This window comes from Esox lucius, chromosome 14, assembly GCF_011004845.1.
Source record: "Esox lucius isolate fEsoLuc1 chromosome 14, fEsoLuc1.pri, whole genome shotgun sequence".
Taxonomy (NCBI): Eukaryota; Metazoa; Chordata; class Actinopteri; order Esociformes; family Esocidae; genus Esox; species Esox lucius.
The window spans coordinates 18,514,879-18,586,967 of NC_047582.1; the positions used below are offsets into that span (position 1 = coordinate 18,514,879).

The 72,089-nt window shown below is 39.9% G+C and overlaps 2 protein-coding genes across 10 annotated transcripts; both read right to left on the reverse strand.

The window, feature by feature from the left end:
• Positions 1-15,134: 15,134 nt before the first annotated feature.
• Positions 15,135-34,520, reverse strand: tbx5a (T-box transcription factor 5a). Of its 4 annotated transcripts, none has more exons than XM_010877815.3 (9): positions 34,065-34,520; positions 33,099-33,271; positions 32,425-32,519; positions 30,863-30,982; positions 27,483-27,630; positions 24,659-24,811; positions 21,447-21,538; positions 18,345-18,577; positions 15,135-18,206 (listed from the first exon to the last, which is right to left on the reverse strand). In XM_010877815.3, exons 2-9 carry the CDS (start codon positions 33,240-33,242, stop codon positions 17,617-17,619), a joined length of 1,575 nt encoding a protein of 524 aa, XP_010876117.1. In that variant the 5' UTR covers positions 33,243-33,271; positions 34,065-34,520; the 3' UTR covers positions 15,135-17,616. The 4 variants fall into 4 exon arrangements, with proteins under 4 accessions (XP_010876117.1, XP_010876116.1, XP_019908651.1 ...); XM_010877814.3 differs by having other exon boundaries at positions 15,135-18,209; XM_020053092.2 differs by having other exon boundaries at positions 18,345-18,580.
• Positions 34,521-57,534: 23,014 nt separating this feature from the next.
• On the reverse strand, positions 57,535-66,868 carry tbx3a (T-box transcription factor 3a). 6 transcript variants are annotated; one of them, XM_020053065.3, is made up of 7 exons: positions 65,481-66,868; positions 64,326-64,608; positions 63,593-63,739; positions 62,597-62,673; positions 61,819-62,003; positions 60,407-61,053; positions 57,535-59,414 (listed from the first exon to the last, which is right to left on the reverse strand). In XM_020053065.3, the coding sequence occupies exons 1-7, from the start codon at positions 65,870-65,872 to the stop codon at positions 58,974-58,976; spliced, it is 2,172 nt and encodes a 723-aa protein (XP_019908624.2). In that variant the 5' UTR covers positions 65,873-66,868; the 3' UTR covers positions 57,535-58,973. The 6 variants fall into 6 exon arrangements, with proteins under 6 accessions (XP_019908624.2, XP_019908623.2, XP_019908625.2 ...); XM_020053064.3 differs by having other exon boundaries at positions 63,593-63,757; XM_020053066.3 differs by having other exon boundaries at positions 64,341-64,608; positions 65,481-66,867.
• Positions 66,869-72,089: the final 5,221 nt, after the last annotated feature.

Sequence of the window (72,089 nt, forward strand, 5' to 3'; positions counted from 1 at the left end):
GTGGCACTGATGGTTGCTGACTCCTCATTGTTGGTTATAGGCCTACCAGGAGTTGGTGTTCTGCACAGCCACGCAGTCGTGGGTGAATAGGGAGTAAATTCTGGGAACCCCTGTGTTAAGAGTCCGTGAGGAGGAGGTATTATTGCCAATCTTCAGATCTCCGCTCACCAGAATGTCCGGTATACAACTGCACAGGGTGGTGTTATAACCCCATACATTGAACTTGGTGATGAGTTGTGGGGTGAAGATAATGTTGAATGCTGACATATAGTCAACAAACAGCCTTCTCACACACAGGTGTTCCTCATCTCTAGCTGTGTTGGGTCCGTGATGGAAATGCCATCCTCTCTGGGTCTGTTCTTGTGGTAGGTATGAGTCCAATGATCCAGTGATATGTAATGAATTTTGCATGATTTGTGTTGACCTGACTAAGAGTAGCTGCTGAGGGTCCCAATGAAACAGGAGATACTGAATATTTTAATGTCAGAGTGCTACCTCTGGGGTCAAGCAGACATTTGATTTCCATTACATACCGGTTAGTGCAAAGTTAACATGCAGAATTCTCTTGAAAATCTTTTTTCATGAATCATTTAGAAATGAAATACAAAGTTGCAGGACCTACATAGGTTTCCCCTAAAAAAACTGTCTAATGATTTGAGATTACAGCATAATTGCTTTTAGTATTGGTGTACATAAAAGTGGATTCTAAGAAGTTTCCCCTAAATATCTGGCCCAAAAAAAATTTGTAAGCGTATTTTGCATTACATGTCTTGTATTCCAAATATTAAATAAAAAAACAAAACATATTTTTGGTCATTAATTTATCCTAATATTACATTTTCCACTGTTGGTCAGCTGACATTTGAGTTTGGGGCTCCAACCTTTTGGTTATGGTAATGGTTTATTGGAATTGTTGTGCAAACACGTCTGCACCCCATGGATCAGCAAATCACAAATGCCCCCAACAGAGAATGCAGGTTGTTTCTGGAATATTTTGGGCCCAGCCCCGCCCCTACTCACCTGCCTCCAGACTTGGGAGTAACGGATTATAAAAAAACATTAACTTTGATCTGTTACGTTACCAACTAAAATATTGTAATCGGATTACAGATACTTTAGAAAAAAAGTATGATTACTTATTGGATTACTTCAACTGAAAAGGTTTAATGTTTTTTGTATTTAATGTTTTAAAAACATTGTTATTTGAACACAAATAATTGCGCTCCTCAGTTTTGTCATCATCATGTTCGCAAATGTGGGTGCACATAACCAGATTAGTGACCGATGAAGCGCTTGTAAAATTTTCTCCATTTTTTGTGCGGGTGTTAACGAATGCGAATTCGCGTGCCTGGGGTTTCTGCAAAGTTTTGACAATGTTGGTGGTTTAGGAGCAATAGATCAGACTACCGCAGATTTAGTGTATTTGTGAAAAGCTATAATGTCAATGCCCTTTTCGAGAAATTGCCATTTATTTTTTAAAGATGTTTTGAAGCAATAAAAGGCAAATAACGGAAGAGGCTTACCCATCCTTAGATTTGGGGTTATGTTCAGATTGAACACCTTTCAGATGTTCAGAAAGGTGTTTGATTGTTCATAGGCTATTTCTATTTGTCTTCTAATGCCTCTTAATATGAAAGTAATCACATCACGTTACTGAGTTTGAGTAATCAAAACGGTATGTTACTACTTACAAATGTGGACAGGTAACTTGTAACTGTTACGGATTACATTTAAAAAGTAACCTACCCAACCCTGCCTGCCTCCTATTGGGGCCTTGTCTGGGGATATATGTGAGGACTTCCAGGCAGAGGCCAACACAAGCCATGTGGAACCAGGAATGGCTGCAACACGGAGGAGGAAGATGGTCAGGAGATGGAGGGCGCTCGGGCCAGCCGGAATGACCAGCACCAGCACCCATTCCTCCTAAACCCCCACCGGTGGTCCACCCCAGACACAAACCCACTTCTGCATAATAGGGGTTTGTCTTTTGAGTTTGATTTCTCCCTCGCCTCCTGTCCTCACCAATCTGGTTTACTTAATAAAACACCCACCAGGGCACTGAACACATCCTCTGTGTCCGTTCCCTGTGTCTCTTGCCTGTTACACATGTTTCAGAAAACATCCATTGACCAATCAGGACAAATTAGTCTGTTTCTCAGATCACAGTGAAATATTGATAAAAACAGTGTTCCTCTGGCTGTTTCCTTTCAAATTAAGTATGCCAGTCATTTGTAGCTCAAATGCAAAACTGCAAATGCAATAGATCAGGCTTTCTCAAAAGTTTTTGTGCAGGGACTGGAAGACTCTGGGCTTCTTCCTCTGGGGACATTGTTTTAGGCAACTCCCATAAAATTAATAAATACACCTAAATAATAAAGTAGGAAACACAAAGGGATGTTTGTAGGTTCATGGTTTACTAGTTACTGCCATATTTCAGAATGGTTTTATATTTTCAGAATCTTCAGGGAATTATGAATAATCGTCAGGGAATAATCATAATTTACTGTAGAAAGGCAGACAGTGATTTTGCCACAGTCCCATTTTGACATGTCCTACATGCTTGCCCTGGGTTTGAGAAACATCCTTGGTTTTTGAAGCACTGCGAAATGTATGATTTACAGATTAACAAGTCTGAAGGAAACAATAAGAAACAGTGGTGCTGCTAGCACAAACAGAGAACTATGGGTAAATATTATGGTAATGTAATGCATGACTTTTAAGGCCAACCCCCATAGGTCATGACACTCCCAATATTTGAGAAAATTACATGTCAAATTGACCTCCCGGAAAAGACTGAAAATCCATTGACCTTGTTGCACACAGGCCGTCTAATTTAAAACGGTAAATAAAAGTAATTGCTATTTTCTAGTTTGCAGAACCTAGCTTTGGATTACCCTAAACATTTTATTTTATAGAATATATAGGGCTCAGCTGTAAAAGAGACTGTAGACTCAGTCGATTCTCAGCGTCACTAAAGGTAAATAAAATATATACATTTCAATGTTTTAATTACATTTTATTATGTTTTATGTTTTGAATGGACCCCAGGAAGTGTAGCTGCTGCATGTGCAACAGCTAATGGAAATCAGAATAAACAAACAAACGAGGGAAACAAGCTTGCTGATGTTCCCGTAGCCAGCAACAAAACTTGCCACAACAAATTAAGACTTCTTTCTGTTACAGAGATATTTCTGTGAATGTTGAGAGTTTAGAATTTGAGAAGGTCAAATGAAAACAGGCTACAGCAGGATAACACGTCAGCCTATGGTTCAGTTGGCTGGTGATGGGTGGAGAATCACACCGTGCATTGTTAAGTAAAGATGTCTGGCTATTGATTTCTGATATGTTGGTGGCTGTGGTCTTTCTGCTTGAATGCTCCAGTCCCTCTTTCCCTTGCATTGCATGTCACTAACACAGAATGGCCTAGAGTGTGTGTGTTTCTGGGTGTGTGTGTGTGTATTTGTCTAAGACATATTTCCTTGGTACGCAAAATAGTCTTATTTTAAAAAGCTTCTGAAGCTCTTTAAAATACTCCCTTTCCAGATTTTACACAGTTTTACCCCTGCCCTATTTGTGATGTCCAATCATACCTATGACCCAGTCTCATTGCAGCAACTCGAAACAAGCTTGGGAGAGTTGAAGATAACAACGTTTCTTCTTCTAGGCTTTTTGTCCACACTGCACATCCAATCAGGTTGTCAGTCAGAACAGCAAATATGATCACCTTGCTTTTGCATGTGCCTTGCTGAAGATCCCGCCCACATCTGTGTGATGCTTGACTAATGTTCATCAACCCATGGAGCTTCCAGCCGAAACGTCAATGTTTCACAGTCAAGGCCCCAACCAAGACTATGGTGAACTACTATGGTGAACAACCAAGAGTAATTGAAGAACCATGTGTCTTTTGGTTGCTTATTACGAAACAACATTTCTGTGTTGCTCATGTGCTTTCAATTGGCTACTGTGGATATTTGTACCCTATGAGACACCACGAAGGAATTCAGTATTGCATCCTCAAGGTAAACAGAATAGCCTCATCACATTCAAGTAACTCCTTGTGTAAGTTGTGAATACATTCTTCTTCCACGCATGTAGGTGCTAGAACGTTCTGCCTGGTTGAGCAAGCAGTGTGATAACAAGCAGAATGGCTTGGCAAGATATGCTTAGGAGGACACATATCTATCTTTGACTCTCTTTGACTTATAACCATATACACATAGTACAAGTTAAAAGTGTGAGTACCCCAGAGATTTTTTTTAAAGCTGTTTATCTGGACAATAAGCATTTATTTGCTTGTAAGACCATATCATAGAATCAATTCAAATAAACATTAATACAATAAAATCTAACAAGAATTTCTTAATTTCTCTTAAAGGGAAATGATATCTTGTGAGATGACTTGAAGAAAGAAAATGCAGTGGAACACCTGAAAATCTGTCCTAATCTGTGCTAAAAATACTTTAAGGTCACTATCTTGAAGGACAGAAGGAAATACAGTGAGGTGCTTGTCTGTTGTGATGCAGATTCCAACACAACACACAAAAAGACTCACAAAACTCTATTTTGGACAAGACTGGCCTATTTACAATCTAGCACATGTTGACATTATAGATGTCTCAGACTCATTGATGCTAGGTAGGCCATTTTCAAATATTTGTCTTGGTTTTTCGAGTCTGTTACCCTTTCCTAACAGCAACCGCATCTCAATAGGTGTTATTTGACTGGCCTGCGACACATTTGAAGTCCTTGTAAAGAAGACAACATCATTTTTTTTCTTAATCCCAGAGGAATCCAGAGAGTGCCACCAAGGCCGCTGAGTGTCCTGTGCCTTCCAGAAGCCAGGGACACAATCAATAGCTTACTAAAGTGGAACGGTGGTGCACTGTGAGCTTCCATTTGTCACCTTGTCACGGTGAAACAAAGCTAATGTTCCCTCATGTCTCAGTATGCTGGATTGATATCTGTTGTGCTTCAAGTATTAAGGCTGGTATCATAGTTAACCTCTCAGTTTTGTCAATAGAGTGAATATTCCAGTAGCCCTATAGACCTAACTATGGTTGCCTAATAGGCAAAAACAATTGTTTAGATCAACTTATTAGTCAATTAGTCAATTATTTTGACTATTGAGTAAATTTTCTAGTTGCCTGAATAGAAATGTTGCTTAAATTGTTGGGAGAAAAGGCTTGTGAAGGTCAGTTATTTAACATATTTGTTATCTTAGAAGTCACAAAATAGAGTGCATTGAAATAGATATGATTTACAAAAACTGTGGGTGCGTTCCTTACATGTACAGTGTGCTTTTATTTTGTAATACAAAAACACACTATCAAACAGAAAGATGCTGAAAATCAGTGGCAGTATGGAAGCCCTCCATTATTGTCTTGCTCCTCAGCTGTATTCCAAATGCTGAGATAAGCCCTTCAATGTGACGAGAAGCAGCCCCCGGTATTTTTAACCAAGGATCCACTTCTGTCCACAGGCTCAGATAATAAAGATCGTCCCAGAGCAAAGATTACCAACGATCCATGCCAGCCCCCCCTCATTTTTCACAGCACTTTCTCCAGGCAGAAGCTACTTTGTTAAGTACTTGTTAAGTGTGTTATTCTTTGTACACACAAACATTGCCCTGGTGATGGTACACCCTGAGCGTGCCTGTCGTGTCCCAAGGAGGAGGACTAAAGGAGAGTGTGTGGGAGGAGACCAGACCAGACAACATAATTCACCACTTCGGCACTTTGATCACAAGGGAAAATTAACCCTCCCTCAAGAGGCTTTGTGTATATTGCAATGAGGGCTAGTGTTCTCATTATGGACATAACTGTGAATATGACTCATTTAACCCTCAACGTGCCAACACACTTCATGTAGGACAAGTGCGAACAGCTAGAGACACTTCTGAGTTGGATGTGTTATTAAGATGACAGGCTCAGTACAGTCATGTTCTGTAGCTGTAACAGTATGTGTACATATATTCACGCGTACATCTATTCAAGTTGTTGGCATATGACAACAAACCCATTGAACAACCGAGCCTACTGTAATGTTTTCATTCAAGATTCGTCTTTTGCAATGACTCCACACAACTGGATGGGAACATTTTCGGTTCTAATAACATATTTAACTTGTTTACTTTTGTCATTCTAAACATGTCATGGAAGTCAATCTTCAAAGGCTGAATCAGACTGATGGTGGAAGATCTTTGTACAAGCCGTGCTGAGAACCTTCTTCTGTACACAAGAATTGGGTCAGAGGGCAATCTATCTTCTCGGATATCGACTCGTCCAGAAGATAATAAAAACTTGCCACCAAAGTAAAGCTGCTGCTGCTGATGACCCGTTACCAGCATAATATGATTTCTAACAACAAGCCCTTTCGGAATGTTTCCCCCGTTCGCAAATGTCCCATAGTCATAAATGACAAACCAAGATTCCACTTTTCTTTCCATGATCTCAGAACCTCTCATGTCATCACAATAACTCTCCAGCAGATACATGTATTGCGGAGAGTAGGGTTAAGAGGGAAAGCTGAGAACGAGTCCTGCTTAACCTTGAACCGGCCGGGTGGGGGGGTGGGGCTGTTCAAAGTGTCTGTGTGTGACTACAGCTGCCCTCCTTGCCACGTCACACACTGTTTACATTCTGGGAGAAGTCTTTATCTCCCCTGGGCCTGGGGTCCCTCTGGGTGAGTTTACACAGTGAACACACACTGCTGGCCTGGCCCAGTCACAGACATAGCCTCCCTGAGAGAGCAAGGGGAGTGCTGTCACACACTCATCTATCTCCACTGCATTCTGGCCCAACTGCACCAGGCGGAGCACAGTTGAGTGGCCTACTGTCAGACCCAAACACTGCAGAAGTAGGTTACCTGGAGTGTGAGAGCTGGAAAAGCTGGGAGCCATGCTAAAAATGCCAGTATAAACTCTAGCAAGTAGATGAGTTGTCTACGTGCAACTTGAGATGTTGAAAAGCTGTCTTTTTGTTACATTACAAATCTAACAACCGTATGTAAAATAAGGTAAACTATATATGAATTATATATGAGTATGAATTAAATAGTAACATTACAAATGCTGTGGAATTATTTTTGGGAATCATGGACACCGCGTCCTCCAGGCTAAAGAGGAGAGGGACCATCTGGCTTGTTATCAGCGCACAGTTAAAAAACCAGCATCCATGAGTGTATGGGGCTGCATTAGTGCACATGGCATGAAATCCTATATCAAGAAAAAATTGGAATGCAACTCACTTTCAAACTAAAGCCATTGGTCTCCTCAGAGTATTGTTAAAAGAAAGCTTACAGAGTATTGTTAAAAGATGCGATGCCACACATTGGAAAACATGCCTCTGTCCCAATTTTTTTGAAACATTTTGCTGGCATCACATTCAAAATAGGCATGTATTAACCCAAAAACAATTACATTTCTCTGGTTCAACATTTGGTATGAAATCTTAGTACTATGTTCAATTAAATGTAGGGATAAATGTTTTGCACATCATTGAATTCTGTTTTTAACTTCTTTGGAAACAGGGTTGTAATTAATAAATAGAATATATGTTGATTTTAGATGTGGACATGTGCTTTTCAAGCTTAATTCATTATTATATTTGCCCTTCAATGATACAGTAGATTGAAGAGAATAAAATGATCCTGTTTCTCTGTGACATTGAGGAACTGAAACGCCCCTCTGTGTAATGTTAATGTACACATTAAAACATGATTGGCGAAACACATCTCGGTGCCTAGGTGGCATCCAGAGTCTTGCCTGCCATTGTTGTTGTCTGTCTGTTTGTTTGCTTTCCTATCAATCACAGCCTAGTCAGCCAAGCCAATGTATCTTGATAGGTCTCTCAGTTAAGATATGGGGCTTTGGGTTCCCTTCCACATTGTTATTGTCACCTGTCAAGTTTTACTTTAACAACGCTAACAATCAGTCAATGCTGCTCATGTGATGGGATTAGAAGTAGGATCAATCTAGTCTTTTGTATAGTAATAGATTAAGATAAAAGTTAACTGACATTGAGGCAAATGGGACCTATTGAAGAACTCATTCATAAGTAATATAAATAGCTGCCAAAGCATAGTTACACCTTAGGTTACAAAAGCTACAACTACAATGATGGTCTTTTGATAGTCCTTGAATATTTGTTTTACACAGATCAATTGTTTATCTTCACTAAGGGCCCATTTGTTTTGGATGTGCGTGGGAGAATCAGACCACCAACAAGATAAAATAAAACCTTCAAACCATCTCCAGAGAATGTTATATACACACATGAGCGTGCACACGCTCACACACACACACACGCACACACGCACACTTATGTACATACACTCACGTACACACACACGCAGTCAGCCACACATACACGTACAATTGCACATGATGTAACCTATGCACACATTAGGGCTGAGAAGAAGAAAGAGTCTTTCTGTTTAGAAGATAACCAAGCTGTTAGAAAAGCCAAACAACATGTCACATGGTGCAGCTGATTCACTCTCCTGCTTCTGAGAATCTCTAAGGATCTCTGCAATACTATGTACCATACCATAGCAATGACTTTCATCTGTGGATTTAGAGCCAATATTTCTAAATATAGCTATATATTTGAACGTTTCATCAGACCTTTGTCTGGCTGTTCATCCGCATTCTTTGCCTTTCTTGACCTATCACTCCTGCCTCCCACAACTCACCTAGGATCCAGACAGTGGATATATGTACCACTAACCCAAACCGTTAAGACCTAGAACCCAGGGAGGGAAAAAACAAACATATGCACTTGTATGGATCCAAGAAGACAAACCTACCGGTGAGATATCGAGTGTTTGTTTCCTAGTGGGTCGGCCTTCACCGTGGCGAGTCGTTACGGTCTCACCGTGCAGGGACGGGACCGAGGTCCATCACAGGCGGTAGTTTTATCGATAGCATCAAGTCACACGTTGGCCTCTGAGGAGTTTGATCATTCTTTGACTGGCCCTGGTGGTGTACTGGGGCAGGGGAAGAGAGAGGGAAGGATGAAGAGAGAAGGCGAAGGTAGTCAGAGCAGGCCATTGTTCCCCTCAGAGATGTGCATGGAAGCCCTTGCATTTAGGGAGATCAATACCCCTCAACTAACAGCTCAGTGCCTCTCAGGAGACAGGTATGTATCGACTGAGCACTGGTGTTAATAGAATGAACATGACCTGATACAGCCCATGAGTAAGTTGGTTCTTAAACATTAAACAACATTTGATAACAACATACTGCAACGATAAAGAACTAACTTCTAAGATGAAGGGATTAAGAGTGCAGAGTTTTTTTGGGGGGTTTACCACATTTGATTTGTGTGTTCAATATTACATATGCAGATTTTCACACAAACACATACAAAGAAAATGTGTCATTCGTTTTTAGCCACCACAATATGCTCTTTGAAGAACTGATAGCGGGTCAGCACACAGCCCAAACTGAACAGGATCTAAGCTGCTGCCCCTGTACTAACTGACCGGCAGTGTTGTCTGTGTGTTCTCACAGGGTTGGGAGAGGATGTGCCATTCCCTCTCTGCCTTGCCCACTATCCAGGTACCCTATTGATCACCAGATGGGGGTTATAAGGCCCCCTGTTGAGCTCCCCTGTCCCCAGCTGGGTTTTTCCAATATCCTAGTGGCCCCTGCCCGGGGTATCCCATAGCCAGGGCTTCATGTCTGACAAGGCCTTTGCAACAGGGCACAGGCCATGCCTGTCACCATCCTGCCCTATTGACGGCTTTCGTTGACCACATTACTTCCACCTAGAATGTCCTGCTGTCATCGGATTAAATGTGATGGGCATTCTAATCATTCTGCCCCACCTATGTTCTGTGTATTGAGAGCCTTTCCAATACAGGCCAGTACAATCAATACTGTCACTTCAAATGAGTTGAAATCACTCTCTGTTAAAGAAAATACAATGGAAGTGCACACACTAAATGTTATACATTTGTCAATAGTGATTAATGTGCTGCTGTTTTCACAAGTGTGCATTTAATCCAAGCTGGCAATAATGTTTGTATTACATTTGGAAATGATAAGCCTTCTTGTAAAGCAATAATTTACAGTGATTTGTTTTAATTAAATGAAGAAAAGACGTTTACGTAAGCGTTCGGACCCTTTGCTATGACCCACAAAATGTAACTCAGGTTAACCCTGTTTCCAATGATCGCTCTTGATCCTCGATCAACTTGATTAGTGTCCACCTGTTGTAAATTCCCAGCATCGGTCATGACTTGGCACATGCCTGTCTATGTAAGGTCCCACAGTTGACAATGGATGTTAGAGCAAAAGCCAAGACGTGACGTATTGTCCGTAGAGCTCTGAGACCAGATCCTGCTGAGGTACAGAGCTGCGAAATGTACCAAAACATTTCTGCAGCATCAAATGCCCCCAAGAACACAGTGGCCTCCATCCTCAATGGAAGAAATTTGGAACCACCAACACTCTTCCTAGAGCTGGCCGCCTGCCCAAACTGAGCAATCAAATGGAAAAGGACCTAGGCCAGAGAGGTGACCAAGAAACCGATGGTCACTCTATCTGTAGTCCAGTGTTCCTGTGTGGAGAAACTTCCAGAAGGACAACCATCTATGAAGCACTCCAAAAATCAGCCCTTTACAGTAAAGTGGCTAGACAGAAGCTTCTCCTCATTAAAATGCACCTGACAGCCAGCTTGGAGTTTGCTAAGAGGCACCAAAAGGCCAATACCATCCATACGGCGAAGCATGGTGGTGGCAACATAATGCTTTGGGGATGTTTTTCAGTGGCAGGGACTGGGAGACCAGTCACAAAAATGAAGGGAGAAAAGTACATACAGATACTTGATGAAAACCTGCTCCAGAGTGCTCAGGGCCTCAGACTGGGTTTTACCTTCCAACAGGACCCTAAGCCCACAGCCAAGAACGCAGGGGTGGCTTCAGGACAAGGTTGGTCCAGCCCATCTCTAGATAGCCCTATAAATGTGTTTACAGTGATGTTCCCCATCCAATCTGACAGAGGTAGAGGGGATCAAAAATAATAGGAGTACCAAGCTTATAGCGTAATACCCAAGAAGACTCAAGCAAATCTGACCATCACACCTATATGAGCTTGTTGGACGTCCCATTCCAAAACCATGGGCATTAATATGGAATTGTCCCCCAAACTCTATGCAGCTTTAACAGCAGCCACTCTTCTGGGAAGGCTTTCCACAGTATTTTGGAGTCTCTGTGAAACTGTGTGCCCATTCAGCTGTAAACCTTTGGCTGTCAACCCCTCCATATGTAATGAATTGTTTGGGATTTGGGCAATGAGAGGATGAAAGAAGCAAAGAACACAATGCACCTGGATGTTTGCAGTTTCCTAAAGCTACTAGGAGTACAGGAAACAAACCATTATCCTCTTAGAGTCAATGAGGCAGTCCCAATGTGTTCTATATGGGCTCGCAAGCAGAGAAAGTGCTGTAACCTGCTGTACTGTATGTCGGGCGTTACCTCAGGACCTTGCAATCCCGCAGACGTACAGTGATGTACTGTTCTGGGCTTAATGGTGGCCCTTACGTAAAGGCTCTACTGTTAATGTTAGCACTTAATCTCTGGCCCCCATAGGAGGCCCCTTGCCAGGCCCTCATTGTAAATAAGAATGAGTTATTAAAGGACCTGCCTGGTCAAGAAAAGGTAAAGAATTTATTGCAAACTCTGAGGGGACTTTACTTGGCTGCTACCCAGTGCCCTACCTCTACTTGTCAACAGACTCAGCAGTGGTCTATGCTGTGCTGTGTTGTCCCTTACCTCAGGATCCCAGACCTATCTTCAATTCCCACAGACTGACAAAGAGAGTCGAGGGAGCCTGGGCGTCTTATCAGCTCAAATGATGAGACAGCTGGAAGCCATTTTCCAGCCTGTCCCAGATTAGGCTTTGAAACCCCTGCGGCCTGTCCTGCCCTCTCTCCCTGTTACAAGGACGGATGGGACCACTTCGACATTAGCCATGCATTAAAATCTAATATTTTTGCCTTTCACCGTGAATGACATTATTTCACTCTTTCTTGGTTATCTCTTTTTCAAACCTGTTTGTAAAAAATGGCCTGTCATCATGGAAAATCCTTTGTGTATGATGAAAGCATCATGTTAAAATTACCTATATGGTTCAGCGGGGCAAAAAAGATTATATAGTGTTTCCCTTTTTTCTTCCAAACTGTTTACAGTTCACATTTGATATAATCTACTAAAACCGCATGGCATTCCACATGTACCACATTAGGATATATGTTTTTTTAAAGTTGTGTGAATAGCAGTGTACAAAATGAAAATATTCCCTTTAAAATAGTTTACATCCAAATGCCCATGGTATGGCCTCTATCAATCCCTTTTTTGTGATACCAACCCATTCCTCCCACCATACCATATTCTGCCACTACTTAATTGTAATAGTTACTGTTCAGATTATGCCCAGTATGGATGAAACACCCTGACAGGATTTGAGTTGAAAGCTCTTTGCCACTGTACAGGCAGGCTTAACAGCTTTATCCCACTTTCTTAGCACTGTGACACTCTCTGGTTCTCACCCTATCAACACCATACTTCCCTCCCCTGCCTCCCCCAGAAAGGAGCCCCACTTCCCGGGCTGTGGCCAGGGCTGGTGCTGAAAGACTGAATGTTTTGAGCCAGAGGGCCTCTGCTCCCATCTCAGCACTAGCTGGCCACAGAGCCAGACCCAAAGGCCTTATACAGATGCTGAAGCCCCATCAAGCTGATGCATGTCTCTGTTGATACTGCCGACATCTTTACATGAACCAGAAAATGTGTTATCTGATGGAGGACTTCTAATTCCAGAGCCCTCTTCCATTTTCAGGCCTGGCCTCCAACATGTGCCCTGGGATACTGCCAAGGAGAGCTCGCAGCACGGCTCCCTCTTCTACCTGCCAGCGTAGAGCAGCATAGAGCAATCCAAGCTCTCCACTTCTTGTTTGAACGGAAACCCAGGCCTTCACGTTTGAACTGTAGCCCAGGCCTCCATGGATGGACGTCCAGATTCAAGCCTCCAGATTTGGGTGTGAAGACAAGCACAGTCCCTGAGTGTGATGGAGCTTTGCTCTCTGTTTATAGGCAGGGAGAACCCTTTGACACTGTGGTCTCAGACAGCACAGGGGCTGTCAGACTAGGAATTGCTTCCAGCTTCTAATGATGCCTCCGAAGCTGCTACAGTTTGGCTCAGGCTGCCTTTTCAAAGCAGATGTGTGTCCATGGAACGAGATGGATTTATTTCTCCCCAAACCCCTTCTTTTTAACTGCTCCATTAATCTTTGGCGATCAGTGTTTCAGTACATCTTAATGAAGTAATCTCCTCCCTCATTTTTCTCCCGGTAGGAATGCTCTTGTTCTTGTGCTCTTCTTCTTTGCCATGCGGGGCACCCCGGCTGTGATTTGTTTTGGTTTCACATACAACGTTGGCTCAGGTCGTGACTCTTCATTACTCTGTGTTGACTGTTGAATTTTAAATCTTCTCTGTGCTGGACAAATAGAATTGTGGGAAGTTTGTACGTCCTTCATACAAAACTTTTATTTTACAACTCTTAAAACCAAACTACCTGATTGTATTAAAAGGGCAAAGCCACAGCCAATGGTACGAACCAGTGAGGAATGCCTTGTTTATTTTATTTAATAATTTTGCTCCCTTATCTCCAAACCAATGCAGTCATCATCTAAATAAGTTTGCCTATCAGCATTCATCAATCATGCAGTCTTTTGGTTCATTAGACATTCATTCCTCTCCCAACTAACATATCTCCACGCTTTCAACCACTGACCATGATAACTGAACCAGTGGCCAAAGGTTCTTGCTCCCCTCTTTGAAAGCTGACCTCTTTCTTTAAATGTTTAAAGAACCTCTTACATCACCATCCCTGGCTGGGCATGCCGACTTCTTCGTGTTTGGGTGAAGGAGGGGATGATGCGTGGGGTTGGCGAGTGGGCACCCTGATACATCACTTGGTAAGCAGCGGAGAGGAGGCCAAGGGTTGTGGGGTTAATGACTGCGTTGCAGTGGGACGCGATGCGCCTCTCGGGGAGGATAAGGTTGGTTGTGTAGGGGCAGGTAGTGACCAGGGGTCACATCACTCACATCAAAGAAGGCCTCAGCCAGGGTCAGGGTGGTTGGTCATCGGGCTGCCCTCTGAGAGACAGGCAGTTGGAAATAAGGGGGGGGGGGGGGGGTGGGGGGAGAAAGTGTATCTTCTATACCTTCCACTTCCTTTGAACCTGCGAATTAATCTCCCACAGTAGTGGAATTGACTGTATGCAAGATGCTCCGAGCTCTGTCAAGGGAGAATACTTTGGTTATCCAATTAAAATAAATGGAAAATTTAAAAATAAGTTCTGTGTTCACATACCCGTCAGGTGAACCACCAATGAAAGGAACAGGTTTACTGATTTGACCACAGAAATGTTAGTTCCAATACAGTCTGACTACATAAGCATGAGTTCACCAGAGCAAATATGATCTTGATGTCATATAACACTGGCACATCGTTGTGCAAGGATGTGAAATGACCTAAACTAACCCTCTGAGACGATCATTTCCCATTGACAGATGGAGCATTGCCACCCCCTGCGCTGCATCTTATTCCTCACATGTTGCACAATCAAACTTGTCCACATGCCCATCCGCATTTGTACGAACATTTCTGGTAGCGGTAAACTTAAGGTACATACTCGAACGTTTGTAAAACTCTTGTTTCGGGGAGGACATAGTTTTGAACATGAAGTGAGTTCATGGGATTCCAATTAATATGTGATTTCTTCTTATTGAGCTGTAGCCTGTACTTTGAAACTCTGGTCTATGGGTCTTCTAAGGTAACCAGGTCAATGGCACTAAGGGAGCTGACTAGACGGGCTGAAGCACCGCACGCACGCATGCACGCACGCATGCACGCACGCACACAGACAGACGCACACACAAACACACACGATGAGCGGCTTCAGAGGGATTGGCCAAATGGCAGACCTTCAAACCTCAGGATTATCAGTTCAAAGACGCTTGGGACAATAGTTAGAATTAGTTACTACTGCTCTCTACAACAACAAATGGGCAAAAGACATATAAAAAGGTCAAATCAGAAGACAGAATGCTCTTTTAAATTTATTGCAGGTTTTCTGTATTCTATATACACGTGTGCTTATTTACAACAAAGTAATCAATTTCTATCTCTTTCTTAGACTTTTGGAAACTGTAAATTAATGTCATTATTTCTAAAGCAGTATAATTAAAAAAGAAAAGACATTGAGCCTAAATAGCAAAGTAACAAAAAGTACAGGTCTGTCTAACATTTAATTTGACAGAATAAAATCAAGTTGATGTACAATACAGGGAAAAAATAAATACAATCGACAAGTAACATTCTATCGACTACAAGCATTTTAAAAATAAGCATTTGTCTGTACATAACACTGACCTTTAACATATACCATGATTTCCATATATTGGCAGACATTTTGTATTTGACAGATGTGTATGTTTTGAGCTTGTATAATCTCTGCAATGACCAAGTTTTCATATACCTGCTGTTATAGAGGGAGACAGGTTTGCCTCATTCTTTACATTCTACATTTTTAAAGGCATCATATACCAAACATGTATTTGTTGTTTGCTGTAGTTCAGGACTAGTCATGGGAGAAGTGCCAATTGTTATAAATGAAAATACTGAGAAACAACATATTTACTGGGTAAAACACATAAAAGAAATCTGCACTAGTAAATAATTTTCTCCAAAATAAAGATGCAATCACCTCGTAATCAAATCTGGCTTCTGCCTTTTATTGGAGCTATATCTGAATGAGAACTATGGTTCAATGTCAGGAGGTTTCTGGTTTCTTAGCTTCTGTTTCACACAAATACCGGACACACATGTAACACACGCTCCCTGGACAAACTGAAAACCGCACGAAAACGTTTCCATGTTTCATGCCAGGGTAAGGGAGGATATCACAGTACACACTTTCACCTACATTCACCATTTAAAACACTTGTAACCATATAAGATTATTTCTGCTATTACCTGGTTAGTGTGGATTCTGGATGCTGACTGGCTGAAAGCCTTAATATACAAGCCATTTTAAACTGGGTGGTTGAGCCATGAATGTCAATATACCACAGGTATGACAAAAATCAAATTTTTATTTTTACTATTCTCATTTAGTTGGTAAACAGTTTTTTATTAGCAATAAGGTGCCTTAGGGGTACGACATAGATGGACAACACACCAGGGCTGAGGATTGGTGCCCCCCCCCCCCCCCCTAATTTTACCTCTATTCCTCTCAACTGTATGGTATACAATCTGCAGTTACGTCTTTGGTTCATTGCTGCTACTCTGACTGGCTTGGGAGAGTTGAAGATCGGACATGTACCCGCTGCCAAGATGTGCTGCTTTTTATCATATTTCTCGCTGAACCAGGAAGACACTACCAGGCATGTCCGCCTCTGCCATTATGAAGTCACCCCCCCCCACACACACAAGTCACTAGAATGCAATGAAACAAGGAGATCCACATGAGCTATCCCTCCCCCGATCCTGGACAGAGCTGGTTAGTGTGGACTCTCTTTCTGGGTCTCCTGTTTACAGCCAGTCTAGTGGAACAGACTAACCTTGACACAGACTGCTCCACAATGCCTTAGACTGCTGCGCCACTCAGGAAGCCAATACAATGTTTTTGGAAGTATTTAAAACATTTTCTTTCTTTTGAAATTCTGTTTAACGACTCAATCAAGCAATTATTTGACCCCCCCCACCAACTCCCGCAAAGAGCCACACCTCTGAATTTCCTGTTGGTTTAAGAAGGTAAGCAGTTAACTCAAACAGACCAAAACAAAAAGTATTAGTTTGATTTTCACACAATCTAAAACATCTACAAATCTACAAAATAAAAGTAAAAGAGCTTTGTACTTGCAGCAGAAAAGAAATAAAACATTCATAATTCAAACACCAAGATGTAAAACATACTATCAAAATGGAACCATTTGAAAATGGAGGTTTCATAATAAAGACACTTCAGCGCTTCAGTCCCTCATGGAAAAAGCATTACTTTTTTAACTTGGATTTAGGCTTGGATTCATTCAAACTTGCTATGGCAATGTTTACACAGTGCCTTTGCTTACAGTATTCCTCCCGTGCCCACACACACTTCTAATTCTGAAAAGTGAAAGCATACCTTTGAGGGGGGTCACCCTGGTAGTGTTTGTGGGTTTTTATTACAGTACCCATCACCAGTCTCAGTTTCTTTCACCATTGGGAAAAAGAGCTACTGTGTAAATACTGCAATATGGGTTTGATTAAACCCTTTCTTGTCCTCAAATCTCCTTAACATTATGGCCAAGGCTTTTATTCACCTTCTTTTGCCCATCCTCGTGATGTTTCTCCCATAGGCTCAATAACAAATTATCTGCAAAGACGTTCAGGCTTCCTAAGAGCAGCAAAGTCCAACGCTTTACGTGTTCATGTCTCATTCATCTCATGAGACTGTTCTGCCGTACTGTATATAGCTTCAAAAATATAAATATAGATGTATCTGAAGACCAACCCTTTGAAAGCCCTTCTTCCTCCAACTTCACCATCCTTATCTATGAAGAATGTCTTCTCAGCTGCTCTCATTCCACTCGGGCATGATGCTCACACTGTGCACCGCGTGGTACTGATGAGGCGACAGCGTGCGCGGAATCCCGTGGGAGTACAGGTACTCGTTGCCTTGGAGACCTGCGGTGGGCGACTGGATGCTTGCCACAGGACTGCACTGGCGGCCCAGAGTCTGGTGGGCCATGGAGCCCTGGTACATGGCGTGGTGGGCGTCGCCCAGCTGCGGGGAGGCGTGGCCTGCCACCCCGCTCAGTCTGGACACCAAGGGCCCCGAGGTGAAGTGGGCAGAGAAGTGTTGGTATGGCAACCGCTCCATTGGCTGCATAGTGGTGACGGAGCAGCTGCCATAGGGCGAGACGCCGGCCCAGGTGTTGCAGCTGATGTCCTCCAGGCTGGGGACGGGCTCCGCCCCCTGGGAGGCGCTGGCGTACATACAGGCCTGCCTCTGGCCCGACTCGGTCCTGTAGGGTCCCCCGGGCAGACCCAAGGTCTGCGAGTAGCTGACGGGACGGTAGTAATGGTCGTCCTCACTGGAGGAGCTCTCCAGGTAAGCCTTCTTGTAGGCGTGCTCCCCTGGGTGGGCGTCCTCTTCCACTGCTGGCAGACAGGGAACAGGGACAGTTACACTACGTACATATCACCCAAGTATACTTCATTGCTCATTCTAGGTGTTCCCTTTTCATGCAACCTATCTGTCGGCATGGCTCCTACTGTACATCATGACAGGCCCACCTTTCCTCTTGATGCAGTGGAAGTCCTGGCTGTGCTCGTGGGGGAGGGGGTAGGAGCCAGACTGAGGCAGCAGATCCTGGGAGGTGCTGGTGACCCCGTTGTCACACTGGCTGTACTGGGAGGCCAGGCCACTGGGGGCGGCCATGCCCTGCGCCTCCCCGGGAAACGGGCTCTGACTGGTACCAACCCTCTGGCGTACTGTGCTACGTGGGACCACTGGGTACTCCTTAGTGCTGCTGAAAAACACAGAGAATGGCTCAGAAAATGATGGCTAAACGTACCATGCTGAATGTTTCTTCAACCAAACTTGCCATCACTGGTACTGTTTTGAAAAGGTTTGAGTTGGATTTTGGATGCAGGCTACTACATTCTCTATGTATTAGAAGCAGGGTGCAGTATATCATTCCATTGTCCCCATACTCTACACACTTCAACATGTTGTACAACAAACCTCGAACAGTAGGCTATTACAAACATCAGCATGACACCAACAGGCAGTCTATTTAGGCAACATATCAAACACAGGAAAGATGGAGACAGGCAGTCTAAATAGCGATGTAATGTTATTTTTCACCTCGCAAGCAATGGCTAAGGGAGACTGATGGAACCATGATCACACCCGCCATCAAACAATGGCAAACGGAGGCTAAAAACTGACAGCTATCCAAACACAACCAACAGATGAAAACCAACTGAAAACACCACTAGAGTGGGTGGTCATGGCCTACCTACAGATCTCTATTGTCGTCTCTAACACTGTGTAAGCCCTGCTTCTCTTACTACAATACGACCTATGTTAAAACGACCAGAGAATAGTGTTGCCTACATTCTACATTAGTCTACAAAACTTATGTTGAGAATGTTTATTCAATTATTTGCAAGGATTTGTTACTGTGGTTAAAAAAAGTGCGGCAGAGACTTGACGTAGGCTACATCATCTCTATCAAACAGCGGCTCAAGAGATAACTTGTGAGGATGGAAACTGGGAAGGTTCAGCAACAGATACACGAGACAAGTAAAGAAAGGGGGAGTGTGAGTAGCCCCTAGCTACATAGAGCATATAGACAATGAACCAATGCACAAATTGGCTGTGTTTGGAATAAAATGACCACAAACAACTGATGTCGGACTGATTCTACAAATCACCATGTAGCATAAACAACAAAATCCTGATTAGCCTAGCTATGGTATTGTTTTGCATACTTCACACCCAAAACAAGATAAATGCTTTACTTGAGGGCTGTGCCTGACCTCACTCACTAACCATGGCACTGCGTAAAAGACATTCTCTTTCATCCAGTGACCTAACTCCTGCAGTATACTCTCCTCAATAGCAACAAGCCACACTGACCATCAATGAGTCTCACCCACTTAGAATCCACAGTGAGACAATGTTCCGCGGTATCAGTTTCCAGTGGAAAGACAGGAGTCCCATTAATCTAGAAGATACATGAATGGTCCATTTTTGCTACTTCTGTTTCTTTGATTTCTTTAACTGTTTGTATTTTTTCATTTTTTTGACTTAGTATTGCAATAGGTTCTCCCTTGGGAATACTAACCAAAACCAGACGTGCTGAGCTTACTGTACTTGGCAAGACAGGCCAGTGGCATTGTGGAGTTATAGTATGGTTTGGGCTTTGGCCAATTCAAATCAATTTACAAATCGACCTTTGGACTAGAAGGTTCTTTCTGCACAAAGCATAGTTCTAAGACATAGAACCCAAAACCCAGTTATGCGATAATGCTTTGTATTCATAAAGATAGTCAGTGATTTAGGACTAATGTTCTACAAAGTGTATGGCTTTGAGATAATTAGTATTTTCATGACCCAGTTTAAAAAACGTTTTGGAGGTATTTCTCTTTTATGACTCATTAAGTCAACTTCTATACCAGTATTGTTTTATTGACACCAAAGCATTGTCTGATTGGTTTGAATATAGAACCTTAATGCATCAAGTGATTTGCAGGAAATCAAACTTTCTGGATTGACTTTCTAACATCTTAATGTGACATTTTCAAAATCAAATCCATGTATGTTTCTAAAAAAAATTAACCAAAATGTTATAGTCCAAAGGTCATAAAACGTGTATACATAACTATTACAGCAATATTGTGAAATTAACCAATTAAATTGCCTAACTTGGATAATCCAATAGAAAACATGCAAAATAAAGTTCAACACTCAATGAGGATTAAAAAGTTACTGCAGGTAAAATGTGTTTGGAAAATTGGAGAAACATCAGAACGTGTCTCTTCTCATTAATTCTACTCCAATATTTTCAAAATGTACTATCACCTACAGCACTTATGTGGAAAATCATATTCAATCAAAAAACTATTAGATTTACCTGCAGTAGCTAACAGAGATCATGTTCTGTTCTCCCATTCCAAATAAAGTCCATTAGATGCAGTGTCCTTGCTACATGGAAAATCAAAATCCTTTTCCATTTCTTTTTCAGATTTTTCAGTTCTCAGTTGGAAAGCCTAATATACTGGTTTTATTGGCCAATCTGGGGAAGTTTCGAAACAGATCATCTTCTTTGAAAATGTGCTTTCCACACTGTGGATGCATTTGAAAGCACTCATCTGGAGTGAATAAGTGGAAAGAGCCATGTGGTCGATGCCGCTGCTGGACCAGCTATATCATCAATGCACAGACGACTGGAATATCCCTGCCGGGGCAGAGGGAGTTGCGTGAAAGGGACATGTCGCTAGTTCAGAAGGCCCTGCCAGATCAGCCATAAAAAGCTCTGGGACATAAAGACTGGCTGCTGCTCAAGAACTCCACTTCCATCACAAGATGGGGAGAGAGGGGCAGAAGGCTGTGGGGTGCCCTGAAAACAACACTCAATTCACATAGGGATTACAATGACGCTTGTGACTTGTGAATATGACAGCATGATCAGAGTATAATCCTTATCTAATTGTGGTTACATTGTCTAATGTCTGTTTCCAGTTAACTGTCACAGTCTAAAGTGCTAAACAACCTCTAATTACGATAATGTTGGATTATTACAGTTAGAAAAGTTAGTGAAGCCGAACACTGAACGCTCTCAGCCCGGGTCTGTCAGTATCAGCTGTGTCTTGGAATGTGACGGGCACCTTTGCATTCTTGACATCCGGTGAAGCTCCATATCATCACTCCCACGGAAGCCTTTAGCGAATGGATTGTTCTCTATCTTCAGCTGGGTTATCTGCCACACAAAAAGTACATCTCAGTGGTTAGACCATGCAACCGTCAATTACAACACAATGTACAAAAATATGATACGATATGATACCACACACATTGTTCCTCTATACATTCGGTGAGAAGGCCTATAGTAGACCATTTTGCATGTTCACCCTAGCGTGTGGAACTTCACACAGTCTAATGATGGTTTTACAGAGGATTGTGTGCATTAGGAGCAGTCTCTTGACATACATTTTTTAAACATGTACACAAAATCCGAGGAGATAATCTCCTCAAAGCTACAATTTCAAGTTTACCATTTAAAGTATGGACTTTTGGCATGATATAGGACTGTAGAAGGACTACTACTTCATTGTTCTGCTCCTAGTTATTAAAATGTAGATGAAAATACCATGTACTAAGAGTACATTAGGCACAGGAGTGTATTCTAAGTAAACATATATCTTTCAATTATCGAATTATGGCTTGCCGGACCAGAGTAAAAATATTATAGTGGTTCTGGCTACAGAACTGAAATTAAAAGCAAATCGAAAACAATTCCATGATTTTACAGATTGGCCAAAAGCCATAACACGTTCTTCTACAGAGGATAATGGAAATACATTTTAGGCTGAGGTTAAACAGAATCCAGCCATAACACCTCCCTAGTTTCTAAGAATGATTAGTTAGCGCTCCGTTTCCGCACAAAAACTATATTTGTCCACGTTCTAGCTCTCACTTTCTAGAAAATCGTGTAAAATACCTCTGACACAGACCCGTTGGTTTGAGCTTTACGTAAATGCTATTGCGTCGGGCAAAAGTCTAGCAAATATACAGCAAAGTATAGGAATATTGAATACTTTTCAGAATTTGCTTTCAAAATGATAACTCAAATATTGCAGTTCAATATCAAAGAAATTATTTTGACTGTTAGGCCTAAATGTTGCCGGCAGACCTAAGGATGCTGAATAGCAAGCAAGCCTATTGAGTAGGATCATTTAAGTGAATATTAAATTAAAAGGGGAGCATAAAATATGGATAAATATGGGCATTATTGAAATGTGAATGACATACTAAATGCAAAACTATAAGGAACGAAAAATATAACACTAGACTTTGATGCACCATTTTCTCTTAATGCGGGTCAATCAGGTTAAATGGCCAAATTAATGACAGACAATACCAATCTAAATCTAAAACTGAAATTAGATTTTAATATCCTGTTGATCCTGTTGACTAAAACCTTAACTGTAAAAATCTAATTAACGCTGGTTAGTAACATAGTAATCATGTCAAACATTAATTCCTAATAGTTTTCTAATTTGAAGTACGCTACAGGATTAACGCGTTTAAAAAAAAAAGTTATTGTGGTATGCGCAGATTAAAACAGTTTTGTTGCGTCCGGGTGCGCATTAGTGATTTTCACAAGGGCATGGCTTGATAACTTTCTCTTGGCTTATTTGGCTGATGTAGCATTCGTTTTATGCTACAAATATTCGTGCTGAGGAAATCAGAATATTCTATAACATTGTCTGAATGTCCAGCAGACACTAGTGATAATAAGTATCCCATCAATAAACCCAAAAATAATTTGATTAGATTAAACTTTATTGTCGAGAGTTTCAGTCATTTGGATCGGCTCCGGACACAAAGGTTATTGCCCTCTCTCGTATTTTCCCTCCATCTCATTCAAAAACGTTACTCCAATATAGTAACAAACGGACGTTAAACACACGGTGAAATTATTTGACAGCTCCGCTAAACTTATGTCGGATTTCTATGTCTGTTCTGCATAAATGAATGCTCCAACGTGCAGGGCAAAATTGGCAAATGTTTGAAAGTTATTACAGCCTTGACCAAGTCACATTAAAAACTATTAAGCGACATGAGAATAAATATTTGTAATATTTCTGAATTAAGAATTAATTCAATATAGAACCAAAATGATTAACTTCTGTTTGGCGGGCGGGCAGATTGACTGAAAGGCACAGTATCTCAGACAATACACCACCGTATAAAGCAACATTACTTGTTTACTGTTCTAATTACATTGTTAACCAGTTTATAGTAGGAACAAAGCACCTCAGGGGTTGTGGTATATGGACGGCTAAAAGCCCTTAGAATTTATTTATTTTCCCTGATCAATTCAAACACTAAATACTTTCTTCCAGGTATTTAAATATCGGGCACGCAAATATAATACGCACATATTTGATTTAATTACTTTTATTTTAGTATGGATATAAAAAATACATTCAAGTAGCTGAATTTCTGAAAACTTTAACTTTACCAGAAGAAGACTGACCAAACATAACCAAAAATGATATGCATATTCATAGTATTAGCAAATTAAATGCTGAAATGATCATTATTCAGAGACAACAATTTGCTTCAATATAAAGCACTAGGCAAAACGAATATGTATGTATCGCATGTGAATGATTACATTTCTACAAGAACAATACCTGTATTGATATAGCATGAACTAAAAAACACATATAGCTTACACATAAAATAGAACGTTTTAAAATGTGTAACTGGACGAGTAACATTACATGTAACATTACATTTACATTTTCTAGCCTCTTGATGTTGAACCATATCCACTATTTTGGACATATGATCTGCCTATATTCACATCTGTCAATGATGATTAAATATGATATCGGTGATTATCAGACGTGAGCCTTGTGTTCTGCCACAGCTCATGGTGACATACTATATTATTAGTTTCCATTTGTGGCAAAAGGATACAATCCACCGGCTTTTTTCAAGGTTTAATAATCAGCTCATTCATCAGGTTTAAGTCTTACGGTCACATCTCTAGCATTCTAGTCCTGCTAGGTCTTACACATAACTTTCAACTTTCTGATATTGATTTAGATTACTCAATAAAGTGATACTGTATTGCAATGAATGATATCACTTATAATTGGCAAGGAAATGTCATGCAAAAAAAATATTATCGATTTCTCTATAGGAAATATCTAAACGTTTATATTGCCTAGTTCTAAACTGTAGGCCTATTTACTCACCTATGACATATTGAAATCCAGGCTATGCGCGCGCGGAAGAGAGACAGACAGACAGACACACACACACACACACACACACAATACGATGGCTTAAATTAAAGGCCTACCTTGTGGTTCTGGTAGGACGTAACCGCAATGAATGCTGTCTCGGGGAAAACGTGTGTACAGAAAGCAGTGTTTTTGGAGCCAAAGCCGTTATTTTCATCCGCTTTCACGATATGAATCCTGGGTTGGTATTTATGCATGGAGTTCAGGATAATCTGAGGAGAGAAATGTATGCCGTTAAGCGACTTAAGGAAACTTTAGTGATGAAAAATCGAGAAAAATATATTCAAAATAACATTTTAGATTAATGTAAATGCACCAGACAAGAATAATAACACATTATTGCTTTGCCTCTCTCATATAAATACAAACATACAGGCCATACCATAACAAATAAGAATCAATTGAATCAATATCAATTCTTATAAATAACATTCAGAGGCACGTCCAGAAAGATTAGTCGCTACTGTAAAAGTGAACATCTTCCCTGCTTTCCCCCTGACCTATTTTGTGCTAAGTGATTAATACTACCACCGGCTAGGCTGGCAACATTAAGACATGGTCAATCCAGATTAACTTGGGCCCTGAACTCTTTTCATGAGACCCTCTCAACTGCATACCTTAGTTTAATACGTTTTATATAATGTGGAGTCATGGACAACAGCCTTGAGCAATCTAATGGATTTAAATTTCATTAAATCCACATACATTTAGACCTAATGAACCCCTTTGTACAGGCTTTTCAATCAGCAACTCTTAGATTGGTAGGCATTTCAAACACATGATGTAGTGGATTCTCAGAAAACACAAAATAGCAAATACATTCGTATTCACTAACAAATTTCCCCAAAGCACTTCGGTTGCAGGTCAGTGTAAAAAAAAACGTAATCCGGTTATCTAAAATAAATGATTGAATGTATTTCAACAGCCCAACACTGGAAATGTATTATGGGTCATATTGATTTAGGCACATTATGCATAAAATAGGTCACCGCTGAAGAATTTGAAAATAAAAAGATAAATACAGTGGAAGAAAAGGTCATGTATGCTCCCATTCACCGATTATGTTACATAGCAGACAGATTCACGACTATATAAACCATTGGGATTTTTTTTACCTTTTAAAATTGTGGCAACATTTGGGTTTCAACTCTTAAAGAAGTGTGTGTGTGTGTGTGTGTGTGTGTCATGTGACCTAAACCAAGAGCTGTGTGGTCATCATCTACAAGAGAACAACAACCACAGCCAGAGATAATTCCCTTCGTGCCTGTCTAACTGTCCCTCTGCGAAGGAGTGACCAGAGCAGAGACGAGCGGACCACCCACTAGGTCTCCAGCCCAAGTCCCGTGTCCCTGCCCTGTTGCCCCATCTCCATTATCCCAGACTGTATGATAGTATTTCATGATAGCGAGGGATCACCCTTGGTCCGCCGCGGCTGCCCTCCACTTTCAAGTTACTCAGCATCAGAGGGCCTTCTGAAGCTCGGGATTAACAGTCTTTGTACACCATCGTCTATTGCTCATCTCACACTGTCATTCAAATATAAACAGTAGGATATCCACACACTCCACCCTCCTGGCAAAAACATGTTTGGGGAGGACTAGACGAGTGCACTAGCAAATTAGGGAGAAGATGAATAACTTGGAGGAAAGTTGTGCAAGTGGAGAGGGAGATCAAAGCCATAGCTGAAGCTTGTGATAAAACGTAGGCTCTAAACTGAAAATGGCTCATCATGCTTTATCTTTAGATGCATCCTATTGGTTTTAGATGCAAAGCCTCAGTTAGCAACCAAACACAAAGAACAAAGATTATACCATCAACATCATTGAAAATCAAGCCACATTAAATATTGAGATATTATCAAAAAGTTTCATAAACATTGGCAATGGCAACCAAAAAAAGCTAATATCAGAAATGCCTTTACACCAAATTGAAAAAAATAAAATAAAACTAATGTCAACAAATAAGGATGGCTTCTGAACCCTTTAAAGCCACTAGTGTATTCCAGCAGGCGTATGGCTGGCGAGGGGATGTCCTTCTGCTCTGTGCTTCTGTCTAATTACCGGACAGTAGTAAAGGGCTATTTCAGGCTCTTCCCAACTGGCCAACATACCTCACAACATGTTTCCGGTTCATAAACGAAGCTAGTAATTATAAATCCTCTCCAAGTTTATCCAGTTGGAACATTAAGATAATGGAATATTTTTCTGGGCCAGCACTATATTTAATTTATGAACGTTATGGTACTCTCTCGGCAAGAAAAATGGCAAGTCAAGAACACCTGCAACCAAAATTAAATGCATTCTGGCCCCAAACTGTACAAACCCTCCTCAAAATACAAACGAGCTGAGCTCCCAGTTTCATTCTACTAGCAGGTTTTTGGCAGGTGAACAATCACTTTCATTTGTCTTACACCCAAACCACCAATGGAGTCATTTCATCAGGGAGAAGATTATTATGTGCTGACACCCATATTCTCCAATTCAAGATTTTAATTTAGTAGTTTTTGCATTATCAGTTTTCTTGTTTGAATTTCTGTCAACCTCTATTGTCTTTTGTGTTGTTCAGTCTTTTAAGAGATGTGATAATTATATTGTAATAAATCCAGTCCTGCAATTTGGCCACAATGTCCCCCTAACCGCAAAACCCATGACATCTATAAAGCCAAGGGAACCTCTTTTAATGTCTAAACAAATCCACGATATGAAGCCTATTTGTGTTTTTGTCTAATGTATTGTTTTCAGAAATTAATCACAAACACTCCGGGGTTTTGGGAGTTTGTAACGAGTGGTCATTAAGAGAAAATATTACTAATGAATGTATTCGGGAATTAGGAACATCTTACAGACAACCCATAAAGTATGAAAAAAGTGATCGTAAACATACGTGTCCAAAAGGATCCAGGTGGTTATTTGTCAGTTTCAGCTTCTGGAAAGAGACAAGCTGCCTCATCCAGTGTGCACCCGTTGCAGGAGAGTCCGGGTGAACATAGAGCCTCCCTGGCATTGCAGGTTCTGCCTTCCCGGTCACAGACCTGAATAATAGCACCAAAGTCAGCGTTTTACACTCAAATGGGCTACACACAGGTTTTACCCTTGAAAGAAAGCAAAATAATTGCAATAAATAATCACTTGTGACATGATTTTAAAACATTTCTAATAAAAAAAGAAACAATTAAACTACTGAAGCAGATATGCACAGACCCAAACCCCGTATGCCTTGCGCCAAACACCTATATATTTCCTGTAGTTTACAGAGATGTTCTGGGAATTCTTGATAGCAATTTAGCACAGGTGGTCGTCTCGGTCTTCAGTAAGCGCCGGTAACATGAATTTATGACCCCTGTCAATAAGTATAATCATACAAAAAAGCGATTTTAATCGTGTAATGTTATTATTTCTCGATAATATCAAATCTACTTCCTTAATCTTCCAAAACCATAACACGAGTTTTGCGTGTTTAAATTTAAAATGAGCGGTTCTGGCGCTTAACGAAAGGCATACATACAACCTTAATGCAAATATCTATTATCATGAATAAACCAAAAAGGACGTATTCGTGATGCCTAGCATGCAATCAACAAAGGTTGCTTTCAAAGAAAATTCAAAATATCATAAACACGCATTAGTCAGATATAGCCTAACTTTTAATCACAAAGAGCAAATGCTTCAACCTGACATGTAACCATGTAATTATTTCGCTTAATACATTCATTTTAAGCTAATATACAAAAGGCCTAGACAACCGGGGGAAAATGTGTCCTGTTCATTTTCAATGCAAGGACAGCGGTGAGAAGTGCCACAGTATTGTAGCAGTTGCGTCAGTAAGCTATAGAAAATTATATAGGCTAGGCCTGCATATACAAAGTTTATTAATTAGGTTATTCTTTTATAACGGGATAGACCAGTTAGGTACCTTGGTCGACAGTGAATTCAACAATGTGCACACATATGTTGCTCACCTTTTAGCAAGGTAATCCCAACTCCAATAAACCCTGAATGAAATGATTATCTAATTTGAGTAATACGATTGATTAAGTGTTGTATTCATCAAATAATGTTTGTGCATAAAATAGTAAGCTAATATTAGTAGGCACTGTGTAGAATCCTTCTAACATTTACAAAACTTTATTTTAAACAATGACTTGTCTCCTCCTCCCCTTCCCATGCCAAAAGAGACAAGAATAGTATAAGCTAGTCCACATAGAGAATGAGCAGGTTCAGGGTGTGGGCGTTGTACAAAAGTGTCCAAAGCGAGTACGAGAAGACTCCATGTCAATGCAAACTGATAGATGGACCCGAGAGAAAGTTTATATGGGCAATATATTAGGCATTAGGAACAATTTTGTAGAAAAATATATTTGAAACTAAATTAAAATATTCCCGGCAGAAATCTTCTGGTTATTTATGCTGTTAGTAAAAAAAAAAACCGTATAAATGGCATTAAAATATTACATTAAACATGCAGAATATGGACTAGAATTATTTTGTAAGCGTAGGAAAAAAAGGGCGGTGAATTGAAAGATAATAGCCTATACCACGCATAATCTAAACTTTAGGTCATAAAAGAAAGCACTGCCCATTTCACACAATACCAGTTGTATTTGCAAGATAACTTTCATTTTGAATTAAGCACAAATAGAAACGTGGCACACTGACCCGGCCATACATAAGAACTTCAGCATTGCCTCAATTAAGACATGAGATCCACGTTCGACAGCTAGAATTAGCGACAATACAATGAAGATAGAGCTGGAGTGTGAAGCTTAAGCAATAAAATAACCTGGTAGGTCCAGCTCGTTATGTTGTTGTTCCAGTGCCAAGTTTAAACGCTAGTGGTTTTGATAACATGGAGCACATATTGGGCTGCCATTCACAGAAGCCAATGGTAGATATAGAGATACATAACGTATATCTCTGGGTTTCATTGATTGCATAAAACACAACTGAATCTTAAAAGTTTGTTAAATGAAAAACATGAAGACCCAGTGTTGCCTACCTTGGCCTCGGCTGTATTAGGGTGATTAGCTAAATTAATTAAGTAAACAAACGGTTGGTTAATCATTCTACTAAACAACACTTTTAATTGAGAAACGTTTTGTCGCACATCACCAAAGGGGATGGACCTCACTGCATTTGTCCAATAGAAAGTCTGTTCGACAAAACCATTCTCATGCCTATACCCCTGCTACTTGACACCCCTCATCTCGGTTAACCAATGACAAAAGTATTGCGTAATTGGTCAGACGCTCTTCAAAGCACCAGAACTAATGTGTCTCGTTATCTCACGCACCCGGTTGTATAATGAGAGATCTACGGTAACATTCATGTTTACATAGTCTGTCAACGGGAAATTATGAATGGACATTAGATGACTCAGAGCGGATTAGTTCCACAACATGCGTTGAACGGATCATTACCTGCGATATTGGCATGTGATTATCTTTATAAACTCTCCTTTGAAAACCACTGACCCAAACAACGCATTCTTGACCAGACGGTCATGACACTAACAACTAGGCCTAGTGTTGAGATTACATTTAAACAGAGTATCGTAGAGGTGTCAAAAGAGAGCCACACCCTCACCATAGAAAACATCAACAACATTATCAGGCCTTAATAATTCGCATAAAAATGAACACACACCGTTATGATGGAAAATGTATAGGTAGGTTTACTTCCTATTGAAACTGTGGGGATCCGTAAATCATTTGAGGAAACGTATATAACTCTTGTGTAGGTTTCTTCTTCATATGGGTTGATATACTTCAGATTTGGTAAACTTTTTAAAATTAAATAAGGTTGTATAGCCTATAGCCTACATACTTTTTAAGACATTTGAGCCGTACTTATGTACGATAAGTTGCTAAATATCCAAAAAAATTCACATAATGATATCCATATGCGTTATCCTTACGTTTTCAATATAAATCAAGTAGTTAGGCCCAAGACATTATTAATCCTGGATTCAATCTGAAAGCATGTCATAAGCATCGCTGTTTTTAAAACAATTTCCGATTTCGTCAGATCCTATTTAAATGGTTGACTCATCTCCGCCAACAATGCATTTAAAGCAATAATGTCAATACCCGTTCTCGTATTTTCGAATCCTAAATGTAATTCCAAAGTATGAGGTCACTTGTTGACATGAACTGGATACCCCCTAGTAGAGGCAACATCATTGCACATTGACTAACGTAGACTGCTATAGACTGAAAAATATGGGCACTGATTGTTTTGTGGTGTTAGAAGGTGGGTACGTCTCACCATTTATTATCAGCGAATTTGTAGCGATGGTCGTCAGCAGGCACGACATCCATCAGGAGGATATATTTCGTTTTAGGGTTCAATCCAGTGACCTTCACCTTGAAACTGGGAAACATTCGCCTGCAAATTAAGCAATTTAAATAGTTAGGCTACACAATTAAAGTGCAAATGTTTACTGTTAATAAAGTAGGACTGCTGTCATTGAAGTGATCTGATACTTGCAATAGAAAACATATGACTATTCACAGTATGAAAATACGCTCTGACAAAAAAATTTCAAGGTCAAGACTCGATATTCAACTGTGTATGAGGTCCTCTCTGACATATGACTTTCAATAAATCAGAAATCCCAGCGTCAAAGAGTAAACATCTTTCACACAGTTTTTGCATATAGGTCTTGCTGAAGCCTAGAGCTTGTTATCGGCGTCGAAAGCGTGAGCAGCAACCCAAACAACACCAATTCATGAAATTAAAGTGAGAGCATAAGATACTTCAAAGCATGCTAAAAGGTTTTTTCAAACTTTTATGAAGGAATGGGAATTATGTTCACGGTAAAGTAGATCTACGTTTAATACAGTTTTTTTGTGCATAATACGACTCACAAAGAACATAGGCATTTGTGATATGGATTCGGCAATAGCTTTACTTTACAGTTGCAGTGCCAAATTATACAAGTAGAAACTGTGTCCACCAGGTTAGTAAAATCTCGGCAGTCAGAGGCTGATGGTATTGAAATTGCAGAGGAAAAGAAGTCGCACGCGGATTGAATGGAGGCCTCCAGGCCTGTGGAATAACGGGGTATGGCGAAGTGATGTGTAGGGTTAAGAGCTGAGAAGGTATGGTTAATAACGTCTCATGCCAAAAGGGGGAAATTAATGGACAGAATATAAATACGGCTTTATGCAGCTGTGAGAAAAAGACATTGACCTTGTGCACAATGGAAGGATATTGAGACATGGCTGAAATTAATAATAAATACCTAAGAGCCAGATTACGTTTTGTTAACAGGAGTGGAGAGTGGAGACCACCCGACCATCATGCATATTCAACTTCAAACTCAACTGGGGTAATATATTATGTAATTTCCAAACACATTCTTTGAGCCTTTCTAAGCCGACCAGATAGTTCTAACTGCTGAGAGAATGTACACCTCAACTCCGCCAAAATGTATTTGTAATGCAAAAGTATTCATTACTGAAAAGTTGCTATTTGAAACAAAAAAGTAATTATATTATCTTTTCGACATGGCAAGTAAAATATGTGGGGGAAAAAACACGCATTCAATTTGGAAAAAAATTAAGGTATGGTAATAAATACAGTGCACTGGGCCTTTCTCCAGAAACGACGCATTGGTATAAATATGACAAAACTTTAAGGGTAATTATTAAAAACGGATGAATCGTCTCAGTAAAATGTAGCATACTATATATATATAAGATACCCTTGAAATACTATTATTTCAGGGGTATCTTGGTTTAGCTATGCATGTATGCATTCCTTTAAAACGTGTTTGGATTATAGTCTGTTATTAATACTAGTAAAAGCAAGGATTGCTCTCTTACCTTCCTGCTTTAGTGATAATCATCTCCGTCCCCACTTCGTGAAACTTTGCCCACAATTCCCGTTCATGCAGGTAGACTTTTATCCCCTCCATTCCCTTCAAATTAAAAGCAGTGGAAACCAAACGTTATGCATATTCATTCAAATTCAGGCCATTATGTCATGTTATTCATATTTTCTTCATTTTGCAGTGTTAGTCTTCAATGCATTATAATGCAGCATCTTAAAACGAAACTGAATAAAATTTCAACTTAACCAATTCACATAACAGCGCTCTGAAACAATACTATATTCTGGACTAGCATATAAACATTTTCTATTGAAACAAATGTCAATTAACGCAATGCTTTATTTACCAGAGGTAGGTAGATGAATAACTAAATATCGAAGACAGGAACCGTCAATAATTTCAGCAATACTTCATGGCAAGTTATAGCTTAGCTTATGTTGATGGACATGATAAATTTACCAAAGTTTCTATCATACAGTAGTCTGTATATTAAATATATATCATTCGGCAGTTTTAGACATAGTGTAGGTTGAGTCTTCATGTGGGATTATTTCATGCGTAATTGGCAGATATAGACCGATACATACATAACACAATTACTATGCAGGCCTAGCCAATGAGTTGATACTGCTTGGTCTCAAATCAGTGCGTAGGCCTAATGCTGACCTGTTGAATATATGTTGTTTGGGAGGAAGGCGATTTGCTGGAAGTTCCATTTGGTTTCTCTGCTTTACTTTCAGAGTGTAATTCCTTTGTTTCTGGACCACTGGGCGAATTTTGCAGCCCAAATGTTTCCTCCTGGTCCGCCATGTCTGGAGCTCCAGATACCAAAGCCCCAACTGTCAGAAAGAAAGAAAAGCCAATTCCACGTCACATTTTCACTTCTGAATAGGAGCATAACTTATATTCACTACATTTGTTCTGACATCAGCTAATATAAATTCCAACCCGAAATTTGTTGTAGCCTACCCCAACATTACTTGACAACTTGGCCTGCACGTACTACGGCCAACACACACATTTACACACACACACACACACACACACACACACACACACACACACACACACGTTACTTACAACAAACTAGTTATTTGGGTTAGGTTGGAAATGTAAGCCTAGTTAAATTGTCAGTAAATATATAATGAGGATATAAAAACGTATTTTCAATGCGACGTCGTACATATGTCTAATGGGTTCCAAAATAATGTATACGTTTATATTAAATACCTATATAATAAAAGGATGATTTAGTAGTCGAGGGAATTAATTAACATAATAATTGTGATATATTCATAGCAAGGACACTACACATGAAAGGTGCCTGAATTCGATAACACAGACATGTTATATGCTATTTTTTAGTGTACATTTCAAAGTTTTGGAAGGCCATTTGAGAAACCAGAAAAATGCTGGGGTATGCCTACTTGTAACAGCCCTACTTCAAAGAGTAAAATATATGTATTTGAAATCATATAAACAGATACAGCTCCTTGCAAAAACAGAAAATTGTTTCCCACTACAAGGGCCTAAATTGACATGAACTGTGATGATGGGCTACACGGTGTGCTACTGACCACGGGAACGCGGGGTATTCGTTACTCAGTAGGCTTACAGTAAAAATGGTTTTACCTTCCAGCCAAATAGGCTACGTCACTTTCAATCTCGTGAAGCTATGCACACACCAGTGGTCTTTGTTGTTGTTTTTGAAGTTTCCACTCAATTCAGTGTATAATCCCAATGTGGAGCCCGAAACGGCTATGCAGTATCTCCATGGATTTTCTGAATCGTCAGTTGGAGCCGACAGAGCGAGCAGGCGAAAACGCAAAAGTGAAGACTAGAGACTCCTGCAATTGGTTGCTAATACAGCGCGTGCCGTATTACTTTATTGCACATTTTCGTGTCAAGCACCGTTGTTCGGGAAACCTTCCCTTGTAATAGAACATAGCAGTATTGCAGTGTTCCAGAGAAGCAGGTCCGTCACCACCTTTCTCTCGCTCTCTCTCTCCCTCTCTCTCTTTCTCCGCGCACCAATTCCCCACCACACGAAGCGGAAGCTCTGAGTCTGTGACGAGCAGCGTAGGCTAGTCCCAGCCTATACAGTGCCTGAACAGCAATGGTCTATCCCAAGTATAGTCTTCTTCTGGTCCCCCCTCCCACGTCCCTCAATCTCCTCCGTCCTCTGTCCAAAACCTCTCTTGTTAAGTTCGCCGAATATATTTTTCTATTGGGCCAACTCAGTAACGTTTGCCATTGTGATTTAGCTTACGTAATCACTATCAATGAAGACAAAAATACGATTAAGGCAGTTGTGATACTAGCCTACATGTTTCATATATAAAAATGTAAGCTATGCGCTAACACATTTGACATATGCTACGTCACGCGTAATGCATTATGTGAAGTGAAAAACAACTTAGGCCTATATTGGAGATATTTTGGCCCGATCTAAGTGCATCTGCACAACTGGCAAAAAGGAGATGTATTGCACAACAACCAAAGTGTCTGACACTTCATTTCAAAAATAACGTGATGTATTGTGTCAGCACGATCTGCAGAAGTTAATTAATTAATACAACTGTATATGTAATTTAGTAAAGTATTCATACAACGTAAAATAGAGATCAGATTTCTTATAAATCACATTTTTACGCGGGAATTCAAACATCTTCCCACATGGAGTATTCTCCATTGTGCGCCTATAGACATATTCTTACTTTGTCGTTGACCTTTCTGTAGTCTAGGGAACACAACATGGCAGAGTCATCTAGTTTGTAACTGAACAGCATCTCAGAGTGCGGACAGGTTTGTATAACACGCATTATTGTTCTGGTGGGCATCCTCCACTACATTAGGTTTGATTTCCCCGAGGCTTATATTCTAGTACGCAGGCGCCCGACCTCTGAATAAACCACATTTGGTTTACAGGCCACTCCGCATGATTCAATTCAGTGAGGTGCAACACACTCCAACTGGAAAAACTGTGTGACAGAAACAATAAGCCACCTCACATTGCGTGGTATGACCCCATTGGCTGTTCTTGATCCATTAAGTGGCACAATGTCAATATTTAGACTTTTAAGATGTCAGTGGTTTGTATGCCTATTACTATAACCCTGTGTGGCCCCCACACCACAGATGTGATAACTGACCTTTACACTTAAGGCATGTCTCATAACTACATTTTTTTCATCCACACATTAAAATGCTACTCATCACTAAGAAAGTAAGCCCACCCTCCAAACAATACAACGCGAGTCAGTTAATTACCCATACTACTAATGAAGAAATAATCTTCGGGTCTATACTAGGGAAACAAGCCCACGCCTTATTTTAAAATATCAAATCAAGGGTTTATCTTGCCTGACGCCCGAGTGTAGGATGTCTAATATATTTTGCTCTTTACACTAAATAGTGGCTTATAGCCTATACTATGTACATCAGTGTGACTCAGGAGAGTGGAAACTAGTCACTTAGTCGTATAGTATAAACGTCTGCAGTAGGCCTAACTGAGACTGTGGTATTCTGGGCGCAGACATTGCTGAACTGCAGTTACAATGAAGTGTAAACAATGCAAAAACAATCACCTTGATATGATATTCGAACAGAAAGTGTATTGTGTACTTCATAACATATACGCATCGTATACTGTATTATATATTGTAACTATACAATATAAGGTATTGTATATGTCCAGTAATTACACAAACACACGGGAAATAGTTATTACAACCGGGATTTAAAAAACAAAAGTCAATCACCAAGCTCCTAAAAAATGTTGGTCAATTACCATTTCAACTACATGTAGGTCTGGTTCACTACTTCCCACACTGCATACTATACGTTGTAAATGTTCTGGTACTACTACTATATTTAATACTGCACTCTGACTGCAATCTTTTTTTGAAAGCAGATTTAATAATGATGAAGTGTCTGTTTAGCAAACACAGATCTCAACAAATACATGGAACTGAAGGCCTACGCCACAGCTCTTTCAATAAGTTTGAGAAGGAAAGTATTGTACCGAGAAAGGTACAGCACGCGGAGAAAACCCGAGCGCCTGAGAAAGAGAGGCGGGTAGGAGTCGTTCTTGTAGCCTACTCTCAATATTCTAAATGCTCCGGCTATACATATGACATTTTGGGACTTGTGACTCAAGCGACGAATTAAATAAAACAACTTCAACAATGTTATGCAAATAAATATATATATCACCACAAAACGCATGTAACAGTTATGCATTTAGAAAAACATTAAGGAATAGAGACTTCACTAATGCAAGAACAAACGTGCAAAAATCACACAAAGCGTTCCGGTGGAGCCTATTTCCATCAAATGTGCATATGCCTGAGTCGTTATTATTATCAACTCTCTAAGGAAAACATGGCTTTTTAATTGAGTAAAGCTCATGCTTGGCTACCTCACATAGGCTGGCCTACACGACGAGCCGTGCACTAATAAATAGGCCTTTAGACCAACTTAATGAATTGTTTAGCATGGATGTGATGTGGGCCAAGTCCAGCTTGATTGCCAATAGTATATAAACACACACACACACACACACATGTTAAAATACAAACATCATCAGTAACCAAAAGGTAATTTGGAAAATGTCTCTTCTGTGCATGATCATGGCTAATTGCTCCCAGGTCGTTGCGGAAAATTTAAATACGATGACTTCTAATGGAACCAGAATTGTTTTTCCTCTTAATCATTAACTAGATAACAGGTTAACATTTGCTAAATTGTCTCAAGTTAGGCACAAAGCTTCATTATCAATAAGAGGAAGACTGGAAATAGTTAAGTATTTCTTAATTGTTTCATTTATAAAAAAATTGTTAATGGCAAAGGACTCGAAGTTTTGGGAACTCTCAACTAATTAGACATTATAGGCTAATATACATAAACCAGTAAAAATAAAACAACTGAACATCAATCAACTGCGTCTCGAATTCCTTTAGAAAAACTGTAGATATACATTAACTATATATTTTATTGCATTAACGATGAAATCTAGTCCATTTCTGTTGATTTTTCGATATATATCTAGACTAAAATATCTGCGCAATCCAGAAAAGTAGAAAGGTCGGTAGCCTATATGGTTAAAAAAGGATAGGTTGTTTTTACAGTCATACTATATTCCTAAGCCTAACAAGGTTTGCAAAAATAATGGTACTATTCGTCTTTGTACACTTTTTATAATGTAGTTACAGCCTAAAATAAATTTATAATTGATTGATTGTAATAATAATAATAACGGATTATATTTCGGCCTATTGTGTCATTAATCGACAAGTATTACCCCGAGATGTAATACATGTAATCTGGAAACTTGAGACATTAACATATATTTACAATTTCATTCAAGTTTGATATAAAACTAGTAACTACTCATTGGCGAAAGCCAGAGAATTCAACCAAAAAAGAAAGAAAACGAGCACTACTCTGCTATTATTCTTGGGAGCAACAATCCTAATTTCGAATAAATGTTGTCCTCATGGCTTTTTTAATTAGTGGGCGAGATATTGCTTTTGAATTAATATTGTAATATTCTAGTGCATTCTTCGTAGTCTAAGTTTTTACAGAAGGTTAAGAAATCCCCTTGCTCTGTATACATAAATATGAAATGGATTTAATTTCCAGATGGAGGTGTATGGCACTGCCGGACGTGACAAAATGTGCGATGTGGCTACATTCACTGGAAACATCCCAAATGTAAGGGACATTTATTAAAAATGTGTGTGCAAAGCAACATCTTAAAGATGCACTTTTTTGTTTTCATATGTGAAATTGTATCAAAGACATGAAGGGATTCTGGAGGAATGGAATAACAACAAATGTTCTGAATCTCAAAACATATTTCAGAAAAACACTCAGTTGCATTACTCCCCTGAACTGAAAACTGAAAATATATTGAAAACCGATGTGTTAATAATGTTGACCCTAACCTTTTTTTGAGAAAAACTATATTGCGGTTGTAGCGATTTTATTATTAGAACATTTTTTCTATTGTTTTAAACATGCAATATAACTCGGTTTCTGATGACTAATTAAACATTTTGATATTTGTCAGCGATGTATAAACGTTCTCACCCTGTTGGTACATTGGAATGTAAAATATGGATTGGGATCATCGAACGGGATCTTAAATTGGAGCATACATAATGCAGGTAGGTTATTGTTATTATGCTATTAGGTGAAAGCAATGGGTGTCGAGAGCATAACCTAATTAGAATCCGTATTTATAGGTATGTTTTGTAACACACTGGTTTTGGGATTGGTCATCCAGAACAGGAATTTGATCATTAATTGGTGCAAGGAGTTACTTTTTAACTTGTACCTTTTGATTGTTGGTGAAACACATTCAGAGCAAAAACGTTGTAATATTATGACGTTCTGTTAAAATGCCTAGTTGTTTTGCGGCTGATAATAGAATTATTGCAAACAGCGTAAACAATGTTGTATGGCTCAAATAGTATTACAAAAGTCCAGCTGTACAAAAAAATCTAACGCCCGTTACCAAACACTCAAAAAACAAAGACGTCTAGGCCTAATATCTGCATAGATCAGCCTGTTCCAGACCTCTGTAACCTAGCCTTATAAAGATTCAATATTTCATGAAAACATGGAAACACCTCAGTGTTTGCCTGGGTACACCATAGACATACAAGCACACACGCATGCACACACACACACACACACATTTGTTTTTCCATCCTTGTGGTGACATGAAACCTAAACCAGAAATCCATGTTCCCTATCACTTAGCCCTAAACCTAACCCTCAACCTCTTGCTCACCCCCACTATCACCATAACCTGAACACTAACCTCAACATTTACTTCAGCCCAATAACCTAACCGTTATGCGTATGCATAAAAACCAGCCCCAGCCTGAAGCCCCAAGCTGCTAACCCTCTATCTAACTGGTAATCCTTGGATCTAAAGGTCTCCCCAATTATTTTATTATTACCTAATTGTAGGTTTTATACTAAAGAAATCATATAGTCTTAATAGGGACCTGACAAATAAATGTATTAGGACCGATCTGTCAGGCTTGATTTTCTTTGTATGCCCACATGTACGGGTACACCTGCATCACGTTCACACACACATACATGTTTGTCTTTTGATCCTTGTGGGGACCTAAGAAAAAAAAAGTCCCCTATTCCTTACCCTAAATGTAACTCTTACCCTAATCTAACCCTAACATTAACCTCAATAAATCTTTATGCCTAAACTTAAGCTAACCCTGATGTTTCTCCATAAAACCTAATGGTAATTTCTAAACCCTAAAGTAACTCAAATCCTAACACTATGCCCAATTGAAATTTTTTCCCTAAACCTAACCTAACCGGAAAGTACATTTTCCCTAGCAGGGACCAACCAAAAGCCTTCTGAGGACAGGGTTCCGGTGAAGCCTATTTCCAGGTTATACCATCTTTGTGGGGACATAACCACAAACATGGATCACAAACACACACATGCCCACAAACAAACACAGATATACACACACACTTACAATAGGGCTGATCTATACCTTGGGGTCATCCAGTATGTTTGGTGACTGTGTGGTCTGATATTCCCACTCCATGTGGTGCTCCAATAGGTGATGGATGGCCTTTGGAAGTGTCTGGAATCTGGCTGGAATTCCACAGACAAGCAGGTGAAAGCGCCAGTGGGTTTTCACTAGTCCAGCCCTGACTTGGGGGTAAGAAGATTTGCGCCCAACCTGAGGCCAGCTGGGGTTTGAGTCACAAAACCAAGGGAAAAAATTATAAAGAAAACGTTGAGAATGTTTTTTTCAAGCTGAGCCTTTTCCGTGTCTGACTGTGAAATGTAGTTTGTCATTGATAGGGCCAGAGCATTCAATCTGAGACAGAGATACTGGACGTGTCAGACATCAGCCTGTGTTCAATCAACCTACTTCAGGACTTTGTGTCCCTTTGTTATTATGCTGTTCTCTTCTTATTGGGATGTTCACGTGGAGGCATAATCTAATACACCCATGATAAAGTATACAGTGCATAGCTTCAAATAATGACGGGAAAGTAACGTGATTTGTCCAGATTGATGTGTCATTTGTCTGTGTGACTCCTTCCTGTGAAGACCCCACCACAGGGATCTCCTCCAATCACGGTTCCTCCCATTTAGGACTCTGCAAGAAAGTGGTGACCTCCCCAACCCTACCCAGAATGGGGGGACCCTAGCATGGCCACACACGGCTCTGCATTCAGCCCTCTACTATGCCCCCCCCCATCCCCATATGGGTTTACGCTTGTTCCACTAGAAACAGGGATGATAAGTTATCTGGGGCTGCATGGCAATGCAACGTTCAGAGTCAGAGTCCCGCACACTTTCCGCTTGGTTGTGAGTTGTGCAGGCCGCACGGGGCCCTGCGCTCTGGGGTGGTGGGGCTGGCCTGACACATTTCTGTTAACAATCACATCACACACCGACCAACATTCCGACTTCCTGATCCCTTCGTCTACCCCATCTCTACTTTACAGCTTTTTCTCTTCCCCCAGCTGGCTCTCAGGGGAACTGTGCTGCTACATCAGACAAATCAAACACACGGGTGCCTACATTAACAAAAAAATAAATATGGCAAAATTACCTGGAGTTACTTTGTAATTTATTCTAAGTGTATTTTAAATGTGTTGTTTCTGTACCATTTTAATTCATCTGATTTGATCTTCTACCATAGCTTACTGTGTATCATGGAACATGACGTGTTATGTACTCTGCTTCCCTCTAATGGACTTCTACTCTTAGCCAATTAGATGAAACAGCAAGACCAAATTCAATGTTGGTGTCACTAAGCACAGTGCCAAAATAAATAACTATAGAATCAAGTCTCAAGAGAGAAAGCAGAAACACTCTCTAAATATTCCTTGTCGCCTGCTCCATTTAAACTTAGGAGGACTTGATGTTATGAACCACACCTCAGGAGTACCAGGCTCGAAAAGACTCATAACTGTCCCAGTCCAAAGTCCTCCAGGTTGTGTCAAAGACAATACCTGACGATTGCAGCTGTCACTCTGCTGACTATTCCTCCGCCTGGGTTGTTCCTGTCCGTGTCCATCTGGTCATGCTTCTGACCTGGATTGTTTCATAGACTTTGGACACAAACCCACATGCATTTATTAATTACTACAATTTGTACTCTTAAAACATTCACCCGGCACAGCCAGAAGAGGACTGGTCATGCCCCCGAGCCTGGTTCCTCTCTAAGTATCTTCTTGAGTTTCGGCCTCTTTTAGGACGTTTTTCCTAGTTACTGTGCAACACTGTTGTTGCTTGCTCCTTGGGGTTTCAGGCTGGGTTTTTTGTAAAAGCACTTTGTGACAACTGCTAACGTAAAAAGGGCTTTTTATAAATACATTTGATTGACTGATTGACATGACACTGCAAACCTCCCAAATATCAAAAACCAGACAACAGATCATTCCCCCAAATGTTTCAGCTAGTTAGTGGCAGGCAAACATGTGTTGTGGATTAATGGGAAAGACAAAACAATCAGGTGAAATCAGCTTGAACTTTTCTGGCAGCTTATTTGTGAAACACTTCAAAATGTTCTTAAATTAGATGTTCGGTGCCTCTAGGGCATGTCTGAAAGTTAATTTTAGACTTTTTTACTGATGAATGAATAATATGTTTCACTAGTTGTTTTTTTTTTTACTTTTGTTTTGGTATGTATATCTGAAATTCAAACATAGCTGCTAGTATGACTGACTGATAAAATAATTGTTAAATCAAAATAAACGTTTATTTGTCTATTTTGCTAAATATCTAATACGTCTTTATAGGACACTTCTCATGAGATTAATCAATGCAAAAAAATTATCAAGGCTAACTAAAAAGGATAGGAGATCCATGTTTGGGATTTCATTTTATTTCTTGGCTTATCGCTCCCCCTTTTGGAAAATCTGTGTAATATACCAAATGCCTGACCTCTATTCAGTCCCATCATTCACTCAAGATTATTCAAAATCTTTTTTTTTATTTGTAGGGAGAAGGTAGTTCTCACAAGTGTCCTGGACAGCACGCCAATTTCAAAGGATTTTTTACAAATAGGAAAACATTTGAAATAATATATATACACATTTTTTGTATGTACACATTGAAAAGAAACTCTTTGATTTGAAAAGCAACTCTTTTAAAATCTCTTGTAAAGAAATCGGACAAAATTAAAATTATGTAATTACTATTATCTTTTTATTATTTTCATTTAGGTAATTCATGTTTCTGCCATAATTTCCTGGAAAGAATGTCAGGAAATGTAAAACAGTGATAGCTTACCTTGTTGTGGGCTATACATATTGTGTTGTCAAGATTCTTCTTTCTGCACATAGTCCACGGTATACTTTATGTACCTGTTTTTGAATACAGCAGCAAATGCTGCTAGCACAAAAACCCTGATAAGTATGGGTAAATGAATGTCAAGCCTATCATACCCAGCCAACTAAGATAGCCTACAAATAATCGCATCAATGACATACAGTGAGGGGGAAAAGTTATTTGATCCCCTGCTGATTTTGTACATTTTCCCACTGATAAAGAAATTATCAGTCTATAATTTTAATGGTAGATTTATTTGAACAGTGAGAGACAGAATAACCACAAAAAAATCCAGAAAAATGCATGTCAAAAATGTTATCAATTGATTAGCATTTTAATGAGTGAAATAAGTATTCAACCCCTCTGCAAATCATGACTAAGTACTTGGTGGCAAAACCCTTGTTGGCAATCACAGAGGTCAGACGTTTCTTGTAGTTGGCCACCAGGTTTGCACACATCTCAGGAGGGATTTTGTCCCACTCCTCTTTGCAGATCTTCTCCAAGTCATTAAGGTTTCAAGGCTTACGTTTGGCAACTCAAACCTTCAGCTCCCTCCACAGATTTTCTATGGGATTAAGGTCTGGAGACTGGCTAGGTCTGGAGACTGGCTACCCCTTCCATCGTCCCTTTGATGTGGTGAAGTTGTTCTGTCCCCGTAGTAAAACACCCCCAAAGCACAATATTTCCACCTGCATGTTTGACGGTGGGGATGGTGTTCTTGGGGACATAGGCAGCATTCCTCCTCCTCCAAACACGGTGAGTTGAGTTGATGCCAAAGAGCTTGATTTTGGTCAATTTAACATCTTGAGTCATCTTCGATAAATCCTGGAATATGTATCGTAATGTAAATAAGCTCATCGTCAAGCCACCCAAGTAAACTATTCTCTCTAATACCACATGGCAGGAACATCATGTGACCATTGCCTCAAGCCTGTAACCATCAGATCCTTGCACCTCTTTTTTTCACTATCCCTTAAGTATTTAATACACATACACCACGCAGTATAGGAAACCTATGTGCACGTCCAAGGTACAAGACTGTGTACCTTTCAGAGTGAATTGCAAGAGCAAACTGCTCATCCCACACAACATTTCAGTCTGTAGTGTACAATCACTGAGCATATGAAAGTCACCCTACCACTAGACTAAATCTTAGCAAAGTTTATGAAAATGGGAGATGTTTGAATGAGTGCAAATTAGATAATATTTTCTATTTACAGTGCCTCCTAAAAAGAATTAAGTCCCCTTCTTACCAGGGACGTCACTAGAAAATCATGGATGGGGGGGCTATGCCTCGTTTTGGGGGGTCTGGGCATACTCCCCCAAACATCTGTTCAAAATGGGTGTAAAATCTATCATATTTTTTGTCAAGGATGGCAAAAAGTATACTTGTCTCATAGTTTGTGTTAGACACTGATCTAATATGACTTAAATTCTATCCAAATAAAGAAATTAAAGTGCATTCTGTCCTCATCCATCCAACATCAAAAGGCACAAAAACTTAATACATAATACCTTTGTCAACGTAAATGGACATCTACATACAGTACACATTTCTCTGAGTGAGATTTCTCTGAATCATTTTAAAACAGATTTAGTCATTAGCCCATTCATCTCGGAATGACAGATCTTAGTCTTCTCTGAAGTCTACTAGAAAGTTGTAGCTTGCTTTCTTATCTTCCAGTACAAAAAAAAGATTGATATAACATGACGTCTGGTCTGTCGTGTAAGTCGAATTGCACAAACTGCAACTTGTCTAAACAATTTCCATACATTACATTTTTTAGATCTAATAAAAAAAAGCAACCTCCATACATTTCTATAAAAAATGGTGGTGGGTTAGCTGAAAGATTATATTGATTAGCAAAACGTACCGTTGATTTTCAGTGCATTTACATTTTGAACTTGAGAGGATAAACTTCCCTGACCAATAGAAATGTTAGCTATTATTTTCAGAAGACAGCTGGCTTCAGATGAGCGAGTTAGATTCAAAGCATCAAAATCAACCGAACATGCTGCCAAATGAAGGTTCTGTACAATTTCTAAACAATTTGTAAGGAGCTGAATATGTGATGGAACTGTGGGCGAAAAAAAGAAATCACAGAGAAAATATATTGACTCATATATTGATTTAGGCCTAGCGATGTCCCTGCTTCTTAACTTTTCGACAAGTTGCTGTGAATTAATTTATAACTGATTGAATATTATTTTTGCCATCAATCTACACATAATAACCCATAATCACCAAGTGAAAACACTATTTTGTACTAATTTATTGAATATTAATAGCTGAAAGCGTTCAGACACTTTTACTCCAAACTGAGCCCATATGATCATCCCTGAGATGTCACTAGAACTTGAGTGGAGTCCACCTGTAGCAAATTAAATTGTTTGGACATGATTTAGAAAGGCACACACCTGTCAATATAATTTCTTCTTCATTGTAAAATGGAAGATATATGGAACCACCAAGACTCGTGCAGGCCACCTGGCCAAACGAAGTAACCAGGGTTAGGGGTAGCCTTGGGTAGGGAGGTGACAAATAACCCGGTAGCCACTCTAACAGAGCTTAAGCACCTGGGTAATACGATTCCTACGTTGAAGCATGGTGGTGGGAGCATCATGCTATGGGAATGCTTTTCAGTAGCAGGGACTGGGGACTGTTCAGGAATGAGGGAATGATGATCAGTGAAAAATTCAAAGAGTTACTATCCTGAGCACACAGGTCCTCAAAAAGGGCCATGCCATTTCATGTATTTGAGTAGACCACCCAAACCTGGGTTTGAACCCAATTGAACATGTGTGGGGTGGCCCAAAGATTGCATTTTAGCAACACTCCTCATCCAATCGAAGAGAGCTTGAGAGGATCTATGTATGGATACCTATGTACATTAGATACTTTATTCTGTTACTTTTAGAAAATATTTCCCCATCTGGCATAATGTTATCATGTTAGACACCATAATAACAGGTAGAGGGTGCATCTTAAGGGGAATATTAACTTTGTTTAACTACAGAGTTGTGACTATAGAGCAGTAAACATTGGGGTCACTGGTCATATGTACAATATATAGGTGATTGGGAATGTTTAACACAGGTGATAGGATAAGGCAAACAGTTCTTGCAGTAGCCCAGAATGGAACTATAGCAAATAGATTCTACCTCTGTACCTTTAATATAATATAGATTGTATTGGAACTATTTGTGGGGTGTATTAAAAATAAATGGGAACTTCACCCAAAACTCGTTAGGTTTGTCAAGCAAAATCTGCCGAACGGTCATGTAGTGGCTTTTCGTTAAAAATCGTCACAAGAAATTCACTGTATAAAGGTAAGTGTTCTATCCAGCTTACCTTCACATCTCAATTGTTGCACTAGTGGCTGGTGAGGGAGTTTGCTATTTACAGTTGCTGGTCATATTATTAGAATATCATTAAAAAGTTGATTTATGTCAGTAATTCCATTCAAAAAGTGAAACTTGTATATTATATTCATTCATTACACACAGATTGATATATTTCAAATGTTTATTTATTTTAATTGTGATGATTATAACTGACAACTAAGGAAAATCTCAAATTCAGTATCTCAGAAAAAGGATTTTTAGAAATGTTGGCCAACTGAAAAGTATGAACATGAAAAGTATGAGCATGTACAGCGCTCAATACTTAGTTGGGGCTCCTTTTGCCTGAATTACCGCAGCAATGCGGCGTGGCATGGAGTCGATCAGTCTGTGGCACTGCTCAGGTGTTATGAGAGCCCAGGTTGCTCTGATAGTGGCCTTCAGCTCTTCTGCATTGTTGGGTCTGGCGTATTGCATCTTCTTCTTAATAATACCCCATATATTTTCTATAGGGTTAAGGCCAGTTTGCTGGCCAATTAATGTGCTTGGACACAGAGCTCTGCGAACAGCCAGCCTCTTTAGCAATTACCTTTTGTGTCTTGCCCTCCTTGTGCAAGGTGTCAATGGTCGTCTTTTGGACAGCTGTCAAGTCAGCAGTCTTCCCCATGATTGTGTAGACCAGTGGTTCCCAACCAGGGGTACTAGGACCCCTGGGGGTACTAGGACCCCTGGGGGTACTTGGCCTTTCCACAGGGGGTACTTGAAAACACTCATGACACCATAGACTTACTAGTGAAATGAACATGAGGGGGTGCTTCAGGGGTACTCCAAGCAGTGCAAATTCTTTTTGGGGGTACAGTAACTGAAAAAGTTTGGGAGCCACTGGTGAAGACCATTTAAAGGCCTTTGCAGGTATTTTGAGTTAATTAGCTGATTAGAGTGTGGCACCAGGTGTCTTCAATATTGAACCTTTTCACAATATTCAAATTTTCTGAGATACTGAATTTGGGGTTTTCATTAGTTGTCAGTTATAATCATCAAAATTAAAAGAAATAAACATTTGAAATAAATCAGTCTGTGTTGAATGAATTAATATAATATACAAGTTTCACTTTTTGAATGGAATTACTAAAAATAATATGACTAGCACCTGTATGTAGTGTTGTGAAGGAAATGTTGGAAATGGCTTGTCCTTTAGAGCAACTAGACAAACGGTCCAGCTCATTCTGAGTTGGTGAAGGAAGAATGCAGTACTACTGTAAAACTGTACAATAATGAATGTCTGAATTTGTCTAGGTGCTTACTGTAGGTGTTTACATGTCAAAGATATGTTCATGGCATGGAGAGACCTGCACATAAGAATAAAATAAAGATCTTTCTTAACAAGTGTCTTGTTTTTTGCAGTATTTCAACAGGGCATCTCCAAAAAAGTGTAAAAAGTGCAGGTGCAGAGTGCAGCAGGGTTTGTTATCTCTGATAAAATCATCTTTGGAGACAATAATAATTAATGCTGTGATATGCTTGCTCGCCTTTTGGCAAATACAATAACTGTGTAGAGTATCAATAAATGGTGCAGGCATATAGCACAAATTACTGTAAGGTTGAACTGGTTCATATTGATAGCTGTATTTTGTTGTCCGTTGTGTAATGATTAACTGAAAGAATATTAGTACAGTTTTTCCTGACTGTTTTTGCAAACACAGTAACACACGAATACAGTAAAATCATAGTGTACTGGTAAACAAAAAGAGTTGTGTAAGGGTTGGGGGGGATAGTTTCACGAGTCACTGCTTCTATTAAGGTCTGGCCACATCACCGCATCCACATCACAAGCCATGTCCACCCTGGCCCGGCAATGCGGAAAATATTGCCTTGCGTGTCGTATCCAACCGTGAATCAACTCCATCTCAATGTCTCCTCATGCCTCCTCCATTGCTTACAGAAGAGGCATCATCAAAGTCGAGGACTGTCTCTAACAGACAATGTATACAGTGACTCTTCAATATGGTGTCCCTCAAAACACAGCTGGACAATGTCTACATTTTCACACAATGATAGCGGGTTGGGTAATGTTAGTGGGTTGGGTCAGACACATTCAGACAAAACTAAAAACAAAGCAGGTGCCCTCCGTCCCCCCAGAATGGGGGGCACCTGCGTAGTATGTATCTATGCAGTGCAAATAAGACATTCTACTTCCATTACCATGTTATGGTGACACTTACTTGCACATAGTCATAGCGAAGATCTTTGACGCCGAGGCTATTCCTCTGACATGGAACCCTGTACAGCTGCTTCATGCTGAGTTGGTGTTCACGCAAGATGTGGCCAAGTGTTGACCTACTGACACGGTTGATGTTCTGGAATGTTGTTTGATGTGCAAGAATTTGCTCTCGTCACTGATGTAGGCAGATGGTAATGTTTGCCAACACGAGATTGACAATAGCCCGTTCCTGTTCACGGGTGAACACACGTTGCCTCCCACCCACGGAAGGTTGTCTTTTTTTCAAACTGTACTGTCATACTGTAAACAGTTTGTTTGCTCACCAAGGAGCATAGACCTGACACAGTATTCTAGGACTACATAGACCTGACACAGTGTTCTAGGACTACATGGACCTGACACAGTGTTCTAGGACTACATAGACCTGACACAGTATTCTAGCACTACTTTGACCTTACACAGTATTCTAGGACTACATAGACCTGACACAGTATTCTAGGACTACATAGACCTGACACAGTATTCTAGGACTACATAGAACTGACACAACATTCTAGGACGACATTATATTGTACAGGGATGCAGCATGATGTGTAACAATGATCAGTACTGTACAGAGGTGAGCTAACCTGGTTTCAATTTGTAGTGCTACAGGTGTGACTGATTGGTGTTCAATTCAATTTGTGTGTATGAGAGCATTTTTCAAACAAAATTAGTCGTTTTGATCAGTGAGTTTTAGTTTCAGCCTATGTGTAAAATGTTTTGAAAATGTGATATCAGAGTGGACAAATGTGCTTGAGCAAACGAGAAAACTGTAAACAAAGGCATAAAAAGTACAAACACCTTTTCTGCTTTGCACTTTGTTTGCAATTCTGCAACACACTCTGAAGTTTTGTTTGCATTTTGTTTGCAATTCTGCAACACACTTTGCAAAACACTACACACTGTCTCTTAAATAAGACAATGAAATCTCTTTATTCTTGAATGAATTCCCAATCATTGGGAAAACACAATTCAAAATGCAAAACATACCTGAAATTGGCAAAAACCACACACACACACACAAGAAAACACTTATACAGTTATTGAACAACAACTAGTCCGAGCCTAAGTACTACAGTAAACCTCAGGTAAGCACTCCCATTTTATCCGAACTTTGCAAACATGGAGGCAGCGAGAGGAAGAGGAAGAGAGAGTGGGGAGTAGGAGGAGGATGAGGACAAGAACAAAGAATGGGACCAGGCAATAGACAGAGACGTATTTACTATGACATTAGGGCCACTTTGGTGAACCTCCTGCCGCTTCTGCAAGCAATGGAAGAGGCATGCAGAGACATTGAAGTGGATATGGAGGGGTTGGATACGGAACGCAAGGTGATATTTTCTCCCCGTTGTCTAGCCAGGGATGACATCTTCCCCGTTGTCTAGCTAGGGATAACATCTTCCCCGTTGTCTAGCCAGGGATGACATCTTCCCCGTTGTCTAGCCAGGGATGACATCTTCCCCGTTGTCTAGCCAGGGATGACATCTTCCCCGTTGTCTAGCCAGGGATGACATCTTCCCCGATGTCTAGCCAGGGATGACATCTTCCCCGTTGCCTAGCCAGGGATGACATCTTCCCTGTTGTCTAGCCAGGGATGACATCTTCCCCATTGCCTAGCCATGGATGACACGTTCTGTGATGTGGATGAGGTTCCCAGACTCTAACAGAAGACAGGATCCCTGAACCATTCACTCCATCCCTCACAATCCCTAACAATAAAATATTTTTTATTTTTTTCAATACAGTCATTTTACTGTAATCATTTTTGTTTCTCTGACATTACAGTAGCTTTTTGTATTGCTTACAGTACTGTAATTCTACTTTCCTTTGTGTGCTTTTGTTGTTGTAAAAGTGTCAGGCTCGAGTGGAAATGAGGAGCAGGAAGATGAAGTCGCACTTGTTCATTGTTATTTAATAGTTAGAAAACTGGCGTGGCCTAACAATGCTCTTAGCAGGCGAGACAATAACACACAAAGACAGGGGAAGCAGAGGGAACATATATACTGGGGGGAATGATTAGAATGAGGACCAGGTGCGCTAAACAAGACAACAGGTGAAATGAATGAATGAGATGGGCGGTGGTGTTAGAAGGCCGGTGATGTCGACCGCTGGGGCCTGCCTGCTAAAGGGGGAGGAGAGGCAGCAGAGGGCGCAGTCGTCACAAACAGCCTGCAATGGCAGACAAGTTAGCTGTATATTTATTTATTTTTAAGCCTTTCTATTTTTGTGTTCATTGAAATGTACTGTAACAATCTTTCACAGAAGCTTGTATGAGAAAATTATAAAGGTATGGTATACCAAGTATTAAGATAGTAGTGTTTTCTATAAAGTATATCAGTCTGTTGTTGCTGCTTTTAAATAATAATTCAAATTGTGCATGTGTGTATAATTCTGTGGCAAAAATTCTATTTTGAAAAAGGATTGTAAGGTTTCATTTGCAGTGTTTCATTTTGACATAGAAGTGAGATGTTTATCTCCAAGTGTTGTGTCTTATTTGGCTTGTCTGTTGAGTTTTGACACAATGAGCCAAATTCTGCAACAAGCAATCACAAAAAACTGTAAGAAAAAATAAAAATTACTTTCTCATCAAAATGGAAGATTCATGTAGGAAAACTAAATGAATCCACCAACACAGTCATCAAAGAAGAACTTTACATAAAGTTTGATCCTGGCCGCAAAACAATTAAATACGTTTTTATATATAACACGTATACATTATGTATCATCAAGCAACAAAAGGTTCCAGTATTGTACCGTACATATGAATGGAGAGAAAAGAAAACACTGCAACCTCAGGCATTATCCTGCCTGTCATGTTGAGTTTGCCGCATGTTTTCATCCACATCACAACTGATGTGTTCCCTGGACAAGCAGCAAGCAGTAAAGTGCCTAGCATGGGACACATCCTTGGCATGCCTCTGCAGTGATATCACCACAGACCTCCTCCATTACCTGGAGAAGACTCACTTGCTGATGAGGGTTCTGATCATACACCTTCCATCTCCAAGCTGAGAAAAAATCCTCAAATGAGTTGAGGAGGGGGGAATATGGTGGAAGGAGAATCCTTTGGATCCGGGGGTGGTTGGTGAGCCTGGTGACCTGTGTTGTCTTTCTGGGGGTGGGAAAAAAGGTCATACACTGTATCAAGGAACACCAGAAGGAGTGTTGTGTTGTAAGGGCCAGGTGTGACATGGTGATGGACAACCCCCTGCTGACTGACAGTAGCACACATGGTGATGTTTCCACCCCTTTGGCCAGGGACCTCCATACATGGTGATGTTTCCAGCCCTTTGGCCAGGGACCTCCATACATGGTGATGTTTCCAGCCCTTTGGCCAGGGACCTCCATACATGGTGATGTTTCCAGCCCTTTGGCCAGGGACCTCCATACATGGTGATGTTTCCACCCCTTTGGCCAGGGACCTCCATACATGGTGATGTTTCCAGCCCTTTGGCCAGGGACCTCTACACTTGCTCTGTAGCCTCGGTTCCTTCCCCAGCGCCGCCTCTTGGTCAGGTTGAATCCTTCCTCCTCTGTGTCTTCCCCCACCTCTTCCCCTTTCTGCTCTTTATTGCTCCATTTTTCTGGTACATTCATGAGTCTTTGTGTCCCCTTTTTTATACTCGACAGAACTAAGATAATTGAGTGACCAATTCGGTTAGTTGGGTTTGCACTGTCCAAGTGTGATGTAATGCATTGGTATTTTAAGTTTTGTCTGGTTACTCATGTATTCTCAAAAAGTGTTTTTGCAATGACAGTTGTGCTCACACATTGAGAGTTGTGTGTGTTTGCAGCATGAGTGAACTGGACTCGCAAATTGAGTTGAAGCAACTAGATTGTGTGCTTGGTTTTGCAGAAAGGGTTCATGGTTCTGGGATGTTAGCTTGCTCATCTGATCACACTGTGTATGCTTTTGGTAACCATGTATAAACATCTAGGATAAACTGTAATATAATTATTCTAAGTAATTTCACATGCCTTTTTGATAAAACACTGCATTATTACTTTCATTTTTAGCTGCAAGACATTTAATGCAAAACAAATCAGTGACTTCTTGAATAGTGGTGCTGAAAACCACCATTGAATACCAAGCTGTTCTCAGGTCAAATTGCACACAGCAATGTTGAAAAGAAAACAATTTGTCTTGCTAATTCATTTAATTGCAAAACATGTTATTTTAATTCAGAAACACAACATGTAGCAATAGCTTAGAAATATTATTGCAGGAAAATGTGTCTTTTGATCGTTTGACCCTATTGTCTCTGGCTTCACAGTGCTAGGTTTGGGAAGTCTTGTTTAGCAAGATTATAAACGCAGTGAATGTTCAGTGATTTGTCGATCACTCAATTAGAATTTGACTACTATTGATTTGATCCTCTCAAAAATGGGCAATGGAAGATTTGAAAAATTGAATTTTGTAACTGTTATTTAATAGCATGTTCTGGGGCTGACCAAATCCATTGGATTTGGAGACAAATCAGAAGGTTTAGATTGTTCTTGCTATGTTTTTGGGAATCATCTTGGACTTTTCTTGGATCCAAACTCCTCGTGGAGTAGATAATAACATCTGTGGGATGTTGAGTTTGGCCGGAACCAGAGGTTTGATTAGCCAGGGATTTGAAAGCATACACATGGATAATTCAGGTCAACAGATCTGGTAGACTGAAATAAGTTCCTGAACTGTGCTAGCCTGTCCTAACATTTATTTTGGAGAGGTTTACATTTATTATTTTGCCTTTAGACTTTCTTTAACAAACAGGCTTTTAGTAATAAAGAGACAGTGGAAGATAAAAGGAGATTGTGTCCTAAAATTACAGTTGGCGAGATTCAACCCCATGATCTCTGCATGAACACTCAAAGGACTTTAGGCAATTCAGATATAATAAAAACGTTGAGGCTCTTTACTCCAAAAGTACATGGTCATTGCTTTTTGAAAGTCTGTGTCTGTGTGTGTGTCTGTGTGTGTGTCTCTCTGTTTGTGTGTGTGTGTGTGCGTGTGTGTGAGAGCGTGTGTCTGCTGGTCTGCGTGTGGTGCAACTCTCCTACCCTGTCCGTCAGTGGTTGTCTGAATGTCATTGACGCTGGAGACTGCTAGTGCCATCGGAGATTGTCTTCTCTCATAGGAGATTGTCTTCTCTCATAAGAGATTAACTTCTCTTATAGGAGATTGACTTCTCTTATAGGAGATTGCCTTCTCTCATAGGAGACTGCCTTCTCTCATAGGAGACTGCCTTCTCTCATAGGAGATTGCCTTCTCTCATAGGAGTTTGCCTTCTCTCATTCCTATCAGGGAGAGATTAGACTACTCCGTTACAGGGGGATAATTCTGTGGCCAGTTGGGATAACCTTCGAAACTAGGATTAATTAAAAACATGTAAATAACCCATTTGGCACAGAAGCACAAAATAGCACTGGGTTCATGTGAAATGTGCATTCACTGTGGACCTACAGTACGTCATTAAATTCTGAACCATACCTGTTATATAATGGCAGATTAGATACCCTCACCATACAGATCAGCACTAACACACCTGAGTCAACCACTCACCATTTCAGCAAGCCATTGATTGATTGAGGAGTGGGTGCTGGATTAGTATAGGAATTAGGTTCGTCCATGACTGATTTGAGAAACACTGCCTTAGACCACCATCCCCACCCCCAATTGTTGATTCGTGTTTACATACAGATACATACAGATATCTGTGAAAGATGTATAGACAGATATATTAATATACCTTTTAATACAATTCAAACTACATTGAGCCTCTGACACTCTATTGACTCAACATAGTAAATACTTGTGGGACACTGATTTCAAAATGTGATCTCATGTCTCCACCATGTGGTTTACGGTGGCATTACTACTGAGTCACAAACCCGACTGATTCTAATAACTAACGGACGTACTATTTTATACTTCTATATGTTCTGTTTTTTATTTCATCAGATCGTAAATGTGTCTAAATAGTTTTTCATTGTCCTGTGTAATTAGGTGAGATGTTTGCTAGGTATTTTTGAACCGGTGGATAAAATAGTAACGCTAGGACTCTAGGATTTAATTAATTCAATGAATGTCTCTATTGATGTGGTATATAGACCAAAGGTTTTGTGACTGCAGCTCTTGGTTTGCACTCAGTGATCACTAATCAGTATTTTTTGTCACTGATGTAGACAATTAGTGCCCCCTGTTGGGCACAGTAACACAACGTGCAAACATTTGATTTGCGAAGGTGGCTTATTCAATCAAAGAATGACCTGGGATCTATAATGCTTAGCTCCAAACAGTTGGCAACTCAGTGACATGGTAAAAGCCTTCTCCGTTTTGTTGCCCAGCACCACATTTGTTTCCAACTTTAATCTCATCTGCTCATCAATTAAAAAGTTTTAATTATTATTTTACACCAAAAACAAAGAAATTATGTCCCTAGTTGTGCATTACTTGTTTTGCATTTATGAATTGTAATTTACAGCAAAAACCTGGGGAGCAATTAGGAAGAACTGCCTTGTCACTTTGACAGCTCTGGGATTTGCTTTGGCAACCTTTCAGTTACTAGTAACTTGCTGTAACTGATTGGTTACCAGTGTGGAGTAGGGTGGGCACATGAGAGATTCTGCCCACGAAAAATGGGGTCCCAATAAACTCTTGCTGAAGAAATGGGATTAATTAATTTCATAGGTGCAATTAAAAAACATTAGTTACATGTTGAAATAAAATAATGTAAATATAGTGTTATTGTACGTTTTTCAACAAAGCTTGATGTGCTATTATTGTTATAGATTTTGCACACATTTATGTCAACACATGAATGTACTCTTTGTGTCAACAAAGCAAATAATGAGGCATTGTTATATAGGAAAGATAAAAGAAGTTTAATGTGGAAGAGTCGTGAAAACCCAATAAGACTTTCTCTTGGCCCTAGGGCTCAAGAGGTTATTTCCATTCTCCTTATCTTGGCTTATATCAATTAGATCAAATCTTATTTTGATGTGCTGCCTAATGTGAAACATCAAAATTAGTTGCCTGACTGGATCAGTCACTAGTGACAATAAATATTGTTTCCAAGGATCTATCAAACCGTGCGCTGTGTTAAAGTGCCTGTTGGTGTGTGTGTGGACTCTAACTATTTACAATGTTGTCAGCGTATGAATCGAGCTATTCAGTTTAAAATTAGTGATTATAGTTTTATATTGTTTAGGGCATTTGATGGTAGTGCTGTAGGTCTAACTATCAATGTTATGCTGCAAAAATGTTCTAATAGGGAACAGCATGACCGTATTTCTATGAGTTAGCTAAGTTTTAAAAGTAATTTAATGTCTACTGGACCACACGGCGGCGCTATACAACTGTACCATACGCATTGCAGCTGGAGGAACCGCAAATATTTTACTCACTGGACTGTGGGCCCATTGGCAAATCATCAGCTGCAATGGGGTCTTTTATTATACTATAATTAAAACAGGTTATAATAAGGATGGTGAAACACCTGGTTATCGGGTTGGGATAATTCCTACGTGAAGTGACATTACAAGGAAAATAATATTTAGGCTACTGTCCTTTCTCACAGTTTCAATATAGCAATTAGCCTTCAAGATATAGAAAAACACCAAAAGATATAGGCTATTGACATGGCAAACAACGTGGAAGATGTTTGGATTAATCTACTGTAGCTTGGTCAATTGGCAATGTCCTAAAACAATGCAGTTACACAAAAAACAATTCTTCTTGCGTGCATATAATAATTGTGCAAATTGCGCCACTGCGGTGAGACGGTTTTAACAAGGACACGTAGGATCTACGCCCAATTAAGCTAAAAGGTAAAGAAGATTGTATTATATCAAATGTAATTATAACATAAGTGCCTGAAATAAGTAGATACATGTGGATAGGTGGTCGGCAAACTGTGTTTGACTGTGGATGATTACTATTTGATGTATATGCCAAACATTGAGACTGGCCGTTTGAGACCCCCCTCCACTGGCCGTTTTGCTTCTTTTGATTGACTGTAATTAAATGCACCTCCCAGAAGATAGATCACTGTACGATGACTCGAAATAATATAGGTCAAAATCTAAACAACACTGGAATCGGATTTACAATTCCACAACGACAGCACAATGAAATAATATGAGTTAATTATAAAGCAGATTTTTAGACAAATCTAAATTCGTTGTATTTATTTCCAGTCCCATGGGTACAATGACATCATATTCAAATGCATACATAATAAAGGTTTGCGTATGACATCATTCTAGCATGACATTATGGCAATGTTTTGGTGGTTCAAATTCTCTACCCGTGTCCAGCAAGCAACATATACAAAGTATAGGTTTAGTAAACTGCAAACATTATTTTTCTGTCAACTGTTATCCACTTATATGTGTTCAATAACTGGGTGATTATCGTGAGCACCCACCTAGGCAGGCTACATATCCTGTGTCCACATTGTTCGAGGTTGTCACCCTGCTGTCCTTTGTCATGTAGTTGTACTAGGTGTGCACTAGGTGGCGTTACGCCTGGCATGTAAACGTGAGAATCCATTTCAACATTATTGCAGACGCACCGCCGCCTTCCGTGCAATAAAGTCAAGTAAGATATCGAAGGCGCCAGGTGAGCAATAGACTGAGCAATTGAGATACTTGGTGCCGTGTTTACTTCTATTCCCTAGCGCCACTTTCGTTACTTATTAACCATACAATATACAAATAAAGATATGAAGTTGATAAACTCATGACTCTAAGCGCAATGTGGAGTTCAGTGAAGTTATTTTACATTCTTTAGGGTTCACGTTGGCCGAAAAAACAATCTGTCAATAGGCTACTCAGCAGGCTCATAAAACACACGCGCCCAATGACTTGCTCTGGCGAAGTCTTGTGTCCAGGAAGGAATTCCATGTATGATAGCTGTTGTGGCGATGTTCCCCTTGCCTTGTTCTCTCAGGTTCTCCTAAAAGCATTTCTCAACTTTTTGAACATAACCTCGATTGTTCTATTTCAAAATGTTGAAGTTGACTAGTAGTGGAAAGAGATCGTGGAAAAGACATGCTATGCCGCACTACTTGATTTAGTTGTAAGACATATTTGGTGTGAGCTATGACATTGCATTGAATGAATCCATATCGTTTAAATCATAATGTTATGTAAATAAGCAGACACACGGAAACGTATTTCAAGATTTTAATGAAACTTTCAAGAACACATTGTTGATGTTGTAAACTAGACAGAAATACAACATAACCCAATGACAACTTTAGAAACACAAAAGAAACCTTCATATTTCGATAAGACGCGGCACTCCTATCAGGCTGCAATGTATTTTAAACAGAAAGTTTTTCAATTTTGACACACATGTAGACAAAGATTTTTTTTATTTTCCGAGAAAATGATTCATCAATTTTTCAAGCTGTTGGTGCAGTGTGCTCTCCCTTTCATTCTTATGAACTAGCATTTAACACAGAGACAACAGGTAAGGTACAATGGCACATGGGTGTGTCCGCTATAATTACTAGCTCTGTGGATATTTGGGAAAAGGGTAAATCCGTATTCAGGGAGATATAAAATGCAGATGGTAAAACGAGGATTATAGCCCACAAACTATATTTACAGGTATCAACAATAAATTAAGGACATATCCCTAAAAACAAACTACTCCGTATTTACAGGCAATATCAATATGAAATAATTACATAAATATGTTTATATATCACTATTTACATTTATTATCAATATCACCTTTTCAATTATATTTCAGATTCCCTTTGCCAGTTGAATACTTCGGCTATTCAGGATTCGGCATGCGATTTTAGGACAATCTCAACCACTCGCACATGAGTGTAAAAAGGCAAGTAACCTTGGTTCTGTTTTGGCAGCAGGGATTTCCATAATCCATTCTTATATAAATTGACGTACACCGAAATAATTTCGTAAAATCAATAACCGTAGATAAATTTATCGAATCCTTAGCAGAAACAGTGAGCGAGTGAAATATTGTTTTCTCAAGATTGATTTTAAGGTCAGCCTGAAGCATTGTTTAATGCATATTAGTTAATTTTAAATTTGATAAAAATAAACCTAAAAACAAACTGAGTCATAAAATATACAACTTTTTGTAGGGCATGCAAAGTGTCACCTACCCTATGAGCATAATGATTGGCTTCTAATAGTAATGCAATATTACATCAAACACAGCAGTCTTTATAAGGGGAGTGAATTCAAATAATTATAACCAATTCAGAGTGCATATTAAATCAAACAAAAGTCGTTAGCTCAGCAACTCGACATAAAACAAACTTAGATAGGACATCACACAGCAGCAACTTATCAAAGATCTGTGAGTATCATCCACACCAACCTTTCAGTTTCAATACTTGTATGGTATTCAAATAACAAGAAATTTTTAAAAGTGTTGTTTAATTAATTTAACAAAAGAAAAATATACATATCAGATGTGTATTTAACCAAAGTGCATTTTAAAATCGAAACTGTTCAATAGGTCCGTTTTCTAAACCCGCATTCGCTAGCAGGGTGTCGTCGTACTCATCCTCATCGTCCTCATGATCATCATTATCTTCACAACAACTACAACAAACAACATTAGAATTTATGGGGACACGCTTCGTGGTCTGTCCTGTTTTGAATCAAGTCCGCTGACCAAGCGCTGAATACTCTGCAACTCGTTGGTGGAATCTTTCTCAGAACAAGTTTTTGGGGAAAGGGAGGTCGAACCAGACGATATGGTGGACGACCGACTGGTGACCTCGGATGTGGAGTCCAGGGTGGCTGAGACCGGGCTCGTGGCCATGCCATCTCCTTTCAGCTCAGCCGCGCTGCTAGCCATGGAGGGGATGGCTGTGGTGAGAAGAGTGCTGTCTGGCACACTCATAGGGATGGAGTAAGGGCTGTACCTGAGGCGGGGGCGCACTGCGTTCAGGAAAGGGTGCCGGTGGACAGAGGATGAGGCTGCGGAGGAGGCTGCCGCGGCTGCTGCCATGTACGTGTACGGATAAGGGAACAGGCTCCCAAATGGAGACATGGCCAGGCCCTGCGGAGGGAGCAAAAGAAGTATAGAAGTATAACTATACGCCTCACATAACATGGCAAATTGACGCGAAAGCTTTTACGCACCATGGAAGCCTGACAAAGCAAAACATGGAAAATAGGCTACACCTGAATAAGTCACAATGTGCTTGACCTTTGTATATATTAGGAAATGTTGTGTGATTTACTTTCACCTTTCTCTTTGTGATTTTGACCTATATGTATATAATTTGGCCTGAGAGATAAGCACAAAGGATAGTGTTATATTTACGTTTACGTAATTTAGCAGACACCCTGTAAGATCCGGAGGGATTTACAAGAGCAACTTCTCACATTGTGTGTCCTGGGAGTCCAACCAACAACCTATCAGTTTCTGACCCAACACTTTAACCACTAGGTCATCTGTCGTATATATGTCTATGCAACGGTAAAAAAGCAGCATTGTAACAAGTTCATTAATTGTCAATGCCCACAGAACACATTTATGTATGATGCTGTACATGATGAACTACCTAAAATATCTGTTAGTATTTACTACTCAAACCAGTGAAACATTTTAAACATTCACGAAGTTCCTCTAAAACAGACTTCATTAATGAGTTCACATCAACACTACCTAACACTATTGTGGTCTCAGCCTTAATCTCACCATATATTGTAAAAATAATCTGACATATAATATCCACCCTCCCTGTCTAATCCAAGTAAATGTAGTCCATATAAAACACATTTGGTTATGGTATATGCTGTTGTCTCGCACCTGTTGTGTCGTTTATCCCACGAGAAAAAGGTTATTAATGTAAAATGAAAATGTAACATTTTTACTCATTGTTGACATTTACTCTCAGACTAATGTGGACAAGAAGACCTTAACTGACATGCATAGGCCATTATTATCGTCCAAATGTAACGAATACCTCTGGAGCACACACGTCCAATGTGTTGTACACAGGCAATAGGCTACTATACTGCTGATAGTAATAAAACAGGTTTTACCTGTGATGCCAAGACATGTTGTTGCAGATGGAAAGGCAGTCCATGAGCTCCCGTCAGGCTTTGCGAGGGTGACGCCATGCTGGCCGTGTCCATGGTGCTAACCCCTCCCGAGGACACCGCTGCCATTAAGGGGCCCATGCCCGCGGCCATATTCGAGAATGCGCCTCCCATGTTGAACTGACTGGGGTGCAAAAGAAACGGATGCGCGCCCCCCAAATGATTGAAAAACTGTTGTCCCGCTAAACCCGGTGGAAATCCAAAATTATGCAAATGACTATGGCTTAAGTGCGGACTGCTGTCAGTTTGAACAGTCAAAGGCACGTAGTTGTCCTTGCTTATAGACCTGCACTCGTCCGCCTTGGGCTGGTCCCGGTTTGGACTCTTGAGGTCCTCTCCGGACCGAGTAGTGCTGGATATAACAGTGATGGGACTCTGTCGAGAGTCCACTTGCTTTTTCTCAGTCCTCGGTGCGCTTTCCCGAGACCGGCCAGTAGAGTCACTGACACAGAATTGATGACCTTTACTAGGGCTCGCTTCGTGATCCTTCCCATCCTCCGTAGTAGTTGAGATCTTGCTTGAGTCCGGCCCGTCCTTCAGATTGCCATCTTTGCTCTCATCATCGCTGTCTTCATCACTTTCACAGAAATCTACCAGAAAATAGTCAAAAGTTAGTGATATGCTAAATGAAGAATTGTGTCTTTAAAAATACATTTAGTTTTGGAACTATGTTAGTCTCTACTTGTCTCATTTCCTTTCAATTTTCGACAAGGCGTGACTCACATAGGCTACGATTATTTAATTTCCCATGACTTTCGATGTCATAAGGCTACCAGCTGAAATGGTATACATTTAGATACGGTTACTACATATTCAGCATTGGTCGAAATGAAAATGATCCGTCCCGCCAATAAAAAGGCCTAAATTATTCCATAATTTATTAAGCTACATATAAATCCATAAGCTTTTAAAAACCTTAGCACACTGATCACTTGTTTTAAAAAAAATTCTAACACAATTACGACAAATTATTCCCGTTTATTGCCAGAACATTAATTGCGAATAGGTCTATCTCCACAGTTAATTTTATTTTGTATGTAACTCTGGCAGGAATATAATTTGGCTTATGGGACTGCTGAATGCGAGCATGCTATCCATAGCGTGACTGAATGTTTAGAATGAGCAGACATAAATGCTATATATTGTTGTTGGTGCTAGATATAATTGCAACATTTCTCGCATAATTATTCAACTCAATAGGCATACTAATATCCTGAGAGACATTCAGCAGTGTTTCAACTAAATCCCATGCTATAATAATAAAGTTATTAATAATAAATCTCAGCTCACAAAACAAGAAAATACTACTGTAGGTATGGGTCTTCGTGATTAGCAAAGTATGTCTATATCTTTACCCAAGCAGAAGCTGTGGCTTTCACTACCTTTCAGGTTGGGAGGCCCCACAGTTGACACCGCGGGAGATGAGGCCTGGCCGAAACATTTGAATGAGGCTTGCTCGCCGGAGGAGTCATCGGACGTCCCGTTCTCTTTTTTCTGCTGCTCCTCGTATGAGCGAATGGACTGCAAGGCCAGCTGTTTCCTACATTAGGCAAAAAGGTTATTGGTCACCATAACTGTGTCAAAAATAATCTATGAACCAACGGATCATTTATTCAAAGCAAATTATGTGGGTTACCACATTAAGAATAAAATGTAAATATAGATGCCTAAAAACATTTTGAGTGCATTACACACACACACATACACACACACACACACACACACACACACACACACACACACACGTATATATAAATATATATATATATATTAGAACATGTTTAAAAACAAGTCGATGAAGGGATTTTCATATAAATAAATAATTCCCCTGTGCAAGTGGACATTGGTAGCCTAACTCTTTTTGGAATTCACAAAGATCGCTGTCTGCCTTCATATCTACAGTCAGAAAAAATTTTCTCCCTGTGGGGAAACCACTTAGAATACTTATTGGGATGCAGGTAGAAGCATTTTATTTCCAGACAGAATCCAGATGCTTCGTGGTAGAACATGTAACTTTTCTAAGAGGGTTCTACTTGGAATCCAAAAGGAATATTTTTTTTAACAAGAGTGTTTAACATCCTACAACATGTAACCTTAATTTTTGTAGCGCAGTAAGGGAATACTTTTCCTTACCTCTTCTCTCGCCTGCCATTGCCCGTGTCACGGAATCCTTTGGCAAACGGATTATGGTCAATTTTCAATTGCGTAATCTGGAATACATTAAAATCCACATTTTATTTGTTAATAGCTTTTATACGTTTTCGTGGAATTTTATTCATATTCTCCCACTGCACATATGCCTTTATGTCAACCATAACACCCGAGAAAGAATAGCCTAATTGTTGCTTCATCTCAGTGCAATATTTAGTAATTTTGGGTTAACACGCTCAGAACACCCCGCCTACACCCCCTGCACAGATTGTACATCCATGTGCAATGCACAGTATGTCAACCCTCGCAGAACTATCACAGTATTTCCCCCCACTCACTTCCACTCGCCTTCGACCCCTCCCATGAGCACATTTTGGCAGGACTGGCAATTTTTCTCAGGCCATATGCCTGCCAAACATTTACTGCATTTTTGCTTGACCCAAGCGGCCAGGGGTAACACTTAGCTAACATTTCTCCCTCATATCAAAGAGCCAGCGTATGATATGATTTTGATTAGCGGTGTGTCACATGTGGAATTAAGTGTTACCACTAGCTCAGTCTGGTATAAACAAAATGCTCCCTTTTTTCTGAATAACTGCACATCATGTTCTCTCTTGCATTCGCTTTCTCTCACACTCTCCCTCCTGGCCCAACTTTCTCCCTCTCCTTCATCACTCTCTCACACAAATGCATGCACACATACACACACTCACACACGCACATACACACTGTGTTGTCGCTAAATCCTTTCCACGTGATTAAATATAATTAAGATAACCTGTATTACATACATTCCTGAGAATTCGGACCCCATATAGCCTATAGTGAGTTAAGTTGAAAACACGGTATGAAATCAGGTACACATATAGCATTGGCTATTCGAAACTCAAACCAAAATTAAAGAAAAATAAAAACATATGTAACTATTTCATGTAACTATTCCACGAAAATAAACGAATACAGTTTAATTATCTCTACCTTGTCATTTTGATACGCAGTAACCGCAATGAAATCCGTTTCAGGGAAAACGTATGTCCTGAACGTGCTATAAGGGAGTTTGAGAATGTCGTTTGCTCTCACGATGTGAAATCTGGGTTGATACTTGTGCATGGAGTTCAGGATGGTCTGGAACAGGAAAGAATTCTGGATTAAAAAAAGATAAGCACAGGCTGATTTCTGTCTTCTGATGAAGATTAGCCATTTGATGCAGTCCCAATCAGAGTCCTAGGCTACTAAGTGCATTCAAAATATTTTCCTTTATGTCTGACAACAAGGGTGTATTTACTAAACACCCTATAATATATATATATATATATATATATATATATATATATATATATATATATATATATATATAAGCAATATAAATATATAAGCAATATAAATATATAAGCAATATAAATATATAAGCAGTATAAATGATCTACAACATAGGCATTAGAAAAAAGCTGGGGAAACACATTGCATAGAAAATATTAACTCCTTAAATCAGACAAAAACATTATAAATTAAATAAGGCCAGCAGGTCTATACATTGTGAAAGCCTTCACAGCCATAGGCCCCATGGCCACTGATGGACAAGGAGAATGGGCTTATTAGGCCAATAATAATATTCATTATACGTTTATAATAGGCTACTAATAGCAATCAAAATAGCAATATAGGCAACATGCCAAAAGTGTAGAAGCATGCAGATAAGAAAAAAACATACATTAGATGAACTTACAAATCCATGCTTGTCTGAGATGTTATTTGTCAGCTTGAGTTTGTGAAAATTTACGACTTTTGACATCCACTGCTCGCCAGTAGCCGGACTGTCCGGGTGAATGTACATCCTCTTTGGCATTTCGGGGTCGGCCTTCCCTGCCACCATCCAACGCGAGTTGTGAAATTTATACCTGCAGTCATCAGCTGCAACAATATCCATCAACAGAATGTATTTTGCTTTCTTGTCCAAGCCCGTACATCTCACTTTGAATGGAGGGAACATTCGCCTGTAAATGGAATAAGAGTTTAACTTATAAACTGCCTAACCTTTATAATGTGACTGAATAATTGATGCACACACAGCATATGGAGCAGCCATCTTTGCAATGCTATCATACTGATAATGATTGACAAAATTAAATGTTAAAAACTGATAATGCCATATTATTAAATACCATATCCAGGCCTATATCAATATAGCACGATTTAGTGCACATAAACGTTATTAATCTCACAAAGGCCTGTGCGAGAATACAAAAAACGATACCCACATGCAAAGCAAACGGGCCTATCTGCTGTCTAGAAAAAGAAAATAAATAAGGAATAATGCCCTATGTACAGCAGGAACAAAATTAATATATTTCTACGGCATAATATGGGCAATTCGTTTGTCGTGGTAATACGCTTTTAGACATTTATCAAAACATATATTTAGATTCCATAGGCTAGTATTTTGGCTGACGATCTACACTACGTATATCTTTCGTAGCGTTGCCTATAGCCTAGATTTCAGAGATGCTAACAGTTGGTTTTCATAATCATCAAATAAGCTTTGTAGTTAACATAGGCCTGTGTCCGAAACATTTTACTGTTGGGCTTCGGTGTTCTTCAAACTTGTTTTGCGATTAGTTTTATGTTAGGATAGCTGGCTCAACTGATTTCAGTTACACAAATGTATAAAACTATGACACATTTTACCACCGAGTTTTAAAGTAAATTGTTGTCCACAATCAGCGAACGTCCGGAGCCAAGCTCCCATCAATAAATCAATTCACTCGAGATAATTGCCAGAATATACATAAAATATCTTAATTTTTACAAGTATCTAGAGCACAGAACAAAGCTGTCTGATTCGAATACCAATATAAAAGTTTCTTACCTTCCGGATTTTGTTATAACCATTTCAGTGCCTCGCTTGTGGAATAGTTCCCAAAGTTCCTTCGCTTCCAGGTGAACTTTAGGGTCATCTTCGACTTCTTCTTCAGGCTCCAGCGTCTTCAGAGGCCTCAAATGGGCTGCGGCTGCCTGGTGCCCGAGCGAGGAGAAGTGAAGGCCGGACTCGGCGGCACCCATCAGTTGGTCCATGATAGGCTTTCCCAGGGCGCCTGGGAGGGAGAGGGAGCCGTTGTGAGGTAGCGCAAGGGCCGGGAAAAAGGGAGGCTGGTGACCCAACATTGCACTCATTGCAAATTCCGGACCACGGTGAGGTAAAAACGGATGGTATGCCATACTCGTTCCTTGTATGACTGGATCTCTCATCAGGAAGCTCATCCAAGTCCACGCAAGTACCAAATATATGGATGTATTTAGATTAATTGGCTATTATATTCAGTCAATGCAACCTTCTTCACCAGCAAAACGATCTCAAATAGAGAAGTCTTGAGAGGTCCACCGTCACCACAATAGAACTAAGCATCAATTTACTTTCGACTGGGTTCGGTAAATTTTCTTTAACGTCTTTCGATGAGTTCCAACTAAGTGTCTGCAAGAAGAGATGAAAAAATGCACTCCATTAATCTTCAGTTGTGTTGAGATAAAGGTTTTCTTCCGAGATTGACGGGTGTTGAACACTTTTTCTTGGGAACAATTTTTGAATTAAACCAAGAAGTGTACGTCGCCGACAAGGTATTGACTGCTGCGTTCTTTTCTTGCTGCTATTTAGGCTACAATATCGACATTCCTGTTAAAATACATTTGCTGTCATTGCATTGGCTTCAGTCCTCCTGCAAAAGCGGTGTGTTGAAATATTTCGATAGCGCAGAATAATTCCTCTGTCTTTACTTGTTCCAGACATGCACCCTCACACGCACGCACACTCTTTCTACCTCTCTCTTTCACGCACACACACATTTCAGTAAAGACGTATACGGAGAAAGGAGTCCGTTGACGGCAGAGAGGCGGTAAGGTCCCAGCACCAAGATATTTCTAGCGCTTCTGTGCCCCATAGGCTTCAAACAGTATGGATGTGTGTATGTTACGAGAAGCTGGGCTCTGTTGATTGGCTCTTTGACGCTTTCGGACCAATTGTGTGGCTTCGTAGGCGTGGTTTTAACAGGTCGGGTGGAGGGGACAGACTTCAGACTTATAAAAAGGTGTTTGGAAACTCAAACGTTGCTGTGAAAAACCACTGCCTCGGTCAATGTTGTGTGAATATGTCAACATCATTAAAACTTGTGCGAACGGTCGGCTTGTGGGACTGCGAAGGAAAAGTAGGCTACTCCGCTTTTGAGTTGCTTTGTCCGCAAAATTACGCTACGGTCTAACGTGAAGTGCGACAGGGTTTGCCCCGTCATCCAAACGTTTACTGAATACACGTAACTGTGAAGTAATTAACGCTTTGCTATAGTTATGGATTGAATTATGCTAATATGGGTCTATCGTCACTCATTGATCTTGTCATTTTAAATCGTCCGTTATTCTCCGTTGTGCGGTTCCACGGTTAAGGGATCTTTGAGCAACAAGCCTAGCTACCATTATCAACACAATATTTAATAAATAAATAGGCTTGTGCATTTTCACCGGATGTCGTGCGACGACCCAATGCCGAGTTACAATTTACAATGTTAATGTTAATGTTATGATAATAAGCTACAGCAATGTTGTTGATGTTTGCTCACGTTATTATTGCATAACCTACGTCTAATGTTTTTGTTGGTCTACTCCGTCTCATCGACCAACCTTTGTAACATTTAGCCTGTGTAGCCTACAGTGATGCGTTTGATGTTGTGAAACCATTAGGCTTTGTAGACATTAACTTTCCTATTTCGTAATAGGCTGGGCCTATTTATTTAGGCTACCTTGAATTTAAAGAGATGACAAGGTGAAAATGTGTGCTGATTGAATGCATGGCGCCTATGCATGATGTGCCTGTGATTATGATCTGTGATATTCGTCCTTTAGTGTGGATTTCAAAGAATAGAGCGGGAATATAACTCTCTCACACACCACGCACGAGCGTGCACTCTCTCCCTCTCTCCTTCCAGAGAATAGCCTATGCATTCTATGTGGGGTTGCCTGTAGACATCGCCATGCAATTCTTCCTTGTGGCTCAATTGAGATCTTAGGTTCTGTCGAATATCAATGCTCACGGAATCACAGCCATGCATACGTTGTAGGTTTATTTCGTATCTGAATGAAAGTTGGAAATACGTGAAAATGAGTTTTGGTCATGGCTTCCACGGCCAGCACATTATTCTAAGCAGGACATTTAAGCTATTATTACACCCGTCTGTCACATGTACTTATGTTTAGGTGCTTTCTCAAAATCTTTAAAGCAGTGATGATGTTCAAAGAATTCATTTGGAATGAATGAAATTACCACATCAACTAGACTACGACACAATTTTAATGATGCATACCTTTTTTTCGTCTTGGTATTACTGTTATGGGGCGAAGACTTTGGGCCTCCCCTTTCTTCGTTAATCGTTCGGAACATTTTTACCATAGTCCTACACATTTCTAAAAACATATCTGCTTATCGTGTTTGCAAACGTGGAATATGTGGGCGTACAGCAATCTCAGTGGGAAACTGTTATTTAAAAATAATATATCTCTTCACTAAAACGGTATTTAGTATCCTTAGATGAGAAAAATGACGGTATATTAGGCGACATTTATTTTGTCTTTATGGCAACTTCTAAAAGACAATGACAATCAATGCCCGTCTAAATCTGAACTAAAAATATTGTAGGACACGTTTTTTGGTGCCAAATCAAGGCTCATCTGGACAGAGCGAGTGTAAGTCGTATTTTCTCACTCCAGGGATGACTAACAAACGTTAGCTTGCCGGCGCTGACCTGCCTGATGGAGTCGCTGAAGCACAGGGAAATCCCTTTACAGTTGACATCTTTGCAAAGATGCTGGCCAATATGCACGGTCCCATGGGACACCCAGCCACATGCAAGTGGCAGTGTCAAAGCTTGGACTTAGATTATGGTGCCTTGACCGCTGCATCACCTGCCAACCTCCATTCATGGCGGTAATGATATGATGGTGATGTATAATCACATATTAAGATGTATTATGCACAACTCAAGACAGCTGTGTGAGCTACACATTTAAAGATGTACAGTTGTTGGTAAGGAATACTGCCCAAACATTGACCAATAACTTACACTGATCTTAGGCCTACATATTGAACTATAGCAAAATGCCAGTCTATAGAGGTGTCACAATAATTGTTGGTGGGAAACTTGCCTATTGACACTGTCAATATGAATAATCAATACAAGATTGCATCAGGCTTGACGTAGTTCTCTGAGTACTCTATTTGATGGGATCATTGCATTGGTAGTGATACGAGGCACTACCTGCCTGTACTGTAAAAGGAACATTAGTTTGAAGGTTCAATCTTCTTACCAGTGAGGCACTGTATCTTGCATTATCCAGTTTTTAGACCTCTTAGGTTGTATTTATTAAGTTTATCTTTAACATTTGTATTCAATTATTATGACTAAGCAGTTTGCAGTCCCACTCCAGACTTTCTGTGACTAGCTAAGTTAGTGCCAATGAAGTGACAACCTGCTCTCTGTGGTCTGCTGATGCTAGAGCAGGGAAATTGTCCCTAGGATATCCTCCTATCAGAGTAGTTCATGGATTGTGCCATAGTTTGTGTATTGTAAGGTGTCAATATCATCGATATTTGCTGGAGTAACAGAAAATATAAACAGCTGACAATCGGAAATTCTTAAAACAAAAGGCCTATAGTATCATAGCTACGACTAACTCTTTCCTTCAGTCACATTTGCCTTAAGGAGACCTAAAGGGCATACAGGCCTATAGTCTCCTTAATGTGTGTGAGGTCAGGCCTGTGACGATTACATGCTTATTCTTATTTAAACACTCACCCCCATTAGCAGCACATTCCAATTTAGTGGAAGGTGTCACCAAATAAGAAACAGTGTTGACACAGCGGTACCCTTTCATTCTCTGCGGCCACCAGGCTTAATTAGCTAAGCAACCCTGAGAGAACGGTCAATACACTATATAAAGTTTTACTGGGTTAGGGCTCTCAGGGACTCCAAGTGGCAATAAAACTCCAGACCTGACACAACTGATTGATGAGGTAGGGTTATCAATGTTTTTTATATCTAAAGTGATAATGTATATCGAAAATCAAAAAGTTATATATTTGTCTAGACAGACTCTGAAATCCCATTCTCTCTGCCTGTTTCCTGGCAGTGTATGCTGTAGGGACATTAAAAGCACTTCAAACCTGGTAAACGCTGAGCTTCATTGTCCATGTGCTACCCTGTTTATCAGTGCTGTATTTAGTATAGTATATACATAGACATTGATGTTTAGGTACTGTCTTTGTAGATAAAAACTGTTTGAATTCATGTCTTGTTAATTTACACTTACTTATTCATATCTATTCATCAATGTTTATACATTCTGGACAAAACCATCTATTTTGTTGCGAAGAGTAATGCCCACAAACTATCGAGAAGTGTTTTCTCTCACTGGATGTATTTTCTGTATGTTTATTAAGACAAAAATCTTAGATTTTCTAGTGTTGAATTTTCAGTCATATGTTTATTAGCAAATCATAAATATTTATAAGGGGGGGACTTCATGGCCCTAACCTAATTCTCAATGTTGTTGTTATGGACAGCATGATATTTAGGGACAGCATGATATGATCGGGAGGGGAAGAATAATCTGTTAATGTGTCCATGGTATATGCCCTATGGGATATGCAAAATGCACTTTCCAAAATCAGCACCATACTGAGAGTCAATCCGCTTAAAGTATGATAAACTCTCACCTGTCAATGATTCTGCTCTGTCAGTCCTTTTTATGCAAGCCAGCCCTTGCTCGCATTCATCCCTGCAGTAACTTGCTACAGGTATTGCGAAAAAATATTTTACATGATTAGGGGATATGTTTATTGACTATTTCAAAGTCATTAATTGACTTAATCTCAGAGAGCAATAGAAAAGGGTACTATGGGGACACGTTCCTCGGACCGACAAGGTCCATCTGCTAAGTTCTACTCTTAACTTTGACTTACAACTTCATGTTTACTGAATGTTGTCAAACCTGGAAAGTCCAAACCCAGCAAAATGGAGACATTCTAAGGAATTCCAGGGTACCATGACACAAACTCCTAACATTTCAGGGACATCCAAGTGACTCCTTTGCAGTGAATGCATCTTGCCATATGGTAGGCTACAAGTAACATGAGAAATGTAAGACTAAGTTTCAAACATCTTCATGTGCTACATGAACACATTGAAACCGTTCTGATGGGTTGGGCCAGGGCCAGAACAGGCATGGTTAAAGTGAACATGGTTAAAATTATTTATTGGCTTTGATACTCGGCTTAGTTAGAAATTAAAAATTATAAAACTTTTTTTAAACAGCCCTTATTTAAACATCACTGAAACAACTTAAATGGAAGAAGTCTCCGAATGAACCATGCAGTGTTTTCCTGTAGCAATTATGGTGCTACAGGAAAATTCTACTGACTACTTTAGGCCAACTGCTTGGTAGCTATGTCGTAGGTGGTGAACGCCTCAGATGTGTTCCCTTCACATGGAACTCCTTTCCCTTATTTGCCACCACTTGTTGGGCACAATCCAAATACCATATCTTAATACTGAGAAGTCCCATTCATAATAATACACAGAGAATGAATAATTTACAATATTGAATAATGCAATTCTCTACTGAACTATTTGTAGACAGGAGGAACAGTCCAACCATTGCAGTAACTATGCTTTTCAGTGGAGTGCACTGTTTTGAATATAGTTTCTGTTGCTGAATGGAAGAAGAATGGCCTAATGGGGATATCATCTGTCCATTTAGTTTTCTGCCATAGCATTCGGCTTTGTACTTGACTGTGTGGCTTTTTTGCATCTCTGGACCGTACAGTCCTGCTATTGAATCTTTAACCAAGACTCTCTGTTTCTAAGTTGAGGGCAGCATAAAGCTCGTATTCCCCCATCAGGGATCACAGGATTGGGTTAGGCTGGCTACTCTCTAGAGGTTAAGTGGGATAAGAGTGTGGCTCATGTCAAAACGCGGGGCCCCCATAGTTCTACATTTTTGCATTGGGTTCAGATTGGATTGCTGTGTTTTAGTATTGACTGTATATGAAGACAGCGTTGAAATTAAAAACCATAGGCGGAAAGGCAAGTCTGATGGGATACATTCTTTTGATGATCTGAATACAGTTTAATACATTTCCTAATGCTCTACTCTATGATGATCCATGTAGCAAATTGAATATTTACTTGATTATTACATTTACTAACAACCTGTTGGCAATGGTGAGGTATATTTTGCTATGCATTTTAGCCAATCCAGTGTCTGAGTATCCTAATGGTCACAATTTCTCTCCTGCAACCCCTATCTAAAAAAACACAATTCTGTATTCAGCTAAATATCCATCCAGACAGCTCTCTGACCAATGGAATGCATTCAATAACCACTTACTGACATGATTAATGTTTTTTATGATGATAACCCAATATCTTGTCAATAG

Excerpts from the sequence above, each read along its gene's own strand:
- tbx5a (XM_020053091.2), bottom strand. The coding sequence starts at position 33,242 with ATGGCGGACCAGGAGGAAACATTTGGGCTGCAAAATTCGCCCAGTGGT. Across the intron at positions 24,812-27,482 it reads ACCTGGATCCTTTTGGACAC|ATTATCCTGAACTCCATGCA; the intron begins GTATGTTTACGA and ends TTCTCTCCTCAG. Across the intron at positions 18,581-21,446 it reads CGGATGTCAAGAATGCAAAG|CAGCACTAAGGAGTACCCAG; the intron begins GTGCCCGTCACA and ends TGTGTTTTTCAG.
- tbx3a (XM_020053064.3), bottom strand. The coding sequence starts at position 65,872 with ATGAGCTTCCTGATGAGAGATCCAGTCATACAAGGAACGAGTATGGCA. Across the intron at positions 64,609-65,480 it reads GTTATAACAAAATCCGGAAG|GCGAATGTTCCCTCCATTCA; the intron begins GTAAGAAACTTT and ends TTCCATTTACAG. Across the intron at positions 61,054-61,818 it reads AAGCCACAGCTTCTGCTTGG|ATTTCTGTGAAAGTGATGAA; the intron begins GTAAAGATATAG and ends ATTTTCTGGTAG.